At 50.3% G+C, this 70,968-nt stretch overlaps 1 protein-coding gene across 1 annotated transcript; it reads left to right on the top strand.

Annotated features, from left to right (window-relative positions):
- The first annotated feature begins 21,046 nt into the window (after window positions 1-21,046).
- On the top strand, window positions 21,047-22,951 carry FZD2 (frizzled class receptor 2). The gene has a single exon (XM_012444010.2). The coding sequence runs from the start codon at window positions 21,062-21,064 to the stop codon at window positions 22,757-22,759; it is 1,698 nt and encodes a 565-aa protein (XP_012299433.1). The 5' UTR covers window positions 21,047-21,061; the 3' UTR covers window positions 22,760-22,951.
- The last annotated feature ends 48,017 nt before the right edge of the window (window positions 22,952-70,968 follow it).

Here is a 70,968-nt window from a genome sequence, read left to right as displayed (position 1 = left end):
GGACAGCTCCTGAGGAGTATTTCCTGCCTTTGGCTCACAACTGCTTCCTGCCCAGACCTCCCAACACTTGACCCCCATTCAATTCCTTCCTCCCAGAGGAGCTAGGTGGCCACCAGGGCTTCACAGGTCCAGAGACCCAGAGCTTCTCAGCAAGCTGAAGGAGGCAGGGTCCCGTGATCCAGATGCCCAGCCTTCCCAGGCCCTGTAAGGAACTGGAATCCAGGCTTCCAGTGAAAGCCGCAGGGATAGATTTGGAGAAGGAAGCCTGACATGGTGCCTCTCTCCCTCGGGCTAGGACCTCAGCCCTCGCTTTCCTAGTTACCGCGGCCCCTTCACCTCCAGCTGGGAACTTACATCCCTTCTTTCATTTAGAGGGCACTTTTAGGCTGTGTGCGGTGGTTCACGCCTGTAATCCTAGCACTTTGGGAGGCCGAGGCAGGCGGATCACTGGAGCTCAGGAGTTTGAGACCAGTCTGGGTAGCATAGTGAGACCTTGTCTCTATTTAAAAAAAAAAAGAATATATGTGTGTGTGTCTGTGTGTGTGTGTGTGTGTGTATACACACATATACGTACACACACACATATGTATATATACGTGTAAATATTTATTTATTTAAAAAATTAAAAATTCAGGCCTGTAATCCCAGCACTTTAGGAGGCCCAGGCAGGTGGATCAAGAAGTCAGGAGTTTGAGAACAGCCTGACTAATCATGGTGAAACCCCATCTCTCCTAAAAATACAAAAATTAGCCAGGCATGGTGGCATGCGCGTGTAATCCCAGCTACTCAGGAGGCTGAGGCAGGAGAATTGCTTGAACCCAGGAGGCGGAGGTTGCAGTGAGCCGAGATAATGCCAGTGCACTCTAGCCTGGGCGACAAGAGCGAGACTCTGTCTCAAAAACAAAACAAATTAATAATTAAAATAAACAAATAAAGGGCACCTTTTCTTCCCTCAAACAATGGCTGTGGATTTCTGAAGGGAAAGGGAGGTAAATTCCCTAGGAAATAATCATGAGTGATTCTTTCTCTAGAAATACCTGGGGCCTCCAATGAACCCCTTCTTTGAGAGTCACTATGCTTTTTTCTCCCTGGTTCTGAGATGTGAGGCCAGGTTCCAAGGTTGTGAGTTCTGAGAGCCCATCACAGGTTGGTAAGAGGAGGTGAATCTTTCTCCTTTATCTCTTAAACCTAAGCCATGCCTGCCCACACCCATGTGCAGGGCACACTACAATACTTAAAATGGGGAGAGGACCACCCCAAATAACGCAGCCCATTTCAGCTCAACCATGAGCCTCTGCTGTGCCTCTAAATCAGTCCTGCCCTCTTCCTTTCACAAATCCCAGAGACCCCTAGGAGATAGATGCTCCTCACCACCATACCAGCCAGGAATCCCTGAGTCCTCCAGAAAAGCCGCAGGTGGAGCTGAGATGACCCTAGGGGAGGGGCCTTAGTCCCTCTGCCTTGCCCCACCCCTTACTAACAAGGTGGACCACAGGTGTTTGTTGTACATCATCCCCCACTCCCCACAGACCCCCTCTTAAGGCCAGGGCAGAATTAAAGGATGGGGTTGCTGAAAAGAGTCTTCTCCTCCAGGGATGTTCCGTCTCAGTCTGTGGAGAAAGTAAGGTGCTGTGGGTGTGGGGAGTGCAGGCCTGGCTGGTCCCCCACTCTCTGCCAGCTCTGGAGCCCCCACTGTATGAAGGGCTCCCCTTGGTGGGGACAGGAAAAGCCCACGAGAGACTAGGGAGAGTAGAGGGGAAGACCCTGGGGAAAACTAATGTGGATCAAGGGCTTGAAGATGTTCCTGACTCTCCCTCCCCTCCCCTACCTCTGTCATGGGTGGACCAGATACTGAGGAGCGGATTTGTGTGAGCCTAAACAGAGCTCTGGGGTTCTATTTCCTCTTAGTGGTTTTCCAAAGCTGCACCACCCTACCACTGCCTGGGTGTGGCATCAGAGTGCTCTAGGTCCCCAGCCCTGCACAGAAGCCCTTCTGAATGAAGGAGAGAACCACATGATAACATCGAGGGACAAGCCAGCCTGGGGAGAAGAGGGGAGTCCCTGGCTGCCTGCGAGAAAGAGCCCCCTCCCCTCCTCAAGTACCCCCGGGCCTCTGCGCCACCAGTTCACCCTCAGATCTGTTTCTACCACCCCCTCCCCACCCCGAGCCCAGGCTGAAGTGTAGTGGTGTGATCTCAGCTCACTAACAACTTCTGCGTCCTGGGTTCCAGCAATTCTCCTGCCTCAGCATCCCAAATAGCCGGGATTACAGGAGTGTGCCACCACACCCAGCTAATTTTTGTATTTTTAGTAAAGACAGGATTTCACCATGTTGGCCAGGCTGGTCTCGAACCCCTGGTCTTGTAATCCACCCACCTTGGCATCCCAAAGTGCTGGGATTACAGTCTTGAGGCACCGTGCCCGGCCCCAGATTTCTTTCTTAAAACCTCTCTTCCCTCCCAGTGGACCCAAAAGCTACTCCTGGATTCTTCCCCTCCCAGTGATCCAAAAGCTACTACTGATTTGGAGAGAGGTGGGAAGTAGGAAGGGAGGGGGAAAGGGGCAGTGTGGATTGAGGAGGGAGGTCATCCCTACCCTGACCCTGAGCACCCTAGGTTTAGACCCTCTGGGTGCCTCCCCTTTGGAGAACTCAGAAAGTCAACAAGCTAATCTGTGAACTGGGGGTAGGGCAGCAAGGAGGAGTCTGGGGAGGAGGGAGGAAGGAGGAGGGAGGAGGGAGGAGGGAGGAGGGAGGAGGGAGAAGGAAGGAGGGAGGAGGGAGGGGACAGAAAGGGGAGCCCTGGCCGGGAGGCTTCCTAAGGTTGAAGGCTGAGTTTGGGAGGTGAGGGCGAGCAACCCTCTCAGCCCCCTGGGGGGATATGCAAAGAATTGCTAATTGCAACTAAATGAGGCCTTGGCTTGGGGGAAGGGGCAGTCTGGCGGCTGTCAGGGGCTACCGCCTTTTTGAGTGCCCAAGTAAGGCCAGGCCAGCCCGCTCTTCTCATGTAAAGCAGCTTTTTGTCTGGGGGAGCCAAGGCTGGGGCCAGGGGCTGGGGAAGGGGCCCAAGCCATCCGCAAGTTTCTTGTTCCCCAGAAAGAGAGAACGGTGCCCAGGCCTCCTCAGAGTGAGAACGCCCCCCTCCTTCTCCACTCTCAAGCTTTTTATGTTGGGGTTGATGGGGTGCCGCCCAGCAGGAGGGAGTGGGCCTGGGATCCCAGGACCCCCCTTGCTGGACTGTGGGAAAAAACTGAGCACAAAGAAGGAGGCTGGCCCTGCTGAGATGGGAGACAGGGCGGCTCTGATCCAGGGATGCCCTGAGACTGAAGTACCCCTCCCTGGAGTCCCTTCTCCCCAGAGAATGTCCCCAGTGGCCACGTGTATCTTATCTGGTCATGTGGGCCCACTTCAGACTTTCTCACCCACTTTGCAAACCCTCCCTAACCTTTTGCACGCTGGGGAGAAGGGTCTTGAGAATCCAAGCCTAGTTCCTAACTGAGCCTAACTAGAGTGAGGAGGACTCAAACCTTTGGGAAAATCCTTGCTCTAAACACAGAGACCTACGAATAATGCTTCCAGACCCTGGGGCCACATGACCTGTTAGAGACCTGAGAATCTTGCTTTCTAATTCAGATGCCCCTTTTATGCGCTTCTGCAAACTTGGGCAGTTATATCTGCTATTGAGCCTCAGTTTTCTCATCTGTAAAATGGGGACAACAATAACATTCTCTCAAAATCCTTGTGAAGATAGAGAGTTGCAAAGCATCCCGCATGGCAGTCCCTGGTTCTCAGTGTGTCCCTCCCCTCCCCTGAAACATCCATCAAAAGGATGGATACACACAAGCACTTCAGGGATAAGGATACCTCACGGCCATATCACACTTTGCAAATTCCAGAATGCACGTGTCATCTCTTTTTCTTTTTTTGAGATGGAATCTCACTCTGTTGCCCAGGCTGGAGTGCAGTGGCGCGATCTCAGCTCACTACAACCTCTCTCTCCAGGTTCAAGTGATTCTCCTGCCTCAGCCTCCCAAAGTGCTGAGATTACAGGCATGAGCCACGACGCTGGGCCACGTGTCATCCCTTAAAGATACACCATCTAATCAATGGAACAGACTCTTCTCTTCTATATTCGACTGGTGAAAAATAAACAAGTTTCCAAGAGCTTAAGTCAGATCCCCTGACTCCTCCAGCAGTCCTCATCCCACTCCATGGTGTGGCCTCAGAGATCCCATCTCATGGACTAGACAAATGGAGCCCAAAGCAAAAGCAGCCAGAGACCGTCACCAGGTTTCTCAGCAGCGCAGCTTGTGTTAGTGGCCACCTGCGCTCTTCTCCTAAATCAATGCTTGTGTGGAAACTTTAGGACCATGTGGGTCCCCTTCTCTCAGCTCCACATTGGGGTCCTTGAGAGGCAGAGGGCTGACTGGAGGGTAGGAAGGGTCGCCCCTCCCCTCCCATCAGGAAACCTCTGGGATGAGACCTTCACTGTGAGAGGCAGCGGGGCAACACGGGTAGAATAGCTGGGCAGGTCAGTTCTCTTCCTCGTCCCTTTTCCTGCTAGAAGTCTACTTGCTCCTCGAGAAATGTCTCCTCCATTCCTGCCCCCCTCTATTTTGGGGGCCCTGTGGTCTAGCTCCCTATCCCTGTGCATCACCCCAGCTGGGTCCTCATCCTCCCAGCCCCTTGGTCAGGTGGAGGATGCTGACCTGACTGCCCGCCTGCCAGACACCCAGGGGCTCTTGCTCCCAGAGGGCCTTGGCCAAGGGGCTGTGGCGCTGGACCAGTGCCTTTCTCACTGCCCAGCTCCCTCCTCACAGGCCCCTAATCCATCTCACCCAGCAGGAAGCCCTTAAGCTGCCTTTTCAGCGGCCTTCCCCAGCCCACTGTGGGCTGTGCCTTTCTATACCACCCTTGGCAGGAGCTGTGTTATACAAGCTGGAGAGAGAGGCCCCTGCAAAGAGGTCAACGTGCCTAAGGCAGCTTCCAGCTCCAGCAGCCTCTCCTCCCCAGGGTTCCCCCACTGGTACACTGGTATACTGCCTGGCACCCCTGGGCACTGACAGCCCTGGCTGACTCACATCAAAGTCTCAGACTGGGTCCAGTTGAGAGGAGGGATGCTAGGGGGACAGTGGACAGAAGGCCAGGGTCTGGGGAAGTGTGGCAGGCATGAGGGGCTCCTCTGGCTCTGTGCCATCTGTCCTTTTGGCATCTTTCCATCTTTCCTCTGCTTCCAACCCCTGCCCCCAACTCCCCAAAGCCCATTCACTGGCTTCTCAGACTCAGTTATGCAGCCCAGACAGGACTGGGGGAGCATGTCCTCTGGAGGCCACCTCAACTGTTTCAGACAGGAAGGGAGTGAGGTGGGCAGGGGCACTAACAGGTTCTTTCTCTCTTCCTAGGTTGTATTTGGGTTTGGGCAATTGTTAGTCACTCTTGGGGCATGGGCCTCACAGCTTGGATCATCCTGGGACAGGCTTAATTTCAAAATTCCATGGCCCCTGCAAGTATACTATTGCTGGTTCTGATTTTCTGATTTTGGGTTTGGAAACTGGTTCTTTTTTTTTTTTCTTCTGTGATGGATTCTCACTCTGTCACCCAGGCTGGAGTGCTGGTGGAGTGCAGTGATGTGATCTCGGCTCACTGCAACTTCTGCTTCCTGGGTTCAAGTGATTCTTGTGTCTCAGCCTCCCAAACAGCTGGAATTACAGGCACCTGCCACCACGTGCGGCTAATTTTGTATTTTTAGTAGAGACAGGTTTTCACCATGTTGGCCATGCTAGTTTCAAACTCCTAGCCTTAAGTGATCTTCTCACCTCGGCCTCCCAAAGTGCAGAGCCACTGCACCCTGACTGGAAAATGGTTCTTATGTGACCTGGTCCCTATCTTGGCCTCAACCCTTTCCCTCCCCTCTCTCTCCAGGAAAAAATATGCCCTCTGCATCTAAGCTTCTTCTCTAAGGCCCAAACCCCAGTCCTGCCTCCCAATCTCCACTCCAGGAAGCCAGCCTTTTGCTGATTAGGAGTGGTTACCAAAGAGTTGGGGGTGCCTCTGGGAGGTCTGTTTGTAGTTCAGATTCTTCTCATTCCAGGCTCTGCAGGCTGTCTCTAAGGAAAGGGCCTGGGATAGCAGGGGCGAGATCTTTGGGGCACCAGTTGCAGGGAAGGAAAGCTTCCTGGGGAGAAGAGGGAAGTGGTCTTCTTCTCTTCTTAGTGACCCTCATCCACAAGGTAGGAACTGCCTCTCCTGGTTCCATCACTGGAGTCCCTCCCCAACAAGCTGCCTCATCATTCAGGCTCCTCTCAAGGGGCCTGAAAGGAGCTTTGCAGAGCTGAGGCCCTGATCTCTTTCTTCACTTCCGAATGAGTTCGTTTCTACCTTTTTGGGACACTTAGAGATGACTGGAAGAGTTTGGAGGGGGTGTGCCTCAGAAGAGGAATGCTTGGAGAGTGACTGGGTCAGCCCCAGCTTCAAAGAGGCTGTATCAATCTGTCCCCAAAACTGAAGTCCCTTGTAGACTTTTCCTTACTTTAACCAGCATTCACATATGTGTCCCTCTAGACTAGCAACCACTAGGCCTCGAGATTCCTCAAGGATTAATCAGTGATCCAGCCACGGGAGAAAGCAACCAACCCCCAGAGTCTTAGAAATCTGACACCCTGGCCAGTGCAGTGGCTCACACCTGTAATCCCAGCACTTTTGGAGTGAGGCCGATGGATCGCTTGAGGTCAGGAGTTCAAGACCAGCCTGGACAACATAGCGAAACCCCGTCTCTACTGAAAATACAAAAATTAGCTGGGCATGGTGGCACGCACCTGTAATCCCAGCTACTCAGGAGGGTGAGGCAGGAGAATTGCTTGAACCTGGGAGGCAGAAGTTTCAGTGAGCCGAGATTGTGCCACTGCATTCTAACCTGGGTGACAGAGAAAGACTGTCTGGAAAAAAAAAAAAAAAAAAAGCTGGGTGCCGTGGCTCACACCTGTAATCCCAGCACTTTGGGAGGCTGATGTGGGCAGAACACCTGAGATCAGAAGTTTGAGACCAGCCTGATTAACATGGAGAAACCCCGTCTCTACTAAAAATACAAAATTAGCCAGGCCTGGTGCTGCATACCTCTAATCCCAGCTACTAGGGAGGCTGAGGCAGGAGAATCGCTTGAACCCAGGAAGCAGAGGTAGTGGTGAGCCAAGATCGTGCCACTGCACTCCAGCCTGAGCAACAAGAGCAAAGCACTGTCAAAAAAATAAGAAGTCTGACGCCGCAACTTCCCGGAAAACTTCCTTCTCCAGCTGCCTCGGCCTGATCTAGGAAGAGCAGGAAAGACCAACACTAAGGGCTTATATTGAGTGTCCGCTATGTAAAGCCACCGCTTGATCTTATCTTCCTCACCCTTCAAGAGAAGATCAGTGTCTCTCTCTTATCGATGAAGAGTTGGAGCTACAGAAAGGGAGTGACCTATCTCAGCGAATGCAATGAGGAAGCAGAGCTGAATCCGTTGTGCAAGTCCAGGACGGTGGTCTGCCCAGCATGCTTCCTCGTGAGCCTCGTGACTAGGTCTGCCCCATGTGTGTGTGCAGGCCCCCATGGTGACCTCTGGGTGATATTCTGCTTCCGGGTTACAGAACAGCATGCGCCATCTGAGCTCCCTTTTCCAAAGCAACTGTCCATACGAATCCAGTTTCTCATTCAGTCCTCACTTCAGAGGGAACAGGACAGATTTATTGTGCCCATTCTACAGATGGAGAAACTGATACTCAGAGAAGTAAAAAGATTCACTGAAGGTCAGAAAAGCATTAAGCACCAAGACCAGGACATGAGCAATCAGGTGTCCTATGTCCACTTCATGGCTTCTCACAACGATGTCAGATTTGTCACTTCACTCCTTCTCAGATTGGAGATGAGAATATATTTAAATAAAAAAAGAGAGAATACATTTGTTTTGTTTGTTTGGTTTGAGAAAGGATCTTGTTCTGGCACCTAGGCTGGAGTGCAGTGGTGCAGTCACAGCTCACTGCAGCCCGGACCTACTAGGCTCAAGTGGCCCTCTGCCTCAGCTTCCCCAGGAGCTGGGATTACAGGTGTGCATTACCATGCTCAGCTAATATTTGTATTTTTTTTTTCTTGTAGGGACAGGGCATATTTGTAAGTAAATGTGGCTTTGAGAAACCAGATACTTGTGAAAACTAGAGACTGGAAATCTGGACCCTAGAAACCTGGTTTGCTCATTTTTCCTCCTCAGAGCTGAGCTTCTCCCCTCCCTAAGTGTGGGTTCCAGAGGTGGGGCAGAATGTATGGAGAAGGGAATTGGGCTCGCTGTCCAGGAAAGAATGTTTGTGTCTTACATTTCCCAGCCCAGGGAGTTCAGACCTTGCCCTATTTACAGAGAGCCTTGATTCATTTAACAATTTTCTTGGGTGCCTATGACATACAAGGCACTCAGATATGCACAAAACCCAAGACACAGCCTCTGCCCTCAAGAGATTATCTTGCTGGGGGGTGGGGAGGCAGTAGACAGACATATGTAGGTAACACATGCCACATGCTGAATGGTGTAAGATAAACATCAACTCAGAGAAAGGACGGGAGTGGTATCAGGGAAGCACCACAGAGAAGGGGACTTCAAGGATTTACAGTGGTGGAATGGCTCTAGGTGTTTAATCAAAAAAGAGATCAGGCCAGGTGCTGTGGCTCATGCCTGTAATCCCAACACTCTGGGAGGCCGAGGTGGATGGATCGCTTGAGTTCAAGAGTTCCACACCAGCCTGGACAACATGGTGACACCCCATCTCTACCCAAAATAGAAACAATTAGCCCAGTATGATGGTGGGTGTCTGTGCTCCTATCTACTAGGGAGGCCAAAAGGGAGGATTGCTTGATCCTGGGAGGTCCAGGCTGCAGTGAGCCAAGACTGTAGCACTGCATTCCGGCCTGGGCAGCAGAGTAAGACTCCGTCTCAAAAAAAAGATTCAATGCAGATCCCACAGACCAAACGAAACTGTGGTCCCACAAATTTCATAAGTTAAAGCCCAAAGTCTCAATGTGATTGTATTTCGAGATAGGGGTCTTAGGAGGTAATTAATGTTCAATGAGGTTGGAAGGGTCCCCCCCTAGTCTGATAGGATTGGTGGCCTTATAAGGGGAACAGAGAGAAATCTCTCTCCCCCAACCTACACACACCAAGGAAAGGCCACGTGAATGCTGCGAAGGAGGCCGTCTACAAGCCAGGAAGAAAGCCTTAGCCAGAACCCAACCATGCTGGCATCCTGATCTCAGACTTCCAGCTTCCAGAACTATGAGAAAATAAATTTCTGTCATTTAAGCCACCCAATCTACAGTATTTTGTTATGGCAGCCCAAGCAGACTAAGACAACAGGAAACTAGGTGCTTGTGAAACTGCTGGATGGGCTGGAGGAGTAGACTTTGTCACGAAGCCACAGAAATGGTGTCCAGTAGAAGCCGCTACCTCTGCCACAAGCAGGTAGGGGGATCAAGAGGCTGCAATTGGGGCTGGGCGCCTTGGCTCATGCCTGTAATCCCAGCACTTTGGGAGGCCGAGGTGGGCGGATCACTTGAGGCCAGAAGTTTGAGACCACCGTGACCAACATGACAAAACCCTGTCTCTACTAAACATAAAAAATTAGCTGGGTATGATGGAGCTCACCTGTAATCCCAGCTACTCAGGAAGCTGAAACAAGACAGTCGCTTGAGCCCAGGAGGGGGAGATGTAGTGAGCCAAGTTCACGCCACTGCATTCCAGCCTGGGGGACAGAGTGAAACTCTGTCTCAAAAAAGAAATAAGAAAAGAAATAAAGAGGCTGCCATTGGAACTAAATCAGGGCAACTGCACCTAGGGATCAGTGCCACTGCTGCTACTGCTGTCACAGAGACTGGACACTGGGTGCTGCTATAGGACAAACCCCATCTCCAAGACCTTGCGTGCCAGCAGAAATAGCCCACAGCAGCAAGAACATGACCTCATTTGCCCTTCCATCATCCAAATCTCAAATGAGTACATTTTGCATCCAGAGCTCTAGCCGCAAGGGAAGCTGAGAGAGGAGGCTTTTGGCTTCCAACCTCTGCAGTACAGGAAGGAGGTGGGAATGGTGGATCTCTTGAGCCCAGGAGTTTGAGGCTGCAGTGAGCTATGATTGTGCCACTATACTCCAGCCTGGGTGACAGAACAAGACCCCGTCTGGGGAAAAAAAAAAAAACTAACTAGGGCTCTGAAAGCTAACTGAATGGTCTGGAGGTCTGGAAAGCAGATAGCTTTGTAAGTGTGCATATGAATCACTTGGGGATGATGTATTTGGATCAGTGGGCAGGACCCAGGAATCTGTATTTCTAACAAGTAAACTCCAGGTCCCATTGCCCCTCCTGCCGTGATCCTGAAGCATGTGGACTTGGCTTTCAGAAACTTTGTCCTTGGGTAGGAGCTCTGATGGGGCAGTCCCAGACACTGCTGTGAGCTCAGAAAAGATTAGATTTGTGCCAAATTAGTCCCCTTCTCTCCTAAGAGCTAGTCCTGAAAGTTGGATGCTGAACCCTGAAACATGCTGCTGTGATGGAGGCTCAGAAGAAGGGGGCTCTGCCTAGAACCCAGGAGTCCAGGGATTTAAACTTTCACCACCCCACCAAGGAGGAATGGATGGAGTCAGCTGACGACAGGGAAATGCATAAGCATTTCCTGAAGTTATGACTCACTTTGTTCTGAATTTCCACTCTGGTCCTGGGGTTTAGGACCTTCAGGATCCTATTCCAATTGCAGGGGTTTGGTTAGAGAGCCTCTTCAACCTTGAGGGGTTTAAGAATTAGACAAAGGAGAAGTCAAACAGAGAGGACAAGAGAGGGAGGGAGGAGAAAGGTAGCACTTCCACCCAAAATGGCTCAGGTTCCCACCAGAACCCAGTGTCCTCCATAGCTCGCATTGAATTTCAACACAAAACAGTCTATTACAGTAGATTTTCCTTCTCAGTCATTTTCTTTTCTTGGCTCTTCCTAGGCTGCCCTGGCCCCCAAGTCCCCTAGTTGAGGGGAAGGTCATAGATAAATGAAAAAGCCCTGGCCTTCTCCCTCTGTGCCCCATCCCAGCCCCACATCTCAGGGAGGAGCTGGCCCCCAAGCCAGAGCAGGGCTGAGTCTACGTGGGCCAGGCCAATAGGCTTTCCTCCTTCCCAGGGGTATCCATTCCCCTCCCAGCTTCCTGAGATGTTGGGCCCCCTTCAGCTGCACTGCAGCCTGACTGAGCAGGGTCCCCCAGGCCTTCCTCCTCTAGGCTGGTCCTCCCAGGGCAAGAGCAGGCTTTCAGGTTGGGAGGGGGTCCGCCCTCCATCCCCCAGTTGTCACCACAAAGCAAAGTCTACGGAAGGAATGGGAGTGGGCAAGGGTGGGGGTAGTGGGAGAGCCAGGTCCTTGCTAGTAAATCAAAGTTGGTTTCCCAGATGGAGTTGCAGCCGCTTTGATTTCTCAAGCCACCCCCTCTTGCTCTGCTGCCTCCCCTCGCCCCCAGCTCCACGGTTGCAATTCCTCCCTGAAAAGCAGCAGGGCCTCCTTTCAAACCAGCCCTGCTCCTCCAACTCCCAACAACAGCTTCAGTTACAGGAAAGGGGAAGGGGAGGGGGTGAGGTGGCTCAGCCTGGAGAGACATTCTAGAAGAAGAGGGAGGAGGAGGGGAAAAGGAGGAAGGGGGAAAAGAAAGAGCAGAGTGAGATGCGGGGCAGCCGGGGTAAAAGAGTGTGCTCTGCTGGAGCAGGAGGGGAGCCCCAACTGGGAAGCCAACCTGCCTTTTCCTCCCTCCCAAGGGAGCACCCCACACCCACCCATCAGCCCAAGGACCCCGCCACATCTACAGAGCTCTGCTATTTAGGCTCTCCTATTCCCCTCCCCTTCGCATTAGGTTCTGGAAGTTTCTGGAAGGCAAATATCTAAACCATTCATTCCCAGGGATGTTTATTTCCTGATCTAGATGGCAGAGTCACCCAAGAAGCTCACTAATCAAATCCAACACTGACTTTCCAGATCCCATTTCCCCAGTTGGCTCTGAGCAGCACACACCTTGGTCTCACTTGGCCCAGGCTTGGGCCAATTAAGGCCCTCAATTAACAGATTATCTGTTTAATGCTTTTATGGCCCATTTTGCCTGCCAGAGATCTTGAAGAAGGGTATTGGAGAGATAAAAGGGTAACAGCTATACTCTCCTTCCTTGGAATTTGGCAAGGGTTGGGTACACTGACTGAACCCACAAGTTGTCAGGAAGTGGAGTTCCAGGAGTCCTAGGTCTCCTGATTATTCAGTGGCCCTTTCTTTCTTTCTTTCTTTCTTTTTTTTGAGATGGACTTTCACTCTTGTTACCCAGGCTGGAGTGCAATGGCGCGATCTCGGCCCACCGCAACTTCCGCCTCCTGGGTTCAAGCAATTCTCCTGCCTCAGCCTCCCTAGTAGCTGGGACTACAGGTGCGCGCCACCATGCCCAGCTAATTTTTTTTTTGTATTTTTAGTAGAGACAGGGTTTCACCATTTTGACCAGGATGGTCACGATCTCTTGACTTCGTGATCCACCCGCCTCGGCCTCCCAAAGTGCTGGGATTATAGGCATGAGCCACCGCGCCCGGCCTTCTCCTTCTCTTCCTTCCTCTCTCTCTCTCTTTCTCTTCCTTTTATTTCTCTCTCCTTCTCTTTTCTTTGGTTTTGAGATAGTGTCACACTCCCGTGGCCCAGGCCAGAGTGCAGTGGTAGGACTGCAGCTCACTGCAGCCTGCATTCAGGTGATCCTTCCACTTCAGCCTCCTGAGTAGCTGGGACTACAGGCATGTGCCACCATGCCAGGCTATTTTTTTTTTTATTTTTAGGAGAGACAGTTTTGCCATGTTGCCTAGGCTGTTTTCCAATTCCTGGGCGCCAGTGATTCACCAGCCTCATCTTTCCAAAGTGCTGAGATTACTACTGTGTCTGGCCTGTGGCCCATTTCTAAGGGCCATTTCCCTGAGATCTAAATGGAGGATGGAGTCCAGGGAGAGGAAATTTGATACCTCACCTGAAGGTGGACTCGAGGTCTTAATAGGTTCAGGGAGAGAGGAGGAAAGGTGAATTCACCCAAAGCAGAGGCATACTGCGTGGGTCAGGGGAGATGGTAGCCAAGGAGACCGATTCTCTGCAGGCTCAGACCTGTTTTCCACGTGTCTAGGACCCACCCCACTTAGAGCAGAATATTTTTGCTTAGAGAATAAAACCATTGAGGCACTTAAAGTTTCTGAAATTAAGGCCTCTTCCTTGCTCCGTGTCTCCCAAACAGATAACACAGCCCTTCCCTCCTTAGGGTGGAGACCTCAGTGCTTTGAAAAGGACACTGACCCAGAATAGAGGAAACAAAGAGAGGACCTGTCCCCACCAGGCTTACTGGAGCAGGGGGAATTCCCTGGGGAGTCACCGTACCAGGCATTGTCCCTTAGAAGAGCCCTCAACGACAGAGAGCTGATGGCTTCTTTGGAAAGTAAGGTTTGAAAGGAAAAGGCGCAAGGAGACCCAGACGTGTAATTACCTAAACTGTGACAGGGGCAAGGTGAAAGGCCAGAGATAGGAGGGTTTCTGGGGAGGGAGTGGGAGCCCTAGTCAATCTCCCCAGGTTTCCTTAGCGGTGAGAATTTCTCCATGCTCTCCTCTCCTGCGAACGCCCGTGTGTGATGGATGTTGCTGTCATTTCACTTCTCTGTGACATACAAGCCTTTCATCTTGTTTGGGTGGCATGAAGCAAGGAGTTTCAATGATCCAAGCATCATACTCTCACAGCCTCCTCCATCTGGCTCAAAGGTAAAATCAATAAATAGTTTTATCATCCCTTTCTACAGATGAAGAAGTCACAGTTAATGAAGGGAAGATGACTGACCTAAGCTACTGGGCCAGTGGGGCTGGAGCCAGGACTGCAGCCCAGATATTTGGAGCCCCAGACCGGGTTTCTTTCCACTCCAGCAGCTATTTTCTCTGCTTTCCTGTTAGGTTGAGATTTCTGCTCCTTCCAAGTCCATCCCACAGAATGGAGGAATGGACGGTACAGCAGGTTTACAGTAGGTACCCAACAATTACCCCAGATATCAGATTTTTTTTTTTGAGATGGGTTTTTACTCTGTTGCCCAGGCTGGAGTGCAATGGGGAGATCATAGCTCACGCAGCCTCAAACTCCTGGGCTCAAGTGATCCACTCACCTCATACTCCTGAGTAACTGGGATTACAGGTGCATGCCACCACACCAGGCTAATTTTTAAATATTTTGTAGAGACAGGGCCTGGCTATCTTGCCTAGGCTGGGTCAAGTAATCTACCTTAGCCTCCTAAAGTGCTAGGATTACAGGTGTGAGCCACTCTACCTGGTCCTAGATATCAGATTTGTAAGAGTAAAGAATAACAATGGTGCCTTGGGGTTTGGGGGAGAAGTGGCACTTCTGTGCACCGGGGACACCTAGTTCCCAGCCCACAGCAGAAACCCAAGATTAATGAGAAATGCTCCTTAGGGAGGGATAGCAGAATGTGGCCCCCTAGACTGTAGGCTCCCTGAAGCTGGAGCCTGAGTCTCTGCAGACTATCTGCTTTGCATACAGTGGGTGCTCAATAATTTATTGGATAAAATAATAGCTACTATTACCAAGCTTTTAGCCTAGCACCAGGTCATAGTGAGTGCCATATGCTGTCTCATTTAATTTTCACAACCAAAATAAAAAAATAAAAATTCTGGGCCAGGTACAGTGGCTCATGCCTATAATCCCAGCACTTTGGGAGGCTGAGGCTGGCAGATCACTTGAGGTCAGGAGTTTGAGACCAAGCTGCCAACATGTTGAAACCCTGTCTCTACTCAAAACACAAAATTAGCTGGGCATGGTGGTGGACACCTGTAATCCCAACTACTTGGGAGGCTGAGGAAAGAGAATCCCTTCAGCCAGGGAGTCAGAGGTTGCAGTGAGACTGAGCCACTGCACTCCAGCCTGGGCAATGGAGCAAGACCCTGTCTCAAAAATAGAAACAAACAAAAATTTGACCTGAGGCTCCCAAGCCCAGAAGAAACAAACCTTGAGACATCTTCATGTTGGCTAGAATCTCTGCTGGCCCAAACACCCCTTCTCAGTCTCCCTCCTCATTGGCCCCATGCCCTTTATTAAATACTGACATTCCCCAAAGCGTTGGCCTTCCCACCCAATCCATCTTCCCTAGATGATCTTAGCCACGCTCATACAATCTGCCACAGGCTAAAGGTGCCAGATCTAAATCTAGCCGAGTTCCCACCTGAGCACCGAGTTAGTTTATTCACCTGCCTTCTGGACACTTTCTCTTGGATGTGCCATTGGACCAGGCTTGCTTGACTATGCTCATTATCTGCCCTTTCCCTGCATTTCCTAGCCTGGTTAATGGCATTAGGGCACCTAGGTCAGAGCTTGGCTGATGTCTTTGCTTTCTCTCTCTCTCCTTATCATCTGCACTGCCGCTTCTCAGTTCCTGCCCTCACCATTTCTTGCCTGGTCTTTTTTTTTTTTAATGCTAATATTCTTCCTTCATTTTTTCTTTTTGCCTGGTCTCTTATGATCAATCTGTAACTGGTATCTCAGGCTCCTGGAATCATACTCCTCAAAACTGCCCAAATGCATAATTTAAAATGCAAATGTGACCTCTTCCGTTCTCAAAACTCTCCAGTATACCCCCATCTCTAGGAGCCCAGACAGTGTGCAAGGTATCCAAGATCTCTGACTACTTAAATCCTCCTCTGCCATCATTCTCCCAGATGCACGTGAGACTCTCACAGGGCCAAAGTCTTGTGCTACCTGCCCCCTCCATCTGTTTCACTCCACCACGCCCTTGCACACAATGCTCCCTCTGTCTGGAATGCCTGTACCTGCCTTGTCTGTTTACATGTCTGTTTCCCTATTAGATTGTGAGTTCATATTTCTACATCTAACACTTCACACATGATCTGTGAGGTCCTGCAACTCTGATCCCTGCTGGCCTCTTTACCTCGTCCTGCTTTGTCCTTTCTCCAACCACACAACCTTTCTTACCGTCCCGACTCAGTCAGATTCCCTCTCCCATGATGTTTTCAAAGAACTATGGATCTTCCCTTCACAGCGCTGAATCCCATGGCAATTTTACATCCATGTCAGTGACTGTGCAGTGAATGTGAGTGTCTCCCACTAGGACATGAGCTCCATAGGAATAAGGGGTTAGGTCTGGTACTCAATGTAATTTTTTTTTAAGAGATGAGGCCGGGTGTGGTGGCTCATGCCTATAATCCCAGCACTTTGGGAGGTTGAGGTGGGCAGATCATGAAGTCAGGAGTTCAAGACCAGCTTGGCCAATATGATAAAATCCTGTCTCTACTAAAAATACAAAAATATGCCAGACGTGGTGGCACGTGCCTATAATCCCTGCTACTCAGCAGGCTGAGGCAGGAGAATCATTTGGACCCAGAAGGTGGAGGTTGCAGTGAGCCAAGAACGAGCCATTGTACTCCAGCCTGGGTGACAGAGTGAGACTCCCTCTCAAAAAAAAAAAAAGAGAAAGAGAGATGAGGTCTGGCTATGTTGCCCAGGCTGGTTTCAAACTCCTGACCTCAAGTGACCCTCCTGCCTCAGTCTCCCAAAGTGGAATTACAAGCATGAGCCACCGTGCCTGCATAAATTTGTTAAGTGACTAAGAGCACACAATTCTTACAGACATTAGGGGCTACATGATGTAGGAGATAGAACTCAGCTTTAAGAGCCAAACAGGCCTGGTTTCAGTCTCACCTCTGCCACATATTATGTGACTTTGGGAAAGTTGCCAGATCTCACCTAAGGTGGATTCGTCATCTGTAAACAAAACATAATACCCACTTTGTAGACATATACATGAGCAGAGCTTAGTAGAAGCTCAAAAAACAGTAGCAATTACCCTAGATCTACCGGGATGCCTGCTGAATAAATATCTAATTCAATGTAACTTCTCGTTTTAAAAGGTGCTTTATGATTATGAAATGTATTTTTGTCATTCTGAAGTTATTTTGGATGTGGAGTCTCGCATTTTAAAAATCTATTGGTTTATTCCTACTTTGCAGATGGGAAAACTGAGGTTCAAAGAAGCAAAGTGACTGTTCCAAGGCTGTACAGTTAGTGACAGAGTTACAAATCTGGTCCACGTGAACGACCAAGCTAATTTATTTATTTATCTGGAGGTCTCACCCTGTTGCCTAGGCTGAAGCTCAGTGGCACGATGACAGCTCACTGTAGACTCAACCTCCTGGGCTCAAGCGATTCTCCCACGTCAGCCTCCCAAGTAGCTGGAACTACAGGCATGCATCACCATGCCAAGCTAATGTTTTAAAATTTTGTAGAGATGGGGGTCTCACTTTGTTGCCCTGGTCTCAAACTTCTGGCTGTAAGCAATTCTCCTGCCTTGGCCTCCCAAAGTGCTGGGATTAAAGGCATGAGCCATTGCATCTTGCCCAAGCTAATTTTTTTTTTTTTTTTTTTTTTTGAGACAGAGTTTCACTCTTGTTGCCCAGGCTGGAGTGCAATGGCACCATCTCGGCTCACTACAACCTCCGCCTCTCTGGTTCAAGTGATTCTCCTGCCTCAGCCTCCCGAGTAGCTGGGATTACAGGCATGTGCCACCACACCCAGCTAATTTTGTATTTTTGGGAGAGGCAAGGTTTCTCCATTTTGGTCAGGCTGGTCTCGAACTCCCGACCTCAGGCGATCTGCCTGTCTTAGCCTCCCAAAGTGTTGGGGTTACAGGCATGAGCCACCACGCCCGGCCACCCAAGCTAATTTTTAAAAACTCAGAACTAAGTGCTGTCTCTATCAAATTACAAATGACATCCTTTAGTTCCAGGGCTCCTGTACTCAAGAGTCAGGCTGGCAGAATCGGAAGTGCTGTAGGTAGGGCTGTAATCTGAAGATGCAGGTTCTGATCCTGTTCACACTCAGGTCCCTCACGTGAAAGGCAAGAGTAAACATGAAATACTGTGATTTCTCCTTATTTCATGTACAAATGCTAGACAAGTATAACATCTTCGTGGACTCACTTTTTTTCTGGGCTATTATAAACTTTTTTTTTTTTTTGAGACAGAGTCTCACTGTCACCCAGGCTGGAGTGCAGTTGGTGGAGTCTCAGCTCACTTCAACCACTGCCTCCCAGGTTCAAGCAATTCTCCTGCCTCCGCCTCTGGAGTAGCTGGGATTACAGGCATACACCATCATGCCCAGCTAATTTTTGTATTTTTAGTAGATACAGGTTTTCACCATGTTGGCCAAGCTGGTCTTGAATTTTTGACCTCAGGTGATCCGCCCGCCTCGGCCTCCCAAAGTGCTGGATTACAGGCTTGAGCCACTGCCCCTGGCCTACTATAAATTCTTGAAGGGCAGATGCTGTCATCTTTTTCCACATTCTCCATAGCACCTATTGGGATGGTTTGAAATCAGAATAAAGTGTGTTGAAGGAATGAAAAGTTGCCTGAGTGAATGGAAGAATGTCTTCTATTTCCTGTTTCCAGCTCCAGCTCCCCATCCCACCTTGGGGTGGCTGGATAGGGGATAACTGTCACTCAGGCCTGGCCCTAGGGCAGGACAACGGGTTTGTCATGGAAGGAAACTGAAGATGCTTCATTTACATTGGAGATTTGCTCTCTATTTCCTATCAGACTGCGAGCTTCCTGAGTGGGGTATAGGAGCCTGTCATTCATTTGTGTTTCCACTGCTTAACTTCCAGGGTTGGTTACCGGCTCTCAAGATGCTTTGATATGGAGTAGACAGGAGATCTGAGGACCAAAAGCTCAGGCTCAGATGGAGCAGAGAGAGGACAATGTTCCCATCCTTAGACTGCTCTGAGGGAAAATGGGCTTGCTGGTGAAATAGAGATGGGTGAGCTGGAAATGGGATGCACAAAAGAGAGGCATATGCCCACCCGCACTCACACCCCAATTTTGAAGGAAAACTTTTATTCTAGTGTAGGGAAAAGGCAACTTTTCCAGGATGTAATGAGGAACATTTTCAAGTTGTAAGGAACTGGAACATCTTTGTATCACTCATTCAATCCGGAAAAAAATTTTTTTTTTTTTAATCCTGTCAAACCTGCATCCCTGTATCCACCTACTTAGAACATTCTTTCCTTCTCCCTACTCTTTCTTCTTTTTGTTATTTTCTTCTGCTGCTGTTGTTTAAAACAATTCTTTTCTATATTGGAGCAAGAAACAGTTCACCAGACTGTGAGGATTTGGCCCACACTGTGAAGCAAAGGGGCTTTCTAAACTCAATTTTCTTTCTTTTTTTTTAAGTGCGTCCCCCCCCCGCCCCCCCGCCACGACGTCCCTCGGGAGAGACAACAGAAAATAATTGATCCATCATCCAGCACCAGACCCAGGAGATTTACATGCAAACTCCTCCTCGACCCCCGCCCCCTTCTCAAATTTAAAATCCTGGAAGGAAAAAAAAATTCTAAAAGTAGCAGGAACCCTGCTGGCCACCCCTCGCCCCTTACCAGGCGAGAGATAGCGGGGGCGGATAACTCACCACAACCCGCCAGTGTCCTCCCGAGTCACACACGCCGCCCCTCTCTGGTGTGGAACCACTTAAGATTTGGGTAAAACTCCCCTCTCGCCCTGCTAGACAAGTGGAGACGGGATCTGGAAGCTTTTAGGGGGCGGAGGTAGAGATTCGCGGGCAGAAGGAAAATTCCCTCAAACGTTCGTCAGGCCTAAGAGAGTCGTCTTTTCACTCAAAATTGCCCGTCACCCCCCCGTCCCGCCCCCCAACATTAACTTTCGATTACAGACCTCCTCCTTAGGGCAACTAAACTTTAGTTTGCACAATTAAGATTTGCCCGGGAAGAAGCGGGAGGAAGAAGCCGCAGCTCCGGGCCATTCTCCTTCCCCTCGCTCCCTCCAAGCCCCGCGCCCCAACCCTCCAACTCCGGGCTTTCGAGTTCCCGAGTTTTCTCACTTTGAAGGTGCCACTGAACACAAAGAACCATAATGGGCTCCTTTGTGCTGGCTACGGGGCAATTACGCCTCGGAGTCCAGGTCCCTTTAAGAGCCTCTTAAAGAGACAGGTTCCCATTTTTCAGAGGGTTATTTAAGGGTGTGTGTCGGGGAGGGCGAGGGGGGTCTACGTGTAAAGTGAAGTGAAACTTTCGCCTGGGCTCCAGAAAGGGCGGACCAGAAAAGGTCTTTGTAAATTGATAGGTTTTTCATTAGGTCTCTCTGTTTTAGTTTTTAGATTTGAGATTTTTCACTAGATTTGAAAAACTGGGACTAGGAATAGCTGGGTTTCGAGGATCGGGGGTGGGGACAAGGATTTAAAAAGTGCCCACCTGGCAGAGCACCTCGGCCCCGGGAAGAGGAGTAAGCCAGGGTTGAGTAGCCTGGGTCCACCGCGGCTCTGAGGAACGTGTGTTCCCCGGTCTCGCCGGGTCGACTCCGGAGAATCCCGGGCTGGGCAAACAGCCCTTAGTATAATAATAGCTTGTCTCTTTAAAAAGCAAAAGGGTGCGGGGTGGGGGGAAGTTTTGTTGGCATCTGGTTTCTGATCTCATTATGTTGTGGTCGACCAATCCAGCCCTCGGGCCTGGTCCTCGGGTTTAAATCTGATTGGCCGACAGCACATTTTGGGATGGTGCTTAGAGCTCGACGGGGCGGTTTCAAGGATCCCTTTTTTGGGGGGCTGAGGGGAGGGCGGGGCCGTCAGCGGGGGCCCCCTTGAAACCGACTAATTGGGATCGGAGAGGCCGAGGTGAGGGCTGGAGGAGGCACAAAGAAGTCGCTGGGTGCTGAAGGGAGGGGAGAGGGGGAGCTGAGAGGCGAGAGGAGGAGGAAGAGGAGAGAGGGCAGCGGCGCGCGGTGTCTCGGGCGGCTCAGTCCGACCGCGGCGAGCAAGCGGGCAGGCGCGCCGCCCCCTCCCCCGCCCGGCCTCCCCAACTCTGCGGCCGTAAGCAAAGTTTGCAAAGAGGCGCGGGAGGCGGCCGCCGCAGCGAGGAGGCGGCGGGGAAGGAGCGCAGTCTCTGGGTTGGGGGCGGGGGCGGGGGGAGCCAAGGAGCTGGGTGGGGGGCGGCGGCCAGCATGCGGCCCCGCAGCGCCCTGCCCCGCCTGCTGCTGCCGCTGCTTCTGCTGCCCGCCGCCGGGCCGGCCCAGTTCCACGGGGAGAAGGGCATCTCCATCCCGGACCACGGCTTCTGCCAGCCCATCTCCATCCCGCTGTGCACGGACATCGCCTACAACCAGACCATCATGCCCAACCTTCTGGGCCACACGAACCAGGAGGACGCAGGCCTGGAGGTGCACCAGTTCTATCCACTGGTGAAGGTGCAGTGCTCGCCCGAACTGCGCTTCTTCCTGTGCTCCATGTACGCACCCGTGTGCACCGTGCTGGAACAGGCCATCCCGCCGTGCCGCTCTATCTGCGAGCGCGCGCGCCAGGGCTGCGAAGCGCTCATGAACAAGTTCGGTTTTCAGTGGCCCGATAGACTGCGCTGCGAACACTTCCCGCGCCACGGCGCGGAACAGATCTGCGTGGGCCAGAACCACTCCGAGGACGGAGCGCCCGCGCTGCTCACTACCGCGCCGCCGCCGGGTCTGCAGCCCGGCGCCGGGGGCACCCCGGGCGGCCCAGGCGGCGGCGCCGCGCCCCCGCGCTACGCCACGCTGGAGCACCCGTTCCACTGCCCGCGCGTCCTCAAGGTGCCATCCTATCTCAGCTACAAGTTTCTGGGCGAGCGTGACTGTGCCGCGCCCTGCGAACCCGCGCGGCCCGATGGTTCCATGTTCTTCTCGCAGGAGGAGACGCGTTTCGCGCGCCTCTGGATCCTCACCTGGTCGGTGCTGTGCTGCGCCTCCACCTTCTTCACTGTCACCACGTACCTGGTAGACATGCAGCGCTTCCGCTACCCAGAGCGGCCAATCATTTTTCTGTCGGGCTGCTACACCATGGTGTCGGTGGCCTACATCGCGGGCTTCGTGCTCCAGGAGCGCGTGGTGTGCAACGAGCGCTTCTCCGAGGACGGTTACCGCACGGTGGTGCAGGGCACCAAAAAGGAGGGCTGCACCATCCTCTTCATGATGCTTTACTTCTTCAGCATGGCCAGCTCCATCTGGTGGGTCATCCTGTCGCTCACCTGGTTCCTGGCAGCCGGCATGAAGTGGGGCCACGAGGCCATCGAGGCCAACTCTCAGTACTTCCACCTGGCCGCCTGGGCCGTGCCAGCCGTCAAGACTATCACCATCCTGGCCATGGGCCAGATCGACGGCGACCTGCTGAGTGGCGTGTGCTTCGTGGGCCTCAATAGCCTGGACCCGCTGCGGGGCTTCGTGCTGGCGCCGCTCTTCGTGTACCTGTTCATCGGCACGTCGTTCCTCCTGGCCGGCTTCGTGTCGCTCTTCCGCATCCGCACCATCATGAAGCACGACGGCACCAAGACCGAGAAGCTGGAGCGGCTCATGGTGCGCATCGGCGTCTTCTCGGTGCTCTACACGGTGCCCGCCACCATCGTCATCGCCTGCTACTTCTACGAGCAGGCCTTCCGCGAGCACTGGGAGCGCTCGTGGGTGAGCCAGCACTGCAAGAGCCTGGCCATCCCGTGCCCGGCGCACTACACGCCGCGCATGTCGCCCGACTTCACGGTCTACATGATCAAATACCTCATGACGCTCATCGTGGGCATCACATCGGGCTTCTGGATTTGGTCGGGCAAGACGCTGCACTCGTGGAGGAAGTTCTACACTCGCCTCACCAACAGTCGGCACGGCGAGACCACAGTGTGAGGGGCGCTCCCAGGCCGGACCCGCGCGGCGCTAACCTCTGCCCGGGGTGGGGCCCCTACGGACTCCGTATTTTATTTTTTTAAATAAAGAACGATCGAAACCATTTCACTTTTAGGTTGATTTTTAAAAGAGAACTCTCTGCCCAACACCCCCACAAGGTTTGTAATTAAAACTGTAAATAGTCTTTGTAAATTTAATTATATATATTTTATATTTAAAAGAAAAAAGGAAAAAAAAAAACAAAACAGCGGTGTGGGCGCCAGGGCTGAAGAATGAGGGGTGTGTGTTGGGGGGGGGCGTAGTTGGGGGAAGGGTTCACTTTCTTGAGAGCCCTTCAAAACCCGCCCCTACTTTGGAGTTTTTTGGTGATATGGCAGGGCTGGGCCTGCTAGGAGAGGCACTCAGCCTGCGCCGTTTTTGTTGGCTTTGAGTCGTTGGGAGTTCGTTCCATTCAACTAATATAAAAGCCAAATTTGTGAGGCTCGTCACCGACGCTGGGCCTGTGGAAGCTGTTGGATATTTTTGAACAGGACTGGGATTCGTTTTGTTTCCTTCCCCATTTTCTTTCCCTCCTCATTTGCCCTGTTTTCTTCACTCACTCTTTGGAAAAGACCCAACTGAGACGAAGATGTGGGAAAAAAAATCGAGGTGGGGGGTGCTGGTGGGGAGAGGGCGGAGATCGGGTGGGAATGGCCTCGGCCCCCTGGCCCGCTCTCATGCAGGCTGGAAGATCTTTCCCCTCTCTGGCTTCTCTTCGTTTCAGTTCGCTGCACCAAATGCTTCTAGTGGCCCGAAAATGCTTTGTGAAGTGTGTTTTAAAACAGCCCGGCACCAACACACACCACCAGGAGTACTGATCCTGCCTCCCTGCATGTCCAGGGGAAGCATTCGCCTTTGAGCATTTGTTCGCAGATTTGGGGGTTCTGAGATCTCCTGGCATCTCTCCCCTTCTTTTCCTGTGGTCTGTTCACCCCCCAGCTAAAAATTTCCGGCGTTCAGGTTAGCAGTTTCTGGATTGGTTTGTGTGGGTTTTTGTTGTTGTTTGGGGCTTTTTTCAAAAAGCAATAAAGACGGGTGGGTCGGAGGGAGGGGACTGATGGGCTGATGGGCTTTTTAGTTTTCCTTTGACAGAAAGACTGGTTTCTTTAAAACTTGTCCAGAAAAAAATGGAAAAAAAAAAAAACAAAAAAAGGTGGTGTCGTTGCTTTAAAAGAAGGCTCTGCACAGGCTCTTTGTGGCTGTGGGGTGGGTTAAGCGTTTACATGACATTCTATATCACAAGATTGATAGAATGTTTATAGCAGATGTTTCTTATCTTCCCCAGAGCCCCCACAAATAAAAGTCAAGACTTTTCTTAAGTTTCTCACTGCCTGAGAAGTGATGTCTAAAAGTATCCTGGCTGGTGTGAGAACTCCGGTTTCCAATACAAATTATTTCCCTCAACTGTTTGGAATATTTTAGAATTTTAATTCCAAAGGATTGGTTTGAATACAAGTATGCCACATAACTCAGTTTTCACCATCTCCCGTTTCTTAGCAGTGTAAATTAAAAGCTAATAATCATAATAATAAAATGCATTTAATTATCTTCGAGAGATCTATCCCTTTAATTGTATTTAACAGGGTTGTAATATTTTATTAGTTTAACCAAACCACACCTCCTCCTCCCCTCTCCCCCTTACCTACTTGGTTGGGGGTGGGGCAGAGAAGAGTGCTCCCAGCCCTGGACCTTGCTTTCTTAGCTAAATGGTGATGGGGTAAATGGCGCCTTACCACCCTTTGTTGGCTGTCTTCCGGACAAGGGAGAAAGTAAGTTGGAACCCCTACTTCCAAGTGTTTGCGTGTGTTAGTTTATGTTGGGGGAGGGGAACTGGAAATGTTTTGTGGTAATTGAAGTCATGTGGGGCTTTGTTTGGAACTGTATGAAGCCTGTGGATTTCAGCCTCGCCCCCTCCCAAAAATACATAATTTCCCCCCCAATCATCTGTGTCAGTGGCTAGTTAAAACTAGCTTTTTATCAAATGATAACGAGTGTGAGATCTAAATGTGAGGTTTCCTCAACTATCAAAGAAGCAGGCGGGAGGAGGTGTCACCGCCCCTTGGCTCCATTTGTTGCAAGATTCTAAAGGAACCCCTCAAAGGCTTCAGGAAAGTAAAATTACAAACAAATTACGAATGCCTTTCCTTGTAATAATGGTGAAAGCCGGAGAATCAGGTGGGATTTTCCAGTGCCTGGTATTGAGCCCAGTAGGAAGAGGGGCTGGTCTCTGTTGAAGATTGGGGAGAGCGTCTCCCACCTCTAAGCCCCTCAAGATCATGACTCTGTGTGCTTTGGGTACATTTGTCCCTGGACCCTTGCACTGAGCAACCCCCTCCTCAAAGTCTGCTGCCAATGTAAAGGAAGAAGGCCTGAGAAACTGACAAAATAGGTTATATGACTGAGGAGGAAGACAGATGATAAGACAGTTGCGTCTTTGGGAAAGAGCAGATCTTATAGATATCCTTCCCCTTTTGCTGGGGGTGGGTAGCCAAGAGCTGAATTACCCTACTGAAAAGTGTGGTGTGGGGGGAACCCTCTTCTCCACACCCTTCTCCTGTTTCTTAAATGAAACACTCTTAGAGGAAGGAAAGCTTTAGACCACAGTTTGAGGAATTTTGGATAAGGAAGAGAAAGTGCCCTCGAGGAAGACTCAGAGGTGCTCACGGCCACACGGGGAGAGGGCACCTCAGCTCCTTTTTTCAGAAAACTCAGTTAAAAACAGGAGCTTAGAGATCTGCTTTTGGAGATTTCTAGATCGCCCTATGAGCAGGAAAAAAGTTTCCTCGTTGTTAAGTGGGCTGGTCCCTCCCTCTGGAAGAGCAAAGCTTTGTGTTTGTTGGAGGGTCGGGGCCAAGAAGGAAATACCTTCACCTGTGGCGCTTGGGCCTGGGTCTGGTCTCCGGTCCGCAGCTGCTCTCTGCCTGCTCTTCTGCCCTCCCCCAGGGCAATGCTCAGGGTTTCAAGGTCCCAGGCTCTTCTCCTCCTGACTGCCCCCTCTTGTTGACCAGGCTTTCCCTCCTCCCAGCCCAGACTTCCCTCCAGAAGACTTTAACATTCGTTCCAAACTTTTTGCCCTTTAAGAAGATTCTTTAAGAGCCAGCTCTAGAAAAATGCCACTGAACTTTCTCAAAACAAAATTCTTCTGAACATCCCCAAAGAATTAAGATGAGGTTCAGTTCAGTGGGATGGGGAACTGCTTTTTGTTCCAAAAACTCTTCAGGAGGGTGGGGAGATGCCGTCCAGGGGCGGTGTCTTGGGTCCGTGGGGTCTTGGGTTCTTGTCTGAGCTGGGCCAGCCCTCCCTTCTGCAGTCTTGCCACTCACTGTACCACGGTCCCTCCTCTAGAATCACTCTTACCTTAAATGGATCTTAAAACTTCTGAGGGCCACTGATCCTCTGATAATCTCAAAACTCTTTGGACCTTTTCCTGGGAAAAAAAAATTGGCCAGATGCCCCATGAATGTGCAATTGTGTGTAGTTTTAGGAGGTTTCTAGATCTTCCCTGTCCTCTCTTCCTACCTGCCTGCCCCTAAGCTAGTTTTCCAGTCCCTGGTCTAGACTTTTTTTTTTGAGATTGAGTCTCGCTCAGGCTGCAGTGCAGTGGCGTGATCTCAGCTCACCGCAACCTCCGCCTCGGGTTCAAGAGATTCTCTTGCCTCAGCCTTCCGAGTAGCTAGGATTACAGGTGTGCGCCACCACTCCTGGCTAATTTTTGTATTTTTAGTAGAGATGGAGTTTCACCATGTTGGCCAGGCTGGTCTCGAACTCCCAGCTTCGGTGTCCAAAAGTGCTGGGATTACAGGTATGAGCCACTGCTCCCGCCTGGTCTAGACATTTTTCTAGTCCTGGTTATTAGCTACCTCTCCTCCTCTAAAGGATAGACTTTACCTTCTCAGACTCCAATATCCCTAGTCTCTAATCACCTCTGCTACAGAAAGGGGGTGGGGTGAGGAGGGAACAACCATTAGGCGTATCCACGAACCAGATTATTCACTCAGCTCAATCCTGCCCCTCAATCAGGTGACAAGTGATCAAGATGCAGCAGAGTGGAATATGAATGAATAAAATTTACAGTTGGAAAAATGGAGAGAGAGTCAGACAACGTGTGGTGAGCCGAGCCTTTGGTGTGCTTTGGTACTGCTCACTGCAGTAGCAGCTGTGAGCACTTGTGGCGTTTTTCTAACCACTGAGCGTGTGTCCTGATCTGTAAAAAGGCTGAGAGTACCTGTTGGTAAAGTTTTGAGTGATAGATAAGACCGTATCTCTATGGAGCCCCAGGCAGTAGAAGTTCAAGACATTGCGGCACTTTTCCAATTACTCAGAATACATTTCTTTCTTTTTCTTTTTCTTTTTTTGTTTTGAGACAAAGTTTTGCTTTTCTTGCCCAGGCTGGAGTGCAATGGTGTGATCTGAGCTCACAGCAATCTCTGCCTTCTAGGTTCAAGCGATTCTCCTTGCCTGAGCCTCCTGAATAGCTAGGATTACAGGCATGTGCCACCACGCCCGACTAATTTTGTATTTTTAGTAGAGATGAGGTTTTTCCATGTTGGTCAGGCTGGTCTTTAAACTCCCGACCTCAGGTGATCCGCCTGCCTCGGCCTCCCAAAGTGCTGGGATACATTTCTCAAAATAGAATCACTGGGTCAAAAGATGGGCATTTCTTGACAAGAGAAATGTTACCAATAGTTTTGAAACTATTCCCTATAAAGGGACCACACTTTTCCCTTCCTAGTACTTCCCTATCATTTCCCCACTCTGAAGAGGTACATCTAACTGCCCTTAGAATACGGACCAAGACCAGTCTTAGCTGCTTCCTGCTGACAGGGGGCATTGTTTTGGGGAAAACAGCAGTCAGACTCCTCCCAGAGGTCTATCTAAGGGTTCCTGGCAAATGGGAGCCATCATCCTAGACTCTGAAGTTTGGTGGCTTCTAGGCTCGAGAGAAAAAAACAAGTTTTATAAGGTTAAGTATGCATGAGTTAAACATACGTATTATACAAGGAAAGAATTTAGTGCCAAAGATTACAGAGACAAGAAGTAAAATACACTAACAACATTGTACCCCGAGCTGTAAGAAATTAAGGCTTGTATGGGAGTGGTTCAACTTTAGAAGAGATAACTATTCTTGCCATATCATTTAGCAGTTAAAGGTACACCCTGGGAATTCTGGGGTTTGTGGGCTTACACAATGGCCATTAAAGCTTTTGCCTCTTTCCTGCATCTCCTCTCTCTTTCCTGGGGCTCCTGGTCTCTATTTTATGAAAGACTGAGGTGGCTACTTTCAGGAGGTTCTCTAAAGTACTATCTGGTCCCAGGGCCTGTTTTTGTAGCTTCTTTCTGATGTCAGGAGCTGCCCAAGTAATACATTGATCCTTTAGGATTAGTTGTCCCTCAACTGAATCAGGAGATAGAGAGATGTGCTTTACCAAGGCCCCTCAGCCTCTCCAGGAAGGGAGTGGGATTTTCCTTTCCAAATCCCTGGTTGATCATGGACAACTTAGTATAATTGGGAGGCTTGGTCCTAGTTCAATGGTATTGAAGTAAATGGTCCCTTCCTGAGGCCAAGCCAGTCCTTCCTGTAAACCATAATTTAGTCAAACCTTTGTGCAGAGGGCTATGCTCTGTCACCCAGGGTTAAGTACAGTGGTACAATCGTAAATCACTGTAATCTCGAACTCCTGGGCTCAAGCAATCCTCCTGTCTCAGCCTCCTGAGTAACTAGGACTACAGGTGTGTGCCACGACCCCTACCCTGATATATATATATATTTTATATATAGAGACAGGGTCTTGCCGTGTCAACCAAGCTGGTCTCTAACTCCTGGCTTCAAACAATCCTCTCCCTTCAGCCTTTCAAAGCGTTAGAATTACAGGCACAAGCCATGACAGCCATCCCAGTGACATCCTTTTGAATTGGTGATTTAGAACATTCTGTCATGAGCCCATGGATCTGGCCAACTCCAAATATTATCTCTTCCTGTTTCTTCCCCCTGCCTTCTCACCCTAGGAGATATGCAGGCTGATTCCATTCCCAAAGGAGTGACCAACTGTTTCTCAAATTCAGACCAGCATAGGAATAAATACTAGGAATATGTTCTTCATGTTTCTTTCTGTAAGCCTATAACATGTAAAAACAGAGATTTTTCACATCTCTGGCCAGGCAAAAAAATGTAATCTTTTTCTTTTTTGAGACAGAATTTCACTCTTGTTGCCCAGGCTGGAGTGCGATGGCATGATCTCGGATCACTGCAGCCTCCGCCTCCCAGGTTCTAGTGATTCTCCTGCCTCAGCCTCCCAAGAAGCTGAGATTACAGGTCTGTGCCACCACACCCAGCCAATGTTGTATTTTTAGTAGAGTCGGGGTTTCACCGTGTTGATCAGGCACCTGTAATCCCAGCTACTTGAGAAGCTGAGGCAGGAGAATCACTTGAACCCAGGTCTCGAACTCCTGACCTCAGGTATCCAACCACCTCATCCTCCCAAAGTGCTGGGATTACAGGCATGAGCCACCACACCCAGCCATAATCATACTTTTTAAACCATATTCAAGTTATAAGGAATGCACGCGCTGAGACAGGTCTGGCTCTAATTGGGAAATTGAGACCCCTTCATTTATAAAACTCTGGGCTCCATTCTTGCTGCCTATATGTGTTTCTGGGACTTGTTGGCCTAAGGACTCGACCCTTAATGTTCAGCCCTCTGCCTGGTGCCTGGCCTGTTGCTTTCCAGTCTCCCAGTCTGGATTCCTGCTCCCTGCCCCTTGATTTCCTAGGCTATACCTCAACTGTCTCCCCACACTCAGGGATCCTGGGTCGCTGGATTTGACCTCTTGCTGCTTACCCCACGGTTCATGCACGCTACTGCTTCCACCCTTTACTTTCTGTGATTTCTTGTCCCCCCAACCTCCTTAGCTGCATTGCCTGCCCGCCCTTAACTCTGGCTCCTCCCACCACTGTGTTCTTGCTATTGCTCAGTTTCTGGGACCACTCTTCCCTTACCTCATGTTCCTGATGCTTACTCCAAACTGACAAGTTAAGAGGGTGAGATGGCCAGGCGCAGTGGCTCACACCTGTAATCCCAGCACTTTGGGAGGCCGAGGTGGGCGAATCGTGAGGTCAGGAGCTTGAGACCAGCCTGGCCAACATAGTGAAACCCTGTCTCTACTGAAAAAATTTTAAAATATTAGCTGAGTGTGGTGACCGGCACCTGTAATCCCAGCTACTCGGGAGGCTGAGGCAGGAGAATTACTTGAACCCAGGAGGCGGGAGTTTGCAGTGAGCTGAGACTATGCCACTGCACTCCAGCCTGGGCAACAGAGTGAAACTCCATCTCAAAAACAAAGTACACCCCATTCTTTTATTCCTAGTGCTCCTATACTGGTTTAGGGTCTCCGAGCTTCTAGCCAGGAGTCTTGTCTTAGTTCTGCCTGCAGTCTTCCCTACTTCAATCCATGCCACACACAGCTGCCACATAATGTTTCCAAAACACCACTTTAAACATGCTGCCTCACTGCCAAACAAAAGTACACCCATGACGTCTGTCATGTGGGAAATTATCTTGCTGCAATAATAACCTCCAAGTTCATGACCACAGAGCTATCCCTGAGGTCACAGAACAGAAAGGCTCCTAGACAAAGGTAAAATGCTTGACTCACATGGTTTATTAAATCAACTTAAAACACAGAGCAAGATGCAAGGGAAAAGGGATGGGGCTATTTAACCAAGTTAGGGTAGGGTGCAAACTGCGGGGAGGACCGTACTACCTGAATCTAGGGTGCATGGGTTCATCTATTCTGTATCTTTTCCTATTGCATCTCTTTCCCTGATGATGATGTTACAAGGGCCAGAGTTGACATTCAAGCCAGGGTACCCACAGATAGCTGTCCTGGTCCAGTGACGCACACTTGCTGTTTCAGACAGAGGAACAAGTTTGCAGGGCTATAACTGTAGCTGGCTAATTAGCCTGATGAGTAGCCACGATATATTTGTATATCTTGAGCAGAGGGCACATGGGGCCAGAATAAATGTTACCAATGGGTTGAATTAAAGCCTCGTATGGGAGGAGGGAGAGCATCAGGAAGAATAGCTCAGGGATGCTGGACTTAATACCTAGGGTGATGGGATGGTCTGTGGCAAATCACCATGGCAGGTAACAAGCCTGCACATCCTGCATACATACCCTTGAACTTAAAAGTTGGAAACTCAAACACACACACACACCACAAACTCTCCTGACAGCGGCCGGGCACTGTGGCTTACACCTGTAATTCCAGCACTTTGGGAGGCTGAGGCAGGCAAATCGCCTTGGGCTCATGAGTTCGAGACCAGCATGGGCAACACTGCAAAACCCCAGCTCTACTAAAAATACAAAAGAAATTTAGCCAAGTGTGGTTGGCACGTGCCGATAGTCCTAGCCACTCAGGAGGCTGAGGTGGGAGAATGGCCTGGGAGGCAGAGATTGCCATGCGCTGAGACCGCACCATTGCACGTCAGCTTGGGCAATAGAGCCAGACCCTGTCTCTAAAAAAAAAAAAAACCTTATGAGAAGTAATGAATATACTAATTACCCCAATTTAATTGTTACACAATGTGTATATATCTTGAAACATCACACTGTACCCCATAAATATGTGTAATTATTATGTGTCAATTAAAAACAAAATAAAACTTATTTTTAAAAAACCTCATAGGCCAGGTGCTGTGGCTCATGCCTGTAATCCTAGCACTTTGGGAGGCTGAGCAGGCAGAAAGCTCGAGCCCAGGAGTTTGAGTCCAGCTTGGGCAACATGGCGAAACCCCATCTCTACTAAAAATACAAAAATTAGCTGGGCCTGGTGGTGCACGCCTGTAGTCACAGCTACTTGGGAGGCTGAAATGGGAGGCTCACTTAAGCCTGGGAGGCAGAGGTTGCAGTGAGTCATGATTGTGCCACTGCACTCTAGCCTGGGTGACAGAGCAAGATCCCGTCTCCAAACAAAAGCAAAAACAAAATCACATGAATATTGAGTGCCCATATATATTTGGTGTCTCCTGAATATTAGTGACTTTGGTATATTTAGTGTATTATGCATGTTTAGGATATTAGGAATATTTAGCGCCTTTTGTGCGTTTAGTCTACTATGGCTGTTCGGTACCCAGGTGCCTCGCGAATATGAGGCATCTCTTGGTCCTATCTCTGTTTAACATACAGATGCTGTACTTGCTATTTGACACACCCTATGACTTCTGCCTATGTCTAACAAACATTTTGTTGAAACATCTTAAAATGTTTCACCCATGTTTTCAAACTACTCACTTATTTACCTTTTCTAACGGGATTGAATTTTCTCAAGGGAACTTTGCATTATGGTCTTCTCTTTGCCATGTAAACTAAACTCCCGATCTACTCCCTCCTGCCTCGAATCGCTTCCTCCTTCAATCTTTTCAGTCTCAGAAGTTGCATTTCCTGATCTCAGAGTCAACCTTATCTTCAAACACTCTGACCTCTCCTCATACCCAGTTCAGCCACATCTCACACTTCTATTCCTAAAATAGTCTTTCATGTACTTCTCCCTGTCTCCACTGCCACCCCAGTCCAAGCCACCAATCTTCGGAGATAACTGCAAACTGCAATTTGCTTCTGTCCCTGCTCATGGCCACTTCAATCCTATTCCACACAGCAGCCCAGAATGCTCTCTGTCCAACATCAGTTGAATCCCCTGCTTGTAGCTGTTCGGTAGTTTCCCACTGTACTTAGGAGCAAATCCAGAGTTCTCCATTCTGGTGTATGAGAGTCCGCATGGCATGGTTCTGTACTACCTCCCTAGCCTCATCTCAGCACCCTTCTTTCCTTCGTAATACTCCTTCACGTGATCTTTAGTTTCTTCCTTATGGCTTTCACAAACCCAGTTTTGTTTTGCTTTTTTTTTTTTTTTTTTTTTATTTTGATGGAGTCTTGCTGTGTCACCCAAGCTGGAGTGCAGTGGCACCATCTCAGCTCCCTGCAACCTCTGCCTCCCGGGTTCAAATGATCCTTATGCCTCAGCCTCCCCTAGTAGCTGAGATTACAGGCATGTGCCATCACACCTGGCTAATTTTTGTATTTTTTTTTTTGAGACGGAGTTTCGCTCATTACCCAGGCTGGAGTGCAATGGCGCGATCTCGGCTCACCCCAACCTCCGCCTCCTGGGTTCAGGCAATTCTCCTGCCTCAGCCTCCTGAGTAGCTGGGATTACAGGCACGCACCACTGTGCCCAGCTAATTTTTTGTATTTTTAGTAGAGACGGGGTTTCACCATGTTGACCAGGATGGTCTCGATCTCTTGACCTCGTGATCCACCCGCCTCGGCCTCCCAAAGTGCTGGGATTACAGGCTTGAGCCACCGCGCCCGGCTAATTTTTGTATTTTTAGTAGAGATGGGATTTCACCATGTTGGCCAGGCTGGTCTCGAACGCTTGGTCTCAGGTGATCTGCCCGCCTTGGCCTCCCAAAGTGCTGGGATTACAGGTATGAGCCAACACACCCAGCCTTGTTTTGCTTTATTATTTATTTATTTATTTATTTATTTATTTTTGAGATGTAGTCTCGCTCTGTCACCCAGGCTGGAGTGCAGTGGCGTGAATCTCCACTCACGGCAACCTCCACCTTCCGGGTTCAAGCAGTTCTCTGCCTCAGCCTCCCAAATAGCTGGGATTACAGCCACTTGCCACCATGCCCAGCTAATTTTTGTATTTTTAGTAGAGACAGATTTCACCATCTTGGCCAGGCTGATCTTGAACTCCTGACCTTGTGATCCACCTGCCTCGGCTTCCCAAAGTGCTGGGATTACAGGCATGAGCCACTGTGCCTGGCTGTTTTGCTTTATTTTTAAGAGACAGAGTCTTTCCCTGTCACCTAGGGTGGAGCGTAGTAGTGAGATCATAGCTCACTGTAACCTTGAACTCCTGGGCCAGGGGAGCCTCTCACCTCAGCCTCCTGAGTAGCTAGAACTATAGGTGCTCGCCACCACACTAGCTATTTATTTATTTTCAGAGATGGGGTCTTTCTGTGTTGCTCAGTCTGGCCTCAAATTCCTGGCCTCAAGGAATCATCTTGCCTCAGTCTCCCAAACTTTTAGCGAGTTATTTAGCCCCTCTGATCTCAACATTTCTCGTTTATGAAATGGGGTTAGAGATAAGTGCCTCACAAGTTGCTGTGGGGATGCAGTAAGTTTAGGGCCTGGAAAGCCCCTGGCAGGTAATTGACAGAAGTATTCAGTAAACATTTGTTCCTGCCCACTGCTTTCTGAGCCAGGCATTTCCTCTGCTCTTCTCTACCTGGCCTGCACCTCATTCTTCTCAACTTCACTAGTCCCTCGAGGTCATGTCTTCAGGGAGCCCCCTTCAGCAGCCCAGCCCCTGATGAATGCCTACACCTCAAACTAGCTGCTCGTTTCCAGTTTGTTTATGGGAACTGCTTTCTGTTTATTTGCTTACATCTTTCATGCATCTGTCCTGTTTCTTCAGCTAGATCCCAAACACCTTTGGCAAGAGGTTTCCCATCTCACAACTTCTCATATTCCTCCCGGTACCTGGCTCAGTGCCCTACACAGAGATGTTCAACTCAGATCCAGCTAAAGCGTGTGAGTGCCAACAGGATGCCAGGCACTGTGCTTGGCTTCCATGTTAATTATCACCTAACTTCATTTTTTATGATAATCCTGCCAGGTAAGTATTACTATGCCTGTTGTGAAAACAGAGAGTCAGAGATTTAGTCATTTGCTTAAGGGCATCCAGTTAAGAAATAGTAGCTTTTAAACTCTCTGATTTATAGCCTGGTACATAGTAGATACTCAATAAATACTTATTAGTGCTCCTTCCGATACAGCATGTTGCCTTTTTGGGGGAATAGTTATTCACAGGGAAGATGATAATTATCATCATGTTCTCAATTCTTACCCAGCCCTGCATCCCCCACAAGAGCTTGGCTGAACATCTTTTATCCTTGATCCTCTACCCTAAAGTTCTCCCAGGGTCCTGCAACCCTAATTCTCATTTCCTATTATTCTAATTCAGTTTCCTATTAGTGCCACATCTCTTTGCTAAGTTCTCATAGAGCCTGAAGCAGGATACTCATGTGTCTCCCCACAAACCCTGTTCTCTGTATCTTTCTTCCAAAACTTCTCTTCCTCGTGGTCCCCCTTCCTCTGTTCTCCATCTCTCCATGCTTTAATTCAGACTGTTAATTCAGGTTGCACCCTGTTGGGGGAATCTCCATGGCATTCTCTGGTCTGCTTCTTCTTCTGATGATGATGATGATGATGATGAGAGGGAGTCTCGCTCTATCACCCAGGCTGGAATCCAGTGGTGTGATCACAGCTCACTGCATCCTCAAACTCTAGAGCTCAAGCGATCCTCCCTCCTCAGCCTCCCAAGTAGCTAAGACTACAGACAGTCATTACACCACGCTGGGGTAATTTTTTACTTTTTGTAAACGATGAGGTCTCTCCATGTTGCCCAGGATGGACTCGAACTCCTGAGCCCCCAATTAAGAAATAACACCCCTACCTGAGAATGCCCTCTGAACTACAGCACTTACGTCTAGGAGGTGCCTAGAGTTCTTTGGGGGGTGTTTGGGCAAGTTATGTCCCCTCTCTTGGTCTCAATTTCCTCACATGTAAAATGGTACTGCTTGGTAACACCTCTCAAGCCCCTATGTAAGGTACATTAGCATTGCATGTATGATGAAAAGTCCGTCACAGCAGATGCTTACACAGCACTTACCGTATACCACACACTATGCCAAGTACTTTATGTATATTTATTCACTTAATCCTTACAATGACCCAATGAATATGTTATTACTAACCCTATTTCACAGGTGAAAAACAGAGGTCTTCAAATTAAGTAATTCACCCTAGATCACCCTGGACCGCAGTGAAGCTGGGTTTCAGATTCTGGCAGTTCTGGGCTCCAGAGTCTCTGTCTTAACCACTGCCCTATTCTTCCTCTTATTACCTCATAAAATGAGGGGGCTAGTTAAAAATAATCCCCTAGCATTTTTATAGCACTTTTGTAATTCTAAAGCACTATTCACATTCTGTGCCCTATTTGATCTTCACAACAACCCTAAGGGAAGGCATTAGTAGCCCAATTTATGGGGCAAGAATTGAGACTTATTAGAAGGGTCATGTGTCCAAGGGCTCACAGCTGACAAAGACAGGTTCAGTACTCAAGTCCAGGACTGTCCATTCCATTTCCATTGCCCCTTCTGCTGTGCCTCAGATCTCAGATGCCAAATGATGCTTTTCGTCCTTCTTTTTTCTTTTTTGAGACAGTGTCTCACTCTGTTGCCTGGCTGGAGTGCAGTGGCGATCATAGCTTACTGCAGCCTCGAACTCAAGCAATCCTCCTGCCTCGATCCTCCGAAGCGCTGGGACTACAGGAGTGCACCAGGGCACCCGGCTCATCCTGTCCTTTCCAAGGCTCTTGCAGCTCCAGCATCACACACCATTCTTTCCTCTCTGCCTTTCTTTTTTTTGAGATGGAGTCTCGCTCTGTCTCCCAGGTGGGAATGCAGTGGTGCGATCTCGGCTCACTGCAACCTTCACCTCCCGGGTTCAAGCAATTCTTCTGCCTCAGCCTCCCGAGTAGCTGGGACTACAGCATGCATTACCACGCCCGGCTGGTGAGTCTCTTTAGTAGAGATGGGGTTTCACCATATTGGCCAGGCTGGTCTCAAACTCCTGACCTCGTGATCCACCTGCCTTGGCCTCCCAAAGTGCTGGGATTACAGGCGTGAGCCATCCTGCCAGGCCCTCTCTGCCTTTCTTTAAAGAGGATGCAGTGTTCCCTCAAAGAATCCCCGACCCTGTCACCTCCCTCCCCGGCCCTGCACAGAGCATGCTCACTAACAGCAGCAGGGGGTGCTGCAGATGGACACACAGGCACTGTCCAGTGGGTGCCCTGTTGGAGGAATCTCCATGGCATTTGCTGCTGCTGATTATTATTATTATTAGACAGTCTCACTATGTCACCCAGGCTGGAATGCAGTGGTGCAATCACTGCTCACTGCATCCTCAAACTCCTGGGTTCAAGTGATTCTCCCACCTCAGCCTCCCAAGTAGTTGAGACTACAGACAAAGCAGGCTAACCTTTTACTTTTTATAGAGATGGGGTCTCGCCATGTTGCCCAGGATGGACTCAAACTCCTGAGCTCAAGCGATCGCCTGCCTTGGCCTCCCAAAGTGCTGGGATTACAGGTGTGAGCCATTGCAGATGTTTCTATCAAGTACCACTTGTACATAGTATAAAATTTAAAAGGTACAAATGAATATGCAGTGTATCTGCTTCCCAGCTACCCAGTTCCCCTTCCTGGAGCAAGCTGAGGAAGTTTTGTAGTGTTTCATTCTAGAGATAGTTTATGCTTATGTAAGCGAGTCTGTATTGTTTTCCACCCCAATGTTAGCATACAGACATGCACACGCTATCCTTTATGCCTCATACAAATGATATAATACTATACACACTATTCTTCCCCTAGCTTTTTCAAAGTAATTTATCTTGCAGATTAGTCCATATCATAATTCATAATATTTAATTGAATAGGTTAACTATAATCAATTTTACCAGCCCTCTATTTTCTAATCTTGTATAGTTACAAGCAAAGCTGCAATACACACACTTGTCCCTAGGTCGCTTTGCACATGTGCATTTCTGCAGGATAAATTCCCAGAAGTGAACCCACTTGGCTGAAATGGCATGCATTTGTAGTGTTGATCAATACTGCTAAATCGCCTTGCACAGAAGCTACTGACTTATCGCTGCAGTCACGGGGTACAAGAGTCTGTTTCCTATACCTTCACCAACTCAGAATTTATTGAGCTTTCTGATCTTTGCCTATCCCATAGGTAAAAGATAGTTTCTCACTGCAGTTTTAATTGCATTTCTCTTATAACGAGTGCTTCCTGATTTCTGAGATTCATTAATGCAAACCATAAATAATTAACAGGTACTTCCAGGCACCATGTTGGAGTAAACTCCTCCAGCTGTCCCTGGTCCGACTTTCTGTGTCATTTTCTGCCTGCCCTGTACTGTCTTGCCTTGTTGCAGCCTTTAAGAAACGATTTTCTTTTCTTTTTTTTCTTTTTGAGATGGAGTCTTGCTCTGTCACCCAGGCTGGAGTGCAGTGGCGTGATCTCGGCTCCCTGATACCTCCGCCTCCTGGCTCCAAGCGACTCTCCTGCTTCAGCTTCCTGAGTAGCTGGGATTACAGGCACGCGCCACCATGCCTGGCTAATTGAGAAGCCACTTTCATGACTTGGCCATCCTCAGCAATTCAAGGAGGGGTGACTTCACTTGACCTCTTGTAGAGGGTTAGGAGTAAGGAGAATGTGGGTTTTTTTGTTTGTTTGTTTTGTTCTTGTTTTTACCTTTTCCCTGTTTCACAATAGTAATTTCTGTAACCCAATTAAGCAGAGCTGAGAGATGGGGCACAGGTTTGGTTTGGTTTTGTTTGGGATTTTTGAGACAGGGTCTCACTCTGTCACCCAGGTTGGAATGCAGTAGCACAATTACAGTTCACTGCAGCCTTGACCCCCTGTGCTCAAGTGATCCTCCTACCTTGGCCTCCCAAGGTGTTGGGATTATGGGATTATGAGCCACTGCAGCCAGCCCAGACACATATGTCTTGAGGTCAGAGTTACCCCTGAGTCCTAGGGCTTCCCAGGCTCACCCAGTCCAGTGGGCCCATCAGTGCTTCGGTCGTCTCATCCTAGCCCCTCTGGGTTGTCAGGAAGGTGGACAAAGGGCAGGTAGCTGGACGCCTGGCCGTGTTCGGTAGATGTTGTTTGCCTCACAACTGGCAGGTCGAAACTCAGATTAGGTGCCAACTAAACATAAAATGCGTTTGCTAGCGGTGCTATTTAGATTAAAGTGAGAGCAAGAAAAAGCTGGGGTTTCTGTTCCCTTCTGTGTGGGAAACCTTTGCAGGTTTCTTTGCGGTCCAGAGCACTTCCCCTCGACAGGAGGGAGTCCTGACCCACCGTGCAGAGCAGCTGTTCACTCACCTGCCTGCTCCATCAACCTGTGATGGACTAGAGGCTCACACCTCGTGAAGCTCTCTTCAGAATAGGAATCAACACCTGGGAATTTTGACGGCTTCTCTTCCCACTTCCAGTTCCAGAGAACGCCATCCTGAAGGAGCCCACATCATCCTCTAGCAGCTTAACTAATGTAATGAGACCTGAAGCTCATCCACGCCTGAAGTTTTCCTCCTGAAGTGCACTTGTAATCCAGTCGCTTGTAGAGGTTCCCTGTGGCCTACTAAATGAAGTGCAAATTCCTTAGCCTGGAATTTAAGGGCCTCTGTGCTATGGCTCCAGTCTACATTCCCAGTCCCTTTTTCCACTACCTCACGCTCCAGACTGACTCAGTGTTTCCCCAGTGTGCCCGAGCTCCCACCCTGCGCCTTCGCCCCAGTGTTCTTTCTCTGCCCAGAACATGTGCCTCTGCCCCCCTGCCACAGCACACGCTCTCCTCTCTCTCTCATTTCCCAGCCATGCTTTGTTTAGAAAGTAAAGATAATAAGGTTTTCCTTTTTAAGAAAAATATAGGCTGGGCATGGTGGCTTACACCTGTAATCCCAGCACTGTGGGAGGCCAAGGCGGGTGGATCACTTGAGGTCAGGAGTTTGAGACCAGCCTGACCAACATGGTGCAACCCTGACTCTACTAAAAATACAAAAATTAGCTGGGCATGGTGGTGCATGCCTGAAATCCCAGCTACTTGGGAGGCTGAGGCAGGAGAATTGCTTGAACCCAGAAAGGCAGAGGTTACAGTCAGCCAAGATTTCGCCACTGCACTCCAGCCTGGGAGACAGAGCAAGACTCTGTCTAAAAATAAAAATAATAAATAAATAAAATTTACATATCCTTCAGGGTCTTTCTTTTTTTCTTTTTTTTTCCTGAGACAGAGTCTTGCACCATCACCTGGACTGGAGTGCAATGGCACAATTTCGGCTTACTGCAACCTCTGCCTCCCAGGTTCATGCAATTCTCCTGCCTCAGCCTCCCGAGTAGCTGGGATTCTAGGCACACACCACCACACCTGGCTAATTTTTTGTATTTTTAGTAGAGACAGGGTTTCACTATGTTGGCCAGACTGGTCTCAAACTCCTGAACTCATGATCCACCTGCCTTGGCCTCCCAAAGTGCTGGGATTACAGGCGTGAGCCATTGCACCTGGCCATCCTTCAGGGTCTTTCTCAAAGGTAACTGGCCCACAGACTCCTGCTCAGCCCCCTCTCAGGGGATGAGCTTTTTTGGCCTGCTCCCACTCAGGCTTCGTTTCCACACCTCTCATGTCTCCAGTCCCCTGTTATCTCTCATCCTCATTCCTGCCCCACCTCCGTGAGTGCTGGAGAGCCAAACAGGCGTCCCTCGTCTTTGGACTGTCTGCTGCAGCCAGTCGTCTGATCTGAGTCGCTCTGAAATTGGAGAATCCTTCCCTGCTGTCACCTCCTCTTTGTACTTGGAGTGTGAGAAATGGGAAGAGTTTGGAACCTGTCTCTGCCACTGCTGCTGCCACCCCTTCGGGTCCTTCCTTACGAGGGGTCTCCTTTTAACTCAGAGCCTCCACTCTAAAGTCAGGAGATAAGGTCAGCCCTGAACCCCACCCTATGTCCCCCCACCCCCCTCACCACCGACACAGACACCACAGAGACCAGTGGGGACCTGTGCTCAGTGCTTAGGACGAAACTGTCCCATTTGCTCTTTTTCTGAGGTAGGTACCATGGTTACATGTCTGTCTGGAAAGTTTGCTCACTTTGAGTCTTGGAATGAATGCAGCCAGAAAAAGGAGGCATGGAAAGCCGTCTCTTCCCCTATGGCCCTGGTCTTTCCTGTGTGAGCAGATACACACGGTCTCTGCTGATGGCCTGTCTGTGTTATTAGGTGTGACGGATGCACTGGCGAGGCTGGAGGAAGACAACCTGGTCCTTCTCCAGGGCTTTCTTCGGCACCTTCTGGAGAGCAAAGAGTGGGACCTTGGAGTTAGAATACCCAAGTCTTAGTTCTTATGCCCCCATTCATTTGATAGCATGAATAATTAGAATACCCAAGTCTTAGTTCTTATGGCCTCATTCATTCAATGCCCTTGACCAAGCTCCTTAATCCCTCTCAGCCTAAAAATAGAAAATAGTTGTATTTTCTCTACCCTCTACCTGGGCTTTTCTGAGCACCAAAAGAGGAAATGTACGTGAGAGTGTTGTGCAAATTGTTATTATTATTGTTTTTTGAGACAGAGCCTTGCTCTATCTCCCAGGCTAGAGTGCAGCAGCATGATCTCAGCTCACTGCAACCTCTGCCTCCCAGGTTCAAGCGAATCTCCCACCTCAGCCTCCCAAGTAGCTGGGATTACAGGCGTGAGCCACCACGCCTGGCTAATTTTTGTATTTTTAGTAGAGATGGGGTTTTACCATATTGGCCAGGATGGTCTCGAACTCCTGACCTCAGGTGATCCGCCTGCCTTGGCCTCCCAAAGTGCTGGGATTACGGGTGTGAGCCATCCCGCCTGGCCACAAATTATATTTTTAAAGGTTACTTATATCCTGCCTTTTGTGTAATGAATTTACAGAAGCTTAAAAAGATATATAAGATGTAAAAGTCACATAAATTAAAAGTGGGAGTAAATGAAAAAGAAAAAAAGAACAAGGCATAATGAGCCAGAAATGAGGTTAAATGTAAGCCTTGTTTGCTGGGGGTGGATTTCAGCATTGTTGGTAAACTGTAAAGTGTTTTCTAAGTCAGCGGAAGGGGTGACTTGGGGTGGTGGCATTTCTGGGTAAGGATTATAGCAGGACTGACAAATTCTTGATAAGTCATGGATCTCTGTGGGCAGGAACTGGTCCTAACCTCACCCTCTGCACAGATGCCACTGCTTTAATCCAAACCCAGATCCATTCGTACCTGGAGGCAGCCAGGTCCTGCTACCCACCGCCCCTCGTATCCGTCCCCCACCCACCCCATACAGCCAGCACTGCTTCCCTCTGGGGAAAGACTTACCTACTTTCCACTCAGGTACTCTTTTAAAAAAGTTTTATTGATGTGTGTGTGTGTGCGTGTGTGTGTCTGTGTGTGTATGTGTGTACTATACATAACCATCATGTATATGATGGTTTTTTTTTTTTTTGAGACAGAGTTTCACTCTTGTTGCCCAGGCTGAAGTCCAATGGCACAATCTCGGCTCACTGTAACCTCTACCTCCCAGGTTCAAGCAATTCTCCTGCCTCAGCCTCCCGAGTAGCTGGGATTACAGTCATGTGCCACCATGCACGGCTAATTTTGTATTTTTTTCAATAGAGTCGGGGTTTCTCCACGTTGGTCAGGCTGGTCTCAAACTCCTGACCTCAGATGATCTGCCCACCTCAGCCTCCCAAAGTGCTGGGATTACAGGTGTCAGCCATCGCACCCAGTCACCTTTTTTTTTTTTTTTTTAAAGAGACAAGATCTCACTCTATATTGCCCAGGCTGGAGTGCAGTGGTTTAATCACGACAAACTGCAGCTCAACCTCACAGGCTCAAGCCATCCTCCTGCCTGAGCCTCTCAAGTAACTGGGACCATAGGTTCATGCCACCATGCCCAGCTAATTTTTTTTTTTTTTGAGACAGAGTCTCACTCTTTGCTCTTTTGCCAGTTGCCAGGCTGGAGCACAGTGGCGCGATCTCAGCTCACTGCAACCTCTGCCTCCCAGCTTCAAGCAGTTCTCCTGCCTCAGCCCCCTGAGTAGCTGGGACTACAGGCACATGCCACCACACCCAGCTAATTTTTTTATTTTAGTAGAGACGGGGTTTCACTATGTTGGCCAGGTGATCCACCTGCCTTGGCCTCCCAAAGTGCTGGGATTACAGGCATGAGCCACCGTGTCCAGCTGCCCAGCTAATTAAAAAAAAAAAAAATTTGTAGAGACAGGGTCTCCCTATATTGTCCAGGCTGATCTCAAACTCCTGGATTCAAGTGATCCTCCCTCCTTGGCCTCCCAAAGTGCTGAGAGTCAGGCATAAGCCACTGCACCCAACCTAGTTCCCTCTTTTAAAGTGTACAATTCAGGCCAGGCATGGTGGCTCATGACTGTAATCCCAGCACCTTGGGACGCTGAGGTGAATGGATTGCTTGAGCCCAGAAGTTGGAGACCAGCCTGGCCATCATGGCGAAATCCTGTCTCTACAAAAATTAGAAGAAGAATAATGAAGTGAAAAATTCAATAGTTTTTTAGTATATAAATACTCTTAATCTCTTGTGGGATTTTTGTTTTTGTTTTTAGACGAAGTCTTATCCTGTCACCCAGCCTGGAGTGCAGTGGTGCGATCTTGGCTCACTGCAACCTCCACCTCCTGGGTTCAAGTGATTCTCCTGCCTCAGCCTTCCAAGTAGCTGGGACTACAGGTGCTTGCCACCATGCCCAGCTAATTTTTGTATTTTTAGTAGAGGTGGGGTTTCACCATGTTGGCTAGGCTTGATCTCCAATTCCTGACCTCAGGTGATCTGCCCTCCTGGGCCTCCCAAAGTGCTGGGATTACAGGTGTGAGCCACTGCACCTGGCCTTTAACCTCTGTGTTAAATGCCATACTGATCCAGACTTTTTTGCCACATAGACCTCCTCAGTTCCTTTTCCTTTGCTGTCCCCCTGCCCTGATTCTTAACTCCCTAAGAGTTCTGGGCTCCAGAGTTGCCCCCTATTTCCAGCATGTTGCTCCTCTGAACCATCTCTTTAGTTGGGTTCCCCATGAGATTGCCTATGCTGAAAAAAATAACTGGATCTGGGCCAGTGGGGAGTGCACTGAAAGCCACCAGTGTGCTCTCCACATTTGTGAGATTGAGGACACCCAATGAGAATCCAGGCTGAGAGAGGCCATGGGCTCGTCAGCCAGGGAGCTCCGGCACTTGACAGATAACATTGTTAGACTGTGACTCATTCCCTGCAGTCTGGAGAGCTCAGCCTCTCTGCTTGGCCTTCCCAGGCAGGCCACTCAGACCATGCAACCCTCTGAGCTCCAGGTTGGGCAGGCAGAGCGGGGCCTCTTCATTCCAGAGCTGGACTGTTTACTGCCCCTTCACCCCATATTGAGAATCCCACATGTTAAAAGGTCATGTGTTGGGAGCCTGAAGGGAGGAAAAAAACCCTTGTCCCCTTTGTGCTTTCCAAGACAGACGCAGGAGCCATTGGAGCTCCTGACCCTGTCCAGGACCCTGTTCTCTGCTGACCCACTGTGGGGGCCAAACCCAAGCTCTTATTTTCTTCCCTTGCTGAAGGCTGTTCCTTGACCTTGAGGCACTCAACGTCCCTCTCTTCTCATTCCCCTCTCCTCCTTCCCTCTCAGGTTTCTCTCCACTGTTCTGCTGTTTTTATTTTATTTTTTGAGACAGAGCCTCGCTCTGTCACCCAGGCTGGAGTACAATGGCATGATGTCGGCTCACTGCAACCTCCGCCTCCTGGGTTCAAGCAATTCTCCTGCCTCAGCCTCCCAAGTAGCTGGGATTATAGGCATCCACCACCAAGCCTGGCTAATATTTTTGTACTTTTAGTAGAGACAAGGTTTCATCATGTTGGCCAGGCTAGTCACAAACTCCTAACCTCAGGCTAGTCACGAACACCCGCCTGGGCCTCCCAAAATGCTAAGATTACAAGCGTGAGCCACTGCGCCTGGCCTTTATTTTTATTTTTATTTTGAGACATGGTCTTGCCCTATTGCCCAGGCTGGAGTGCAGTGGTGTGAACACAGCTCACTGTAGCCTTGACCTCCCAGGCTTAGCCTCTCAAGTAGCTGGAAGCACAGGTACACGCCACGATGCCTGGCTAATTTTTTTTTCAATTTTGTAGAGATGGGGTCTTGCCATGTTGCCCAGGGTGGTCTTGAACTCCTGGGCTCAAGCAATCCTCCCACCTCAACCTCCCTAAATGCTGGGATTACAGGCGTGAGCCATGGCACGTAACATCTACTGTTTCCCATCAAGCACATCAGCCCACCAAATCTTTCACGATACAAGAAGGGTTGCCGGGTGGGGGAAGAGTCTTCCTTTTCCATCTTACTCCTTTCTTATCTTTGGATTCCCTCTATTTTGGGTGCCGGTAGAAGTCTGAAATGTAAATAACTGTCCCACTCTGAAGGCACAGGGAGGGGCTGCTGAATTATTACCCTCTCAAATTCTAGCATGTCACACAGTTCCGGTCTCCTTGCATTCTTGGGCCGGGACCTGACTGTCATGTTGTGCAGGGGAGACAGAGTTTGGTCTCTGGGAACTCCCAGTCTGGTTGAGGAACTTAGACTAAAATAATAGAAGACAGACAGAGCGATATGGCCGCAATTGCAAATCCTTCAAAATGCTGGCACCACAGAGACTGAGCGGCATTGTGGCATGACTGTCCAGAAGCAAGTTTTGAACCATTCTGAATCATGGAATGATTCAGGATCCTAAACCCAGGATCCTTTATTTTAAAAAAAAAAAATGTGTAGAGACAGGGTCTTGCTATGTTTCCCAGGCTGGCCTCGAACTCCTGGTCTCAAGCGGTCTCCTGCCTTAGCTTCTCAAAGTGCTGGGATTACAGGCATGAGCCCCTGCACCTGGCCACCCACCCAGGTTTCTTGAAACAGTATTTTTTCTTCTGTGGGATTAGCCAAGGGCATCTGGAGTAGCGATGAGAACGACCTCCTTTGAGGGGAGAGCGGCCACTTGCACATAGGCTAGGACACCATCTCATAGCTAATAATGACGCTGGTGTGGTCATTTTTCCCAGCTACACAAGCGCAAGTCACTTACCACTCACAACCTCCCTGCAGGGCGTGTGGCTATGATCACCCCATTTTCTAAGTGAAGTTCTGAGAAATGACCTCACTGGGAGCTGGCTCACTGATTTGGGACCAAGCCCAGGTCTTCTGAACAGAAGTCTAGTGGTTATTCGGCTGTGCTGCTTCGTCACACATAAGGCTGGTGTCTAGAGTCATTACTGATTCCCCAAGTCCCCACTATCTGCCCCTATCCTTGACCCAAGCAAGTGCCCTGTTCGGTGTTTTGAGGGAAGGCGGAAAGACTCATGCTCAGGGCTCAGGCTTCCGAGGCTCATCAGGCTGTTCCTAGGCTTGGTTTGACACCTCTCTTCCCCTACCCCATCTACACCTCCCACCCACACCTTCCTAGCCCCAGCTGACTTACAGGCAGGGAGAGGGAGGCAAAGCCAGAAGGCTTTTGTTTTTCAACGATGGAGAGAGGGCTGAAATCTCGGCATCTCCCACAGAAGACAGAGGCAGCTCTGGATTTCCTGTTGCTCTCAGCACGGGCCAGATAATTGGAGACAGATTTTTGGACTTGGGTTGGGAGGTGAAGTTTGAAATACAGTCATTGGGCCTCCTGTGAGTCTGTGTGTGTGCACACACTGCTTTGTCGGGGTTTCTTTTGTATTACGTATATGTATGTCTGAATGTGTGTGTGTGCAGACACTTGTGTTGGAGATAGCTTGTGTATCGTGTCTAGTGTGTGCATGTGTGTGTGTGGTATTGTGTCTAGTGTGTGCATGTATTGTGTCTAGCGTGTGTATGTGTGTGTGTATGGCATTGTGTCTAGTGTGTGCACGTGTGTGTGTATTGTGTCTAGTGTGTGCATGTGTGTGTATATTGTGTCTAGTGTATGTATGTGTGTGTTTGTGTGGTATTGTGTCTAGTGTGTGTATATTGTGTCTAGTGTGTGCATGTGTGTGTATTATGTCTAGTGTGTCTGTATGATAGTGTAGTGTGTGTGTGTATTGTGTCTAGTGTGTGCATGTGTGCGTTTGTGTGGTATTGTCTAGTGTGTGTATTGTGTCTAGTGTGTGTTTGTGTGATATTGTATCTAGTGTGTGTATATTGTGTCTCGTGTGTGCATGTGTGTTTGTGTGTGTATTATGTCGAGTGTGTGTGTATACTGTGTCTAGTGTGTGCATGTATTGTGTCTAGTGTGTGCATGTGTGTGTATGCATTGTGTACATGTGTGTTTGTGTGGTGCACCTGTGCTCCTTGCGTGTATGTGTGCGTGTGAGAACATATATAAGTATGTGTCTGGGCCTCTGTGAGTGGCTCCCTTGTTTTGCTTAATTTTTTTTCCTTTGTGAGATTCAGTTCAGCTTGGAGAGTCCCTACCAGTCCTTTCAGGATCTTATTACTCACGACTTGGTGATTAAATGTAAAACAATAATTAAGATTTTTTTAAAAAAAGGCAGGAAGGCAGATGGCCTTCGGAGAGCACGTGAGGGGTAGAAGCAGCCAGAGGGCATGGAGAGCAGACAGCAAAGAGTGAAGGGGACCTGCAGGGCAGAGGGGCTCTTTTGGGAGGTACAGATAAAGCCCCAGTTTCCCCCCACCTCTCTGACGGAAAAAAGCAACAGGCGCTTCCACAGTGGTTCAGCTGCCTCCACCCTTGAAAGTTGGGCAGGGGAGGGGCCCCAAGTGCCTTCTTGTCTGAATCTCTACCCTGGAAGGAGAATCAAGCCCCTTTCTCCTAAAGCCTCTGTGCATATTGACTAATGTGAATTTTGCTACAAATGACATGCAGACCAGTCAGGAGGCAGTCTTCATCACAACAGTCACAGCTAGCTGTGGTGTACCTGCTGCATGTCAGACTCCCAGCTGGGAATTTTACGTGTGTGTGTGTGTGTGTGTGTGTGTGTGTGTGTGTGTGTAAATTCACTCATAAGCCAGTTATTACCTTTTTGCAGAGGAAACTGAGGCTTATGATAGATGAGTAAGGACTTTAACCCTTTATGATTCTCCCCAAGTGATGGTTCATTTGTTCATCCAACAAACATGTATTCAATACTTTTCTTTTTTTTTTTTTTGAGACAGGATCTGGCTCTGTTACCCAGGCTGGAGTGCAGTGGCAGCATCTTGACTCATTGCAACCTCCATTTCCCAGGTTCAAGCGATTCTTCCATCTCAGCCTCCCAAGTAGCTGGGACTACATGTGTGTGCCACTGTGCCCGGCTAATTTTTTTTGTATTTTTTGTGTGTGTGTGGAGATGAGGTTTTGCCATGTTGCCCAAGCTAAACTCCTGAGCTCAAGCAATTAACTGCCTTGGCCTTCCAAAGTGCTGGGATTACAGGTGTGAGCCACTGCGCCCAGCCCCATGTGTTGAATACCTATCAGCTCAGGCACTAAGCTAGATATGAGCGACACAGAGATGAACAAGACATAGTTCCTGCCCTCACAGAGTCCACTCTCTAGGGAGGGAATCGATGCTTCAAACATTGAAGTTCTCCAGCCTGGACAATGTAGCAAGACCCCATCCCTAAAAAAAAATTAAAAATTAGCAGGACATGGTGCACACCTGTAGTCCCAGCTACTCCGGAGGCTAAAGTGGAAGGACCATTAAAGTGGGAGCCTGGGAGGTCAAGGCTGCAGTGAGCCATGATTTCACCACTTCAGACTGGGCAACAGAGCAAGACTCTGTCTCAAAAAAGAAGGAAAGCAAGAGAGAGAGACAGGAAAAAAAGAGACAGAGGAGAAGGAGAGAGGAAGAGAGAAAGGGAGGAAGGGAGGAAGGGAGGAAGGGAAGAAGGAAGGAAGGAAGAAAGGGAGGGAGGGAAGGAGGGAGGAAGGGAGGGAGAGAGGGAAAAAAGGAAAGGAGGGAGGGAGGGAAGGAGGAGGGAGAAAAAGGAAGGAAAGAAAGAGGTTGAAGTTCTTCTCACTCTTTAGTTGGAGCGGACCATTCTCAGTGGCAGTGTAGTGGTGGCTGTTATGGGGCTGAGGACTTTTTGGACTGGGGCAAGATTTTCTCCCCAGATTTGCTGTTCCTCATAAGGAAATTTCCAGTGAGGACTGGATAGGAAGGAGAAGACATGGTGGAAGTGGAGGGGGATGGAGGCTTGAGGGCGGAAAGGAGGAGAGGACACAGCAGTGGCCTGCCTGCCCACGCATCTGCTTCATAGCCTGGCACTGGCTGGGAGGACACGGTGTCCAGCCCCTCTGGCAGGAGGAAAATCACGACAGGGTGCTGCCCGTGCCCTTGCCTCTCCAGACGGATCTCTGAGGGCCCAGGGTGGCTGGCTGGGGAGGGTGGGGTGGGGGGAGAGCCCCTCCCTGCTTCTGGCGATCTGACTCAATTTCCCAGGGCAGCTGCCACAGCCCTGCTACAGCCTTCCCGTTTGTTTAGCCAAAATCCGTGGGCCCCAACATTGAAGCCCCTCTGGAGTTTCTGGGGGTTGCTGTTCTTATGTGGTGTTTATTTCAGAGATGGTTCTGTTGTCACTGGCTGAATGGGGTGGGGCAGGAGGGGCTTCGGAGGCCCTTGGGTTTCAGAGACGCCAGGTTAGGAGGGTAGAGGGACAATTTCTGTGGCAACTGCCCCCAGGACACTATCTCCCCCATCTCCACCTATGCCTGCCTCTACCTGGGGCATAGGTGCACAGAAAGGGAGACTGCCTTCCTCCCTGCCCAAGGCCCCAGAGAGGAGCCTCTATTCCCTTCAAATGTATGCCAGACATTTCAGTCTGGGCTCCTAGGGGTCAAGGCCGTGCCACCCCCTGCCCTCCCATCCCAGCCCTCATCTTTGGACCTAAGAGCTCGCTCCAAGCAAACAACTCTCCATCTCCACCCATCAGCTTAGCCCTCTGTGCCGGGGCTGGGTCCCAGCTCCTTCTCCACCTGCATGCCCCTTCTTCAGAAGGACCTTTTCTCCCTCTTCTTTCACTTTTATTAGCTGGATGACTACTCAGGCTGTTGGAATTTCCATGTGGCTCTGGAATCTGCACCTTTTTACCTCTGAGTTTGCAGCTTCCAGCAGGTCCCTTCCTTACTGCAACTCGTTGCCCCGTCCCAGCACAGGGGAGTGCACAGGGAAGAGGGGACGCTCTGTTCTAGTTGAGGCTGACAGCAAGGAGGTGTGGCTCATGGCTTGGGTGGCAGTGGAGCTCCTCGGAGTCTCCCCAGGAAAAGTTCTACAGTAGATGAAGAGGAAGCCAACTCTAGGTCTCAGCCATTGGCTAGAACAGGAACAGAGGAAGGAAAAAGACACAGGGAAGGAAGGAGGGAGAGATCGCAGGGAAGGGATGAGGCTGTACATGGTAACAGGGCCAGGTTATAGCCTGGCTTGCAAAAAGCTTACAACCATGGTCTGCAGGGCCAGACTCCTCTGGACTGACTGTTCACTTTCCTAATGTTCCTAGGAGTCAGAGGGGTTCTCGCTCTGTTGCCCAGGCTGGAGTGCAATGGTGCAATCTTGGCTCGCTGCAACCGCTGCCTCCTGGGTTCAAGCGAATTTTCCTGCCTCAGCTTCCCAAGTAGCTGGGATTACAGTTTTCCGTCACCATGCCCGGCTAATTTTTGTATTTTTAGTAGAGACAGGGTTTCGCCATGCTGGCCAGGCTGGTCTCGAACTCCCAACCTCAGGAGATCTGCCTGCCTAGGCCTCCCAAAGTGCTGGGATTACAGATGTAAGCCACCACATCCGGCCCGGTGGCCACATTTTAACCTCCCCCATTGGATAATACTTTAGAGTTGCTTGTTAAAAATGGGAACCCAGCTAGGAGAGACAGAGTTAAGATGAGGAGTGGACTCAGCTATCATCCCTGCCATGGGAAAATAAGAAAGGCTCTGAGCCTGAATCTCCCATGCTTTTGCACACACTGAGACCCCAGAGCTCGGTCTTGACAGGGGGCTCCTGTCTAGGAACCTGGCCACACAAGGTTGAGTGCCCTGTTGTGTGGACTCTCCCATGTGGGAGCCTAACTGGAGGGGGTCCCTGCAGGATGTAGGGGTTCAGAATGCCTGAATGTAGGCTCTCATCTTCAAACCAGTATCTTTAATGCCCTAAGGAGCTGAACTCCTGGTTAGGAGGGAATGCAGTTTTGAGCCACCCTCTCCCACGGTGGCCCCTTGGCTCAGCTGCACAGCAGGTGCCTCCCTCTGCAACCCAGTTCCTCCCTCTATGCCCACCCCACCTTAGCAGACTGCTCATTAGTTGGTAATGTCACGACGGCTGCAGCTGGTGATTAAAACCATTGGTTGGACTGAGGGTTAACGATCAACATCCCTGGCATGGTTGCTAATCCCTTGGAAATATGTTTGTAATAATCACAGGGAAGGAGGTCAGGGTGGGTGGTCCTGGGAGCTGGATCCCGTCATCTCCTCTTGGATCCCCCAGCCCTCCGTTCCTGTGGTTTCTCCTGGGCAGACACTCTGGGTTGTGTTGGGGCTGGGCAACACTTGGGGAGAGCGGCCTATGCCTCAGCAGATGGAGGTGGTGCCTGGTGCACAGCTGCCTCTGCCAGCGGGACAGGGACAGGGTTGTACCTAGGGCACGGCTGGGGTGATTAACTTGAAGTGCCCGGGGTCAGGAGGCTTTAGCTACATGGAGGGATTAATTCTGAGCCCTGTACTGCTCACTCCTGTGCCAAATGCCCAGGGAGGAACTGTGGATTCCAAGGGCCCCTTTGCCAAAGCAATCCCATTCAAGACTTCCTCATTCTCTCTCTTCTTAGAAGAGCCTCAAGTGGGAAGGGACCCATTTCCACTCCCTTAAGTTCCTTGCCTCCCCCTCCACTCCTGACTGTCCCATTCAATCATTTAACTTATATAATGCCTCTAGTAATATATAATTAAAATTGATATATTGATAATGAAATTCCACTAAGCAGTGTAACAACTCACCTGCCAAATTGAATTTTAAAAATAAATAAATAATATGATAGACTCCCACCTGGAACCATGGAGAATGTCAAAGAGAAGAAAAAGAGGGTTCTGGCTGTGCCATTAATCCTTAAGAAAAGGAATTTCTCAGAGCTGAAGATAACTGCCTGAGAAAGACATTTGCCCAGAAGATGCTTCAAAAGGCAAGGAGCAGGGCATCACGGTGGCTCACACCTGTAATCTCAGCACTTTGGAAGGCCGAGGCAGGTAGATCACGAGGTCAAGAGTTTGAGACCAGCCTGGCCAACATGGTGAAACTCCCTCTCTACAAAGAATACAAAAATTAGACGGGTGTGCTGGCGCATGCCTGTAATCCCAGCTACTCGGGAGGCTGAGGCAGGAGAATCACTTGATCCTGGGAGGCAGAGGTTGCAGTGAGCCGAGATCGCACCACTGCATTCCAGCCTGTGCAACAGAGCAAGACTCTGTCTCAAAATAAAACAAAACAAAACAAAAAAACAAAAGCAAAAGGCAAGGAGGGGTCGGGTGCGGTGGCTCACATCTGTAATCCCAGCACTTTGGGAGGCCAAGATGGGCAGACCACCTGAGGTCAGGAGTTTAAGACCAGCCCGGTCAACATGGTGAAACCCCATCTCTACTAAAAATACAAAAATTAGCTAAGCCTGGTGGCATGTGCCTGTAATCCCAGTTACTCAGAAGGCTGAGGCAGGAGAATTGCTTGAACCCGGGAGGCAGAGGTTGCAGTGAGCCAAGATTGTGCCATTGCACTCCAGCCTGGGTGACAGAGCAAGACAGTTACACACACACACACACACACACACACACACAAAAGGCAAGGAGGAAGCTGATCCATGAAAAAGATAAACACTGTCACAAGGAATAGAGGCACATTCACAGAACTGAGATGCGAATGGCTAGGATGGCAAGAAAAGCTGGCAACTTCTAAGTATCTGCAGAATCCAAACTGGCGCTTGTTATTAGGATCAGAGGTACCTGTCAATGGTATGAGCTCAAAGGTCCAAAAGGTGTTCCAGTTTTGCCTTTATCAGCTCTTCAGTGGGACCTTTATTAAGCTCGACAAGGCTTCAGTTAACATGCTCAGGACTGGAGAACCATATATTGCGTGGGGGTACCCCAACCTGAAGTCAGCAAATGAAATCATCTATAAGCATGACTATGACAAAATCAGTCAAGAAGCAAATTGCCATGGCCAGGCCTGGTGGCTCATGCCTGTATTCCTAGCACTTTGGGAGGTCAAGGCAGGTGGATCACCTGAGGTTGGGAGTTCTAGACCAGCCTTGCCAACATGGTGAAACTCCAACTCTATTAAAAAAAAAAAAAAAAGCCCAGCACTTTGGGAGGCCGAGGCAGGCAGACCACCTGAGGTCAGGAGTTTGAGACCAGCCTGGCCAAAATGGCAAAACTCCATCTCCACTAAAAATACAAAAATTAGCCAGGCATGGTAGCGGGTGCCTGTAATCCTAGCTACTCAGGAGGCTGAGGCAGGAGAATCGCTTGAACCCAGGAGGTGGAGGTTGCAGTGAGCCGAGATTGCGCTACTGCACTCCAGCCTCGGGGACAGGGTGAGACTCTGTCTCAAAATAAAAAAAAAAAAATTTAGCCTGGCTTGGTGGTGCGCACCTGTAATCCCAGCTGCTCGGGAGGCTGAGGTGGGAGAATTGCTTGAACCTGGGAGGCAGAGGTTGCAGTGAGCTGAGATCACGCCACTGCACTCCAGCCTGGGTAACAGAGTGAGACTCCATCTGAAGAAAAAAAGCAGCAGCAGCAAACTGCCGTGACAGATAACACTTTGACTGCCCGATCTCTTGTTAAATGTGGCATCACATGCTGAAGGATCTGATTCATGAGAGCTAAAACACTTCAAAGAAGCAAATAACTTCCCAGGGCCCTTCAAAATCTCTTCCTTACAAGGTGGAATGAAGAAAAAAACGCCCATTCTGTAGAAAGTAGAGATACTACTAGTAAGAGGGAAGACCAGATTAAGAGGCTCATTAGAAGGATGAACTGGGAAGGGGCCCACCACGAGCATTTCTGTAACTCAGTCAGTTAATAAGCAGTGACTGCTTTCAAATTGAAATCTATATATAATAAACTATATATCTATACACATACAAAATATATATGTGTATACACATATATGGCACATAATAAATGTAAGCTATATATTAATACATCATGAGGGTTTTTTTTGTTGTGGTTTTTTTTTTTTTTTTTTTTTTTTTTGAGGCAGAGTTTCGCTCTTGTTGCCTGGGCTTGAGTGCAATGGCATGATCTCGGCTCACTGCAACCTCCGCCTCCCAAGTTCAAGGGGTTCTCCTGCCTCAGCCTCTGGAGTAGCTGGGATTACAGGCGCTTGCCACCACGCCTGACTGATTTTGTATTTTTAGTAGAGACAAGATTTCTCCACGTTGGTCAGGCTGGTCTCAAACTCCCAATCTCAAATGATCCGCCCGCCTCGGCCTTCCAAAGTGTTGGGATTACAGGCATGAACCATTGCGCCCGGACAGTACATTATGAGTTATAATACAATCGTGATTCACATTTTTATTGACTGCCTACTTTGTCAGACCTTTTCTACATATTACCTCTTTTATTCACAACACCCTGCCAGGGCTTATTGTCTCATTTTATTATTTTTTGAGACAGGGTCTTGCTCTGTCACCTAGGCTGGAGTGTATTATCCAATTTTATATATGAGCAATCTGAGACTCAGAGAGGTTAACTTGGTCAAGGTCACATAGCTAATAAAAGCCAAGGCCAGCAGCAACCCTAGGTCTCAGGCTAACTTCAAACCCATTCTTTTCCAAGCTTGACAATGTGGGGAACGTGAAGAATAGAATAATCCATAGTCAGTGCTGTCAAAACACAGATCATCCAGCAGCCCAGACGTGGAGCACACACACTAATAGTTAGATAACAGCATGAAATTGCATTTGGGGGGGCTTTACCAGGCAATGTGGGCGACGGCTCAGGGAGTGGGACTGGCAGTAAATGCCACAGGCTTAGAGAAGGAAGGCCACCAAAGCCAGCAGGGATCACTGATGACTGCACAGAGGAAGGGGACTTAAAGGCGGGGCTGGAGCTGGCAGTGGTGGGAAGAGTAGGAGCAGAGGTACGCTGAGCACAGTGGCAGTGAGCCCATCAAACTGGCTTACTCCATCCAGCTTCTGTCTCCTGACTTCCCAACCCTGTAAGCAGACCTCACCTTTAACATTTGAGGACCTGGGGCAACAGTACACATAAGAGGCCTCAAACAAAATTTCTAAATATTGGCCAGGCACGGTGGCTCATGCCTGTAATCCTAGCACTTTGGGAGGCTGAGGCAGCCAGATCACCTGAGGTTGGGAGTTTGAGACCAGCCTGACCAACATGGAGAAATCCCGTCTTTACTTTAAAAAAATGCAAAATTAGCCGAGCATGGTGGCAGGCACCTGTAATCCCAGCTACTCGGGAGGCTGAGGCAGGAGAATCTCTTAAACCCAGGAGGTGGAGGTTATGGTGAGCTGAGATCATGCCGTTGCACTCCAGCCTGGGCAACAAGAGTAAAACACCATCTCAAAAAAAAAAAAATTCTAAATATTTAAAACTTATAAATCTAGCGAACAAACTCTTAAATAAAAATATATTCTGGCTGCGTGTGGTGGCTTATGCCTGTAATCCCGGCACTTTGGGAGGCTGAGGTGGGTGGATCATGAGATCAAGAGATCGAGACCATCCTGGCCAACATGGTGAAACCCCCGTCTCTACTAAAAATACAAAAATTAGCTGGGTGTGGTGGCGTGCCCTTGTAGTCCCAGCTACTTCGGAGGCTGAGACAAGAGAATTGCTTGAACCCAGGAGGCGGAGATTGCAGTGAGCCGAGATTGCACCACTTCACTCTATAGCCTGGCACCTGGCGACAGAGCAAGACTGTCTCAAAAAAAAAAAAAGTATTCTATCCTCTTTCCTTGACAAATACCCTTTCATAATGACTGGAATTTTGCACTGGAGCATGGCAGTGCTGCCTCTACCCTCTGGCCTACGCCCACTTTTCTTCTACTGTGCCCCTGAGGGGACACCTCATCAGCCCTGTGGGCAAACTCTACCTACCCTTTAAGAGAGCCCTCCCTAGGCCACCCCTCAGCCCTGGGGGCATGCGCACTTGCAGCATGGTTGACTCTAGGGAAGATGATGGGGCAAGGGCTTCCTCAGGCCTTGGAAATAGGCTGAGGTCACTTGGATGAGGAATTCTGGGGATCAGGCGAGGGCCAGGACTAGGGTGAGTCCACTGAGGCCCTCACCCAGGTGCAAAATTGAAGGTACACACATACAACGAAACTCAGTAATAAAGATAATGTGATTTTTTTTTTTTTTTGAGACGGAGTTTTGCTCTTGTTGCCCAGGCTGGAGTGCAATGGCATGATCTCGGCTCACTGCAACCTCCACCTCCCGGTTCAAGCAATTCTCTTGCCTCAGCCTCCAGAGTAGCTGGGATTACAGGCATATGCCACCATGCCTGGCTAATTTTGTATTTTTAGTAGAGATGGGGTTTCTCTATGTTGGTCAGGCTGGTCTTGAACTCCCCACCTCAAGTGATCTGCTAGCCTTGGCCTCCCAAAGTGCTGGGAATACAGGTGTGAGCCACTGCACCTGGCTTTTTTTTTTTTTTGAGACAGGGTCTCACTCTATCACCCAGGCTGGAGTGCAGTGGCACAATCTCAGTTCACCACAGCCTTTATCTCCTAGGTTCAAGTGATCCTCCCACCTCAGCCCCCCACATAGGTGGGACCACAGGCATGTGCTGCCACACCTGGCTAATTTTTCTATTTTTGTGGGTAGAGATGGGGTTTCGCCATGTTGCCCAAGCTGATCTCAAACTCCTGGGCTCAGGCGATCTGCCCACCTTAGCCTCCTAAAGTGCTGGGATTATAGGCATGAGCCACTGTGCCCAGCTGACAGAGTTGATATTTTAATGCAATATTTTAAAAATCAAAATTAATGTAAAGATCATAATAAACAAAATAGCAAATTTTAAAATAAAGACAGGATCGATATTACTGGATTTTTTTTTTTTTTTTTTTTTGCCTCAGGGTCCAATGTGATCTTACACAGCCCTGGGCGAGGAGCCGAGAGCATGTCTAGAGGGGAGGGCGAAGGGGACTGTGCAAACTCTGGGCGTGCATATCCCAGGGAATCTTTGCTCTTTAGGGCAGGGAGCAACCGGAAGCTCCTAGAACAGGTTGCAGAACAGGGACCCCCTCTTGCCAGGTGTGGTGACTCACGCCTGTAATCCCAGCACTTTGGGAGGCCGAGGCGGGCAGATCGCAGGGTTAAGAGATAGAGACCATCCTGGCCAACATGGTGAAACCCTGTCTCTACTAAAGATACAAAAGGGCCGGGCGCGGTGGCTCAAGCCTGTAATCCCAGCACTTTGGGAGGCCGAGGTGGGTGGATCACGAGGTCAAGAGATCGAGACCATCCTGGTCAACATGGTGAAACCCCGTCTCTACTAATACAAAAAATTAGCTGGGCACGGTGGCGCATGCCTGTAATCCCAGCTACTCAGGAGGCTGAGGCAGGAGAATTGCCTGAACCCAGGAGGCGGAGGTTGCGGTGAGCCGAGATCGCGCCATTGCACTCCAGCCTGGGTATCAAGAGCGAAACTCCGTCTCAAAAAAAAAAAAAAAAAAAAAAAAAAAAGATACAAAAATTAGCTGGGCATGGTGGCGCCTGCCAGTAATCCCAGCTACTCAGGAGGCTGAGGCAGGAGAATCGCTTGAACCCAGGAGGCGGAGGTTGTGGTGAGCCAAGATTGCCCCATTGTACTTCAGCCTGGGCAACAAGAGCAAAACTCCGTCTCAGAAAAAAAAAAACAAAAAACAGGAACTCCTCTTGCCTGGAGCCTCAGTGTGGAAATATAGTAACTGAGAGCTCTGTGAGGGTTTCAGCATCCAGCAGCATCTCTGGCACTTAGTAGGCCCTCAGTGAGAAATTCTTGAATACGTAAATGAATAATGCTAACATTTCCGAAATCACCATCTCAGTCATATTCATTACAAGGGTTACTAGTACAGCCGCTCTGAGCCCAGCACACTGGCTGGGTCAGGGCATGAGTCAGTGCTGGGGGCAGCGGAGGCAGGGAACCTGCCAAGACAGAGGAGACTGGGCTAGGATCTTGGAACGGGTGATATGGAGGTCAGGGGTCTCAGTGACTCAACTGAGCAGGATTTAGAAGCAGGAGGAAGGGGGAGGGGAGGCAGGATTAAGGTGAGGGATGGAGGGGGAGGGCAGAGCTGGCTCAGGGAGGACCAAGGGGAGGTCCGGGAGTGAGCAGGAGTGGAAGCAGGGAAGGGAGTGGTAGAACCCTGCAGGAAGAGCCCCGGGCTCTGGAAGGAGTGAGGGGTGTTGGGGGTGGTGTTTCTGCTCAGTGAACAGAGGCCTGGAGAATCAAAGTCTCCGAGTGGGCTCCCAGAACCCTGGACTGGGTCAGTTCATCAAATAGGTTCTCGGCAGCCCCCTCACCATCTGCTCGGGTTACACAGGGGTGTTTCCTATTTCAGGCCCTCGCAAGCCTCTCCTCCCCTCTCCTGCCCCTACCTTCCCCAGGGAGGGACAGACACACTTGATATATGAAGTGTTTCCACCTAGACGCTTGGGAATCCCACAAAGGCTTCAGTGTGTGACAGCCCCTCCCCTTCCTCCCCCAGCCCCTTCTTTTCCTCCTTCTGTCTGGGAGTCTGGGAATGCCTCCTTTCCCTGGGAGTGTCACAGAGAAGGAGGACATGCAGTGGGTGGGGATGTTCCTGGCCTCGCAAGCCCGAGATCGGGTGGGCAAATGTGGTGAGTGCTGGGGGTGCAGGGTGATGATCACTGGCTTCTCTGGCTTCCAGAGGCTGGAGGGGCTTGGTTTCTATGGTTGCCTTTCTGCCTACCCTACCCACTTCACTCCTTCCTGCTGAAGCCCCACCCACCAGCCCAGGGGAGTGTTGCACAACCCACTTTTCTCCACAAAGGAACCCTAAGGAGAGAGAAAACCAAATTATCAAATGCTCCCCATGTGCTGGGCATTGTGCTAGGCCGTTTTACAAAAATCATCTCAGCTCCTTCCTGGAAAGCTTATGAAACAGGCATTTTAAGACACAGCCAGGTGAGAATGGCACACTGATTAAGACCATGGACTTGGGTGGCAGACAGACAGACCTAAGACCAAATCCCAGCTCTTGGCCTCATCAGCTCCATGACAGGGGCAAGTTTCTTTACCTCTCCTCCCCCAAGCCTCAGTTTCCCCATCCCTAAAGGAAGGATATACAGCCCTCCACAGAGTTGTTAGAAGTATTAAATAAGACAGGTGTAGCGTCTCACACTTGTAATCCTAGCACTTTGGGAGGCCACGATGGGCAGATCACCTGAGCCCAGCCTGGACAACACAGGGAGACCTCTTCTCTACAAAACATTTAAAAATTAGTTGGGCATGGTGGTGCGTGCCTATAGTCCTAGCAATGTGGGAGGCTGAGGTAGGAGGATCACTTGAGTTTGGGAGGTTGAGACTACAAAAAGCCATGATCGTACCACTACACTCCAGCCTGAGTAACAGAGCAAGACCCTGTCTAAAATAAAATAAAATAAGTGATATTGGCCAAGTGTTATGGCTCACACCTGGAATCCCAGCACTTTGGGAGGCCAAGGCGGGCAGATTACTTGAGGCCAGGAGTTTGAGACCAGCCTGGGCAATATAGCAAGACCCCATCTCTACCAAAAATACAAAAGTTAGCCGGGCATGGTGTTGTGTACCCATAGTCCCAGCTACTTGGGAGGCTGAAGTGGGAGAATTGCTTGAACCCAGGAAGCAGAGGTTGCAGTGAGTTGAGAGCATGCCACTGCACTCCAGCGTGGGTGACAGAGCGAGACTTCATCTCAAAAATAAATAAATAAATACAACATTGCTCATGAAATACCTGGCAACTAGCATTGGTAGGTGCTGAGATGATAAATGTGGCCACAGTTCCATCCCTGTCCCTGGGTGCTCTCTGACAACTCTCTGACAACTCTGATAAGGCCTGTCTCAGAAGGCAGGAGGCCTGGGCCCTGTGGCGTGAGCTTGCCCCTGGAGAGCGGGGCTGGGCAGAGGAAGCACCTGCACGGGAGAATGCCAGCCCAGGAGCCCTCAACGGAAGCACAGTGATGAAGGCGATGGTATACTTGACTCCAAGAGCCTGAAGTCCGGGGCTCAGGGGATACAGATATCTTACCTCCCACAAGCAGGGGAAGATCCCCGACACCGCAGTGGGTGGTGGCTCTGGCCCAGGGCTCCTCCAACTCAGGGAGAAGCTGCAGCTGGTCCTGGGCCTCACCAGCCACTCACAGGGCCCTCACACCCACTGTGCGCATCACTCTAACTCCACTCGCCGCCAGTGGTATGGTGAAGAGGAGAAACGGGCACATGTGGTGCTGGAAATGACATCTTATGTGTGAATGAGCAAGTCATGCATTGAGCCTGCAAGCTCAGGCACCTGGCACCCATGTGGGGAGTCCACGTGGGGTGTATGTGCCTTACATTGTATTCTACATGTGAGGATGCATGTATGCGAACATGCTTGTGGCTGCACAACTCCCAGATTCACCCTGGGGTCTCCACGTGCATGTGTGTGCCATGTGCCAGGATGTCTGCATGTGTCCACGTGTGTGACTGCTTGTCAGACAAACTCCCTGGAGCTGGGGCTCTGCAGGAAGGGTCAGACGGCAGTCTGAGACACTTTTCATGTGTCAGGAAAACCAGGCTCCCCTTTCAGGAAGCCTGCCCAAGGAAAATAAACTAGCCCAGCTCCTGGGGCAGAGGGGGAGGGCGCAGGGGGTGGGGATACAAAGAAGGTGGCTGAGACGGGTGGCTGAGGTCACGTAGCAAGGCCATCAAATGATGCCCCTTTGACCCCACCCCATCGACCCTCCTGGAGACCCTCTTCCCTCAGCTTTGTCCTAAGGGGGCTTTGTCCTCTTTCTCTTCTTCAGGTTCTGTTTTCTCCTCTCCATCTCTCTTCTGTCTCCATGATTTCTTCTCTCCCTTCTTTTTCATCTGCCCTTCTCCCTCCATCTTTTCTCTCTCCTCCCAACTCCCATTACTTTGGAGCTGGCGGCCTGCCAGTCACCTGTCTCCTTTCTCACCTCCACTGCAGAAGCCAAAGCCTATGAGAAGAGGTGGTCAGAAAACCCTGAAGGCCATGGTACAGGTTTTTATTCACTTTTATCCTTCGATGCCAGGTTGGCTGCCAGTCTCTGGCTATTAACTCCAACATGGGTGATCTTTTATTCGCCATTGGCTAATTGATGACATAACCTTTATCTTACGTTGATTAAGCACCTGGTTTGTGCCAGGCACTGTGGTTGGCTCTAGAGCTACCGCGGTGGGCAATAAACGGGAGAAAGGAATGGGCTCTGCCTCGGAGAACTTTCAGACTGATGGGGAGTCAGAAATCAGTCACACACGTTAGTATAAAATTAAAGCAACTTAAGGGCTGCAGACAGAGGAGCAAATACCTGTACTTAGGAGCCTCTAGTGAGGGAATTAACATGGTCAGGAGGATGGGAAAGGTTTCCTAAGGAAGTGATAGCCTAGGTCGAAGGGAAAAGCAAGAGTTAATCAGGCCAAGGAGTGGAAGGGGTGGTTGTGAGTGAGGCAGCTGGTTGTACGCAGAGGGAACAGCAAGTGAAAAGGCCCTGAGGCCAGAGGAACAAAGTCCATCTGTGTAATTGAAATAAGGCCTAGAAGAGAGGGGGATCCGGATGAGGCTGGAACGGTAGCCTGGGCTATGTTAAGAATTATTCACCACCACGGAAATCATCTTGATTAAAAAGCCAATATGTTTTATAAGTGTGATATATTTTATAATTTTGGTTTTTTGAGATGGTCTCACTCTGTCACCCAGGCTGGAGCCCAGACTCAACTTCCTGGGCTCAAGTGATCCTCCCACCTCAGCCTCCTGAATAGCTGGGACTGTAGGTGTGCTCCCTCATGCTTAGCTGACTTTTTAAAATTTCTGGTAAAGATGGGGTCTTGCTGTGTTACCCAGTCTTGTCTTGAACTCCTGGCCAAAAGCAATCCTCCCACCTCAGCCTCCCCAAGCACTGGGATCACGGGTGTGAGCCACTGTACCCAGCCCTATAATTTTTAGAAGTTAAGAAAGTTTTATTCATTTAGACTGTGTCTTTGCTGCCCAGGCTGCAGTGTAGTGGTGCAGTTGTGGCTCACTGCAGCCTTGCTCTCCTGGGCTGCGGTGATCCTCCCGTTTCAGCCTTCGGAGTAGCTGGAACTACAGGTGTGCACCACCACGCCTGGCTAAATTTTCTATTTTTTGTAGAGATGGGGTTTCGCCATGTTGCCCAGGCTGGTCTCCAGCTCCTGGCCTCAAGCAATCCTCCTGTCTCAGCCTCCAAAAGTGCTGGGATTACAGGCGTGAGCCACCGTGCCTGGCCAGAAAGTATACATTAATTAAGAAGTTTTAAATGATTTTATGTTTTTTCACCACAACACCCTCCACACATATTTGAAGAACAACAGGGCACAAACCTGGCCGAGAGTGGAAAATATTAACACATGGTCCACACAGGATGCTTGGTCCACTTATGAATTCCCAGGACCCATGCAGGGTGAGGGCCACTGTGCTGGAGAAGGGAGGAAAGGATAGAACAGAGCATCACTCCAGTGTGTTGCGGGGGCCTGGGTCAGACAGAAGAAACCAGGCTGAGCACAGTCCTACACCTCCCCACTTGGGCTCCCACACGGGGCCCCTCCCACCACAGGGTCTGACCCTAGCCCCCTGCCATGCCCACCATGTGCTTAGCCCCTAACAGCTGAGGTGGCTTCTGCTCAGGTTGGGGAAAGGGATGAGACAGCCGAGCAAGGAGGGGAGAAAGAAGGATTCAAGTGCTACTCCAAGCCAGGCCTGTGGACCAGCAGCCTCAGCATCACCTGGGAACTCGCTGGGAATTCCAGCTCTCAGCCCCTACACTAGACCCACTGCTCCCAAATCTCTGAAGTGAGGCCAGCCCCTATGTGTTTCCCAGCCCTGTGTGTTTTCACAAGCACACCAGGTGAGACTCGGGCACGCTAGTGTTGAAGAACCCGTGCTGGAGAGGGCAAAAGGCTGGTAGGAAGTGCTTGAGGCTGAATTGGTGAAAACAGGAGTTGAGTCCTCCAACCAGCTGTCATCTATTGCCACCTCCTCCATGTCACCCAAGTCATTTTTGCGGAAGCACTTCTGATGGAAAGGCGCAGAGATGGATGTGTCCTGGCTCCCTTAGGCCAGCCCCTCTTGACTCTCTCTCCCTACTCTCTGTCTGGCTCTTGTTCTGGGTGGGTGGCAAGTACCCCCCTCATCCTAGTCCATGAGTGTGGGGAGCGGAGAGGGGAAGCATCTCAGGAGAGGTGTCAGGCAAGGCTTCCTGCAGACCCAGCTGTCCCTTCTTATCCACATCCCACCCCCCACCCAACTCCCTCATAACAAGCACACCCAGCAGCTGCAGGAACCATCCTGGCCCGATGCTGGCCCCAATGTCCCCAAGCTCAGGGGAAGTGAGTTCAACCTGTTCTTCCATGACTGCCCCTCCCTGGCCTCCCCAAGGGACCCGGACCCACCGCAGCCTGAACCAAGACATCTCCTGCACCCTCTTCTCCCTCCCCTCAAATATCCCCTTTTGGAGGGTATTGGAAAAGCTGCCAAAAGTCAGGTCCTCACCCCAGAACTCCCAGCCTGAGCTCCAAACCCAGCTCCTCCGGTCACAGCCACTCCCACAGAACACCACCCCACGCTGTGGGTGGGATCCCATCGCCACACAGGCCAAGCAGCTGGCTGGACCACCTGCCCCAGGAGAGACCAAATGGAAGGCCAGGAGGAAGGGCAGCAGTGGGGAGGCTCTGAGGGAGAGGAAGCGGGGGTGAAAGGGCTGGGGCCAGGAAGTCTAGGATGTGAGAGCTGGAAGGGATCTGAGAGATCAGCTCGTGAATTTTACAAGCTTAGAGAGGTTGTGTCTTGCTCAGTGTCACACAGCAAACTGGTGTCAGAGCCCAGCACCAGCCTCATCCCCCAGGCCAATGCTCTTCCACAGACCTTGTCCAGAGGGGAAGGGTAGTCAGGGGTGACTGTGCAATGAAAAGCTGCAGCCTACCCTGCTACAGCCCACACCATCACACAAGATCTCCCTCCAGGAAGCTGCCACTAGTTAATGCTTCATTTCTTCTCCCCTATCTCTCATTCCATTACTCACAACTGCCTAGAACTCGATTCATTAGTTCATCTCACATTCACTCCATCTTTTTTCTTTGAGACAGTTTCACTCTTGTCGCCCAGGCTGGAGTGCAGTGCGATCTCGGCTCACTGCAACCTCTGCCTCCTGGGTTCAAGTGATTCTCTTGCCTCAGCCTCCCAAGTGGCTGAGATTACAGGCATGCACCACTACGTCCAGCTAATTTTTTTATATTATTAGTAGAGATGGGGTTTCACCATGTTGGCAAGGCTAGTCTCGAACTCCTGACCTCTGGTGATCCACCCGCCTCGGCCTCCCAAAGTGCTGGGATTACAGGCATGAGCCATCATGCCCGGACCATTCCATCTTCATAACTCTCTGTGTCTTAGCAGTGTGTGTGTGTGTGTGTGTGTGTGTGTGTGTGTGTGTGTGTGTGTGTCCTGCCTCCACCATCAGATGAGGGGGTTTCCTAGACAGAGGGTATGTTTCTACCATCACACTAGGCGTTCCTAGAGGACAAATGGTGTCTCCCTTCGGTTAGAACAGGAGCTTCCTGAGGGCAGGGAGTGTTTTCCCTACTAGATTGGGGTTCCCTGAAGGCAGGAACTGAGCCTCTGGAATTTTGTGGGTCTCCTTCCCACCTCCAAAATTCTATTCAACTGAGACAGCCCTGGTGTTAGACTTTAACAGGAGGAGGCCCTCAGAGTGCCCAGTTCAGAGGTCACCTATGACAGAAATGCCGGTGGCATTTCTGGAGTCCAGTTGGAGTTCACCCTGTCCTTCCATGACTGCTACCACCTGGGACATGGTTGGGGACACTCGGACAGCTCTTACTCTTTGCGCGTCACAAGATTTCCATTTGTTGTTGCCATAATCACCAGCCTTGGTGTTCTGTGGTTCATGTCCTGCCAATGCTCTAGGGAAGTTCACTCTAAAGTTTTGAAGGATATCACCATACCTAAGCTGACCTTCTAAACAAAGGGAGGCTTGTGGAAACAAGGACTTAGAGGAGAGGGCTTTCTTCCTCTCCTTGGCCAAGATCTCTGGGGATGGCTAAGGCTGATGACCGTCTCTCCAAAGCCGCCCTCCACCCATCCCTGCCCCACGTTGACCATCCTTCTCATAGACCAGTCCCAGGTCTCACCTTCTCCCAGGAAGGGCTGGACTGCAGTTCAGCAAAGGCCGTCCAAGCGAACCCTCTCTCTAAGAAACTGGTCATGGCATCTTCCTCCCTGCTTCCCAAATAGGGTGCTGGGATTTTCATCACAGCTCCCAATTTTCCCAAGTCCCAGGAGAATTCTTCCTGGAACCTTTCTGCTATCATCACCCTGAGCATCTAACAGTCTTAGCCCCCAGCTAGAGATGCGGCAGGGCCTGAGTGAGAGCAGCAAGTATGCGGGGACTCAGCATCCCACTACAGCTGCCTCCCAGCAGACAGGGCCCCTTCCCAGGTGGCATCCTGAGAACACACATGTAACAGGCGGGCAAGCGGTGCGTCCTCTGCCACGCTGCATGGCACCAAGTTAGAACACTCCTATGACGTACATAGGACAGACTCGATGCCCATCCGTGGATAAAGGAAGTAAGGCTCAGAGAGATTAAGAAATGGACCCAGGCCGGGTGTGGTGGCTCATGCTTGTAATCCCGGCACATCAGGAGGCTGAGGCAGGTGGATCACCTGAGGTCAGGAGATTGAGACCAGCCTGGCCAACATGGTGAAACCCTGTTTCTACTAAAAATACAAAAAAATTAGCCAGGTGTGGTGCTGGACACCTGTAATCCCAGCTACTCAGGAGGCTGAGGCAAGAGAATCTCTTGAACCTGGGAGGCAGAAGTTGCAGTGAGCCGAGATCGTGCCATTGTATTCCAGCCTGAGCGACAATAGTGAGACTCTGTTTCAACAGCAAAAAAAAGAAAAGAAAGGGACCCAAGGCCCCATGCTATTCAGAAGAGCTGGAACACCATGCCAGGCCTACATTTGGTTTCAGTGTCACCGCACTTTGTGCCACATCTTACGGCAGTGCCAGCTTGCAACCAAATTCAGGCCCCCAGACTCCCAGCCTACTCCCAGGAGCAGTGTGTGCAGTTGGGCAGGTCATACACTGCACAACCCCGGGAGGTGCTCCCCACACTGAGGTCAGGGCAAATGGCGTCCCCCGTAGCTGTTGCAGGACGTGACCCCATGGCTCCACATGGAGTCCTGCGTCCACACTCAGTCCTCAGCCCTCTGTGCACACATTCTACACTTTAGGCCACACAAATCCATCCTCTCCTTCTCCTCTTCTCCCACTAGCCAGGGTGGCAGGCAGCAGGAGCTTCTGGGGGCAGGTGGGGAATCCCTGAGGAGTGTACACACCCCCTCCCAGCACCACCGTGTGCTCCGCCTCTCCAGGTAGGAGAGCTTTCTGCCAAACCTCCCCATGCCCCCGGCACCCCCTCACTGTGCCCACACCCCTGCCTCCAGACTCATCCCCCCACACGTGGATACACACACCCACACACATGTGCACCATGAGAGTGAGGTGCAGGGCCCCAGATCTCCAAGCTCCTGTCTGAGACTCCACCAAGCAGGGGGCTGGGGGCTGGGGGCTGGCCTCCCTTAGCAGAGCCCCCTCCCCCTCCACTCGTGTACAGGGCCCTGGCCCCTCCTGGGGAACAAGGCTGGGATTAATAAGCGGCCTGGCTCCCTCCCCTAATGGGCTCCAGCTGCACAAACATTCCCAGAATTCAGAGCCGGCTCTGTCTGGGGCGGCCCAGGCCTCAGCCCCAGCATTCCTGGCCCCCTCCCCCACAGGCCTGGGACAGCTGCTCCGGAACTGCAGCAACTGGCTAGGGATCGAATCCCAATTCAGCTTCCCCAGAGGTAGGGGGCAGTGGAGTGGCTGGGCCTGGGGCTGAGGCTGGGGCTGGGGCTGGGGTGGGAGGCGAGAGAAAGAGGGAGGTGAGGGAAGAGGTGAGCAGGCTCTGAAAGGACACCTCCCTACCAGCCCCTCCTCTCCCTGCCGGGCCCACCCATCCCCCAACACTGTTCACACCCGTAGCCTAGGTGCCAGCGCCCAGCTTGGTCTTCCCTAATTTGTCTCACCAGGCAGTGCCCTTGACTGGCAGTGCCGAGGAGGAGGTAATCCAGGCAGGGCTGGGAGAAAAGATAAACATCTCCCCTTGTGTTTTAAGAGGTCCAGCTGGGTCTCCATGGAATCTATGGCCTGGCAGGAGCTTAAACAGATTCTTATCAAGCAGGGGGAAGGGGTGGCAAAGGGAGCAAGAGGAAGAAGGAAATCTCACCTTCCCATTACCCACCCAAGAGTGACACTCAGGGCCCCAGTGGGAAGAATCCTAAGTGGACACAGATGAGCCCATGTGGATGATGGCTCTGAACCTGTGAACTGGATCCCAGGCCACAGGGGTCAGTCATTCTGCTGTCCGTTCTTGATCTGTCCTTGATCTGTCACCCTCAGTTATGCCCACTGTGGACACCAAGGACTGAGGCCAGGGGAGGAGTCCTGTGACTCATCTTGGTGCCGGGGTCTGTCTGAGCAGGGACTGGTAGTAAGCACTCCACCTAACAGAGGTGTGCGTGGCTGTGTGTGTGCCTGCGTCTCCCAGGCCAAGCAGAAGTAGCTGAGTCAAGTAGCACCTGCGTGTGAATGTGGCTGTGTGTGTGTGTGCACAAGTGCCCATCAGCCTCTCAGTGTTCAAAAACGCCGTAAGTGCTGCACTCAGAAAGGCTGCCTGCTGGCCACCCCTCCCACAAGCTGCAAGTGTCCCTACCACTGGGTATGTGCCAGAGAGAGGCTGAGAAGAGAAAGGAGAGGGCAAACAACAAAGAGGTCGGGCCCGGCGCGGTGGCTCACTCCTGTAATCCCAGCACTTTGGGAGGCTGAGGTGGGCAGATTACTTGAGGTCAGGAGTTCGAAACCAACAGGCCAACATGGTGAAACACCATCTCTACTAAAAATACAAAAATTGGCCAGGTGTGGTGGCTCACGTCTGTAATCCCAGCACTTTGAGAGGCCGAGGTGGGCGGATCACCTGAGGTTGGGAGTTCAAGACCAGCCTGACCAACATGGAGAAACCCTGTCTCTACTAAAAATACAAAATTCACCAGGCGTGGTGGCACATGCCTGTAATCCCAGCTACTCAGGAGACTGAGGCAGAAGAATCGCTTGAACCTGGGAGGTGAGGTTGCGGTGAACTGAGACGGCGCCCTTGCATTCCAGCCTGGGCAACAGAGCGGGACTCCGTCTCAAAAAAAAAAGGTCGATGAGGTGAGAGCCTAAAGGAGGCTGTGTGTGCAGCTGAGGGCACTGACTTGGGAGTTAGGAAACGTAGGTCTTGGCCCCAACTCTGCCATGGACCAGCCAGGACACTGGATGTGTCACTTTGCTGATCTGGGCCTCAGTATCCTTCCTTGAATAAGAGAAGGTTGGACATGCGTCTCTCCTGAGTCCCTTCTTGGATTCCGCTGTGATGAGAGCTGGGTTGGGGAACACGGGGAGGATGATACATCCCCTCAGAGCTGCAAGAAAGGGGCTCTGGAGGGGCCACCAAGAGCAACCAATAGGGACTGCGTGGAGGGTCCCTAGTCTCCCTAGCCCTGAGGAAATTGAGAAAGGGATGTGCTCCCTGTCTTGAGGAGTCCCAGTCTGCAGGGAGATCAAGTACATCACAAAATGGAGACAGATAAAGGCAGATGATCTTAACTGGCTGAGCTCTTGGCGGCAGTCCTGACTTGAAGGGGAAGAGGGCCCTTGAGCCAAATAGCAAGGATCTGTTGACTCTCTACTCTCTCTCTTTCACGTGTACTCAGTAAACACACGCGCCCTCTCCTCAGGCCTCTGCAGGCCGAAGAATGCAGACCCACCGCTCCAGGTCTCGGTCCCCATCAATCACACTGCCCACGCATGTCACATCACCTGCTTCCTCGTGGGCCCGGCCATTTCCCCATGGAGGCACAGAGGGAATGACACTCTCACAGCATTTGAGACCTTTAACTCATTGGTCTGTATCTCCACCCCCCATCCCACCCCCAGCCATGGGACCAGCTCCTGAGTTGCAGGGAGAAGGTGAGGCAAGACCTCCTTTGCATACATGGAGAAACTGAAGGGCTTTGGTTGGGACAGGAACTCAGGAGTTGAACCCCATTTAGGACTCTATCCAAGCGAGCCTCGTCTAGCCATTCACCTGGCATTTAGTGAACATGTACTTTGTATTTTGTATGAATAGAAGCTGAAGAACACAAAGAAATAACATTTCCCCCAGGGGTATGAAATTAGAGGGAAAAAAATCCTTCCTCCAAATCAAAGGTGGACTGGAACCAGCCCTAGAATGACCAAGAAAACAGAGCCATCAACATGCTGTTGAATTTTAGAGCTGTTTATGTGGGCACCTGAGAAACAGTAGACCAGTCACCTGAACCTCCCAGGCTGAAGCTCTGGACAACAAAGTTGTAGGCGCTTAGCCAGGAAATGGGAAAAGAGGGAAGCAGCCAGCCATGGATGCAAAACTCTGAGGTCTGGAACCCTATGACAAGAAACTGAACCATAGCCTCTCTCCGCTACATCCCACCTTCCTCTTTCAGTTAATAATCCACCCCAAACTGAGTGCTTAAAATAATACAAGGGTTTTTTTTTGAGATAGAGTCTTGCTCTGTTGCGCAGGCTGGAGTGCAGTGGCAAGATCTCGGCTCACTGCAACCTCCGCCTCCTGGGTTCAAGTAATTCTCCTGCCTCAGCCTCCCAAGTAGCTGGAATTACAGGCATGCGCCATCATGCCTGGCTAATTTTTGTGTGTTTTTGGTAGAGACGGGTTTCACCATGTTGGTCAGGCTGGTTTCGAACTCCTGACCTCAGGTGATCCACCCACCTCAGCCTCCCAAAGTCCTGGGATTACAGGTGTGAACCATCACACCCGGCCAGTAATACAAGGTTTTCTTTGCTCACAATTCTACAAATTGGGGAGGGTTCAGTGTGGACAGCTTGCCACACTGGTTCTAGAGCATCCAAGATGCTTCACAAATATATCTGGCCCCTCTGCTGGGGTGGCTGGAGGAGACGCGGGCTGGCTGGGGTGGCTGGAGGAGATGCGGGCTGGCTGGGGTGGCTGGAGGAGACGCGGGCTGGCTGGGGTGGCTGGAGGAGACGCGGGCTGGCTGGGGCTCTCTCTTTTCCTTCATAGTCTCTCACTGTCTGGGGCTTCTCCCTCTCACTCTTTCCCTGTAGCTCCCTCTCCTCCAGGGTGGCCAGACGACTTTACATGGTGACTGGCTTCCAACAGGGAAGAAGTAGAAGCTGTCAGGACTCTTAAAACCTAGACCTCAGGTTGGGTGCAGTGGCTCACGCCTGTAATCCCAGCACTTTGGGAGGCTAGGTGGGTGGAACGCTTGAGGCCAGGAGTTCGAGACCAGCCTGGGCAATATTGCAAAACCCTGTCTCTATTTAAAAAAAAAAAAACGAAAAATAAAAAAAGAAAAACTAGCCAAGTATAGTGGCACAGGCCTGTAGACCCAGCTGCTCAGGAGACTGAGGTGGGAGGATCACTTGGGGCTGGGAGGCAGAGGTTATAGTGAGCTATTATCGCACCACTACATTCCAGCCTGAGTGACAGAGACCTGTCTCCAGAAAAAAACAAAAAAAAACAAAACACACAACCTAGACCTCACCTGTCAAGGCATCAGTGTTGCTGCCTACCATAGGTCAGAGCAAATCACAGGCCAGCCTGGATGGATGGATTGATTGATTGATTGATTTAAAGTTAGAGTCTTCCTCTGTCACACAGGCTAGAGTGTGTGTAGCGGTATAATCTCAGCTCACTGCAACCTCTGCCTCCCGAGTTCAAGCCATTCTCATGCCTCAGCCTCCTGAGTAGCTGGGATTACAGGCGTTCACTACCACGGTTGGCTCATTTTTTGTATTTTTTGTAGAGATGGGGTTTCACCATGTTGACTAGGCTGGTCTCGAACTCCTGACCTCAAGTAATCTGCCCCCCTCAGACTCCCAAAGTACTGGGATCACAAGTGTGAGTCACCGCACCCCGCCCCACCCTGGATTTAAGGAGAGAGAAAATGCACTAACGGAGCAGCATGCTCGTGAGGGAACGGCATTGCTGGTGGACAATCTTTGCAGACCACTCACCATCCCCCTAAATTGGCTCCCCTTTTGTTCCTCCTTGGCTCACTGAAAGGCACTATCTCCTCTGGAGTGTCATCCTTCTTTTTTTTTTTTGAGATGGAGTCTCGCTCTGTCGCCCAGGCTGGAGTGCAATGGCACCCTCTTGGCTCACCGCGACCTTTGCCTCCGGGTTCAAGC

This window comes from Aotus nancymaae, unplaced genomic scaffold, assembly GCF_030222135.1.
Source record: "Aotus nancymaae isolate 86718 unplaced genomic scaffold, 86718_ANA_hifiasm-v0.15.2.pri h1tg000089l, whole genome shotgun sequence".
Classification (NCBI taxonomy): domain Eukaryota; kingdom Metazoa; phylum Chordata; class Mammalia; order Primates; family Aotidae; genus Aotus; species Aotus nancymaae.
This window is presented reverse-complemented; position numbering and strand designations above follow the sequence as displayed.

Excerpts from the sequence above, each read along its gene's own strand:
- FZD2 (XM_012444010.2), top strand. The coding sequence starts at position 21,062 with ATGCGGCCCCGCAGCGCCCTGCCCCGCCTGCTGCTGCCGCTGCTTCTG.